General features: G+C 37.5%; 2 protein-coding genes across 3 annotated transcripts; one reads left to right on the forward strand and one right to left on the reverse strand.

Moving 5' to 3' along the window:
• The first annotated feature begins 24,154 nt into the window (after nt 1-24,154).
• On the forward strand, nt 24,155-29,129 carry LOC107832307 (gamma carbonic anhydrase-like 2, mitochondrial). Its single transcript, XM_016660123.2, has 2 exons — nt 24,155-24,659; nt 28,549-29,129. The coding sequence occupies exons 1-2, from the start codon at nt 24,278-24,280 to the stop codon at nt 28,923-28,925; spliced, it is 759 nt and encodes a 252-aa protein (XP_016515609.2). The 5' UTR covers nt 24,155-24,277; the 3' UTR covers nt 28,926-29,129.
• A 5,864-nt stretch (nt 29,130-34,993) lies between these two features.
• Nucleotides 34,994-40,343, reverse strand: LOC107832306 (SUMO-activating enzyme subunit 1B-1-like). 2 transcript variants are annotated; one of them, XM_016660121.2, is made up of 11 exons: nt 40,208-40,343; nt 39,879-39,983; nt 39,622-39,673; nt 39,117-39,312; nt 38,149-38,228; nt 37,907-38,023; nt 37,651-37,701; nt 36,423-36,489; nt 35,562-35,665; nt 35,370-35,474; nt 34,994-35,293 (listed from the first exon to the last, which is right to left on the reverse strand). In XM_016660121.2, the coding sequence occupies exons 2-11, from the start codon at nt 39,965-39,967 to the stop codon at nt 35,183-35,185; spliced, it is 972 nt and encodes a 323-aa protein (XP_016515607.1). In that variant the 5' UTR covers nt 39,968-39,983; nt 40,208-40,343; the 3' UTR covers nt 34,994-35,182. The 2 variants fall into 2 exon arrangements, with proteins under 2 accessions (XP_016515607.1, XP_016515608.1); XM_016660122.2 differs by having other exon boundaries at nt 40,119-40,225.
• Nucleotides 40,344-61,643: the final 21,300 nt, after the last annotated feature.

The raw sequence follows: 61,643 nt of genomic DNA on the forward strand, positions 1-61,643 counted from the left end.
TACTTGTTGGTATATTTGGTTGAGGTCCCGAGGGCCTCGGGTGAGTTTTGGATGGTTAACGGATCAAAAGTTGGACTTAAAAAGCTGCTGCAATTTTCTCTTCTGCTGCATTTTCTGGGCTGAGATCGAGCCTCAGATCCAGCCCCAGATATCGAGCCTCAGATCCAGCCCCAGATATCGAGCCCCAGATATCGAGCCCACGATCGAGGCCTGAGTCGAAGCCAGGGACGAGGCTCAGTATCGAAGCCTCGATCGAAGGCAAGGCTCGAGGACATGATCGAAGATAAGGCTCGAGGGCTAGGATCGAGACCCATGCTCGATGCCCTGATCGAAGGCTCAAGCTCGATGCAATGATTGAGGCTATGATTGAAGGCCCAACCTCGATACCCTGATCGAGGCCATGACCGAGGTCCAGGCTCGAGCCTGTGATCGAAGTCACGATCGAAGGTAAGGCTCGATGGCATGATCGAAGGTATGGCTCGAGGGCTAGGATCGAGGCCCAACCCTCGATGCCCTGATCGAAGGCACATGTTCGATGCCGCGATCGAGGCCCTGTTCGAGGCCCAGTTCCGAAGTGCTGGGCAGTGTTATAAACAGAGGACATTCGTCCCATTTGCCATTTTTGGCGAACTTGAGCTTGAGCAGAGCCGACTTTTGGCAGATTTCCAAGGGAAAAATATTGGGGTAAGTGATTCTAACTCGGATTTGATCATTATACAAGAATATATTATTGTTTTCACAATTTAATTAGTGTTTTGAGATTGAAATGAGGAAAAGTTTAGAAATCTCATAGAAACGAAATTTTGAGATTTCGGTATCGATTCGGAGTCGGATTTGAGTGAAACTGGTATGGTTGGACTCGTAATTGAATGAGTTGTCGGATTTCATAACTTTTGACGGATTCCGAGATGTGGGCCCCGCGGGCGAATTTTTAATTAATTTCGGATCTTTTCTTTAAAATGTAGTATTTTCTTATAGAATTGATTCCTATAATATTTAGTGATTGTATCGAATTATTTTGGCTAGATTCAAGCCAGACGGAGTTGGATAATCGTGGAAAAGGCCTTATAGTGGATTAAATTTGAGCAAGACGAGGTAAGTCTCTTGTCTAATTTTGTGAGGGAGAAATTACCTCATAGGTGATTAAGATTAAATAATTATTGCTAATTGTGGGGGCTACGTACGCACGAGGTGACGAGAGTCCGTGCGTAGCTACTATTAATGCTAAAGTCTGGGTAGTTTAGGACTCAAAGCATGTATTACTTGTGTAAATTGTATTCTTTGATTAATTAATATTAATTGATATATATGAATATATATATTGTGAATTGTTTGATAAAGATATTAAAGGATGAAAATCTCATAGGCTTGATTTCTATTTAAATCAATTAATTGTTAAAAGAAATTGATCTCCTCCCAAATTCATCTTATAATGAATATACTCTCCTTCCGGAGGCACAAAAGAAAATGTCCTCCTTTCTTGTGGAGCGGGCCGAACGCCTCGGCAGGATAGATGCATTTATGGATCGCGCCGCACGTCCCTCGGCAGTGTACACGACACTCTGGATCGGGCCGTACGTCCTCAGTAGAAATCGTGCTTAATAATAATAATAATTACACGATGCTTTAGAAATTTATTTCAGCTTGTAAAGCTAATTAGTAAATTGGAAAATCTTTGGAATTTAATAAATTATTATTCTTGCTTGTTAAGGAATTAATTGTTACTCCTGTAAATGAGATTTAAATGATAAATTGGAATTTGATTATTTTCGCTGATTAAATAAATTCTGTAAATCACATTGATTTAAATATCCTAGTTTTATTTCAATTGTTATTGACCTATAGTGAGTGTCAAAGTCGGCCATCTCGTCTCTACCACTTTGAGATTAGGCTTAATACTTACTGGGTACACGTTGTTTACGTACTCATACTACACTTGCTGCACTTTTTGTGCAGGATCTGAGACAGGTACTAGTGGAGGACCTATCATCACATACCCACGTCATCCCGAGGCATAGTGGTGAGCTGCCTTTCTGAGCCGTTCTGCAGCTACCAGTGTCTCTTCTTATATTTATATTCTGTCTATTTCATTTCAGACAGTATTTGGAGTTTTGTATAATCTACTAGATGCTCATGCACTTGTGACACCGGGTCTTGGCACACACATTGGTAGAAGTTGGTATTTTATTATTTTCTTGGAATAAAAGTTTAACCAATGTACGATTGACTTATTAGTTGGCTTGCCTAGCTGTAGTGTTGGGCGCCATAACGACCTATAGGTGAAATTGGGTCGTGACACTTTTCTTTTTTTATTTCCCGCTTATTTTACTTTTCTTTTTTTAATTTCCTCTTAATTTTACTTTTTTATTTTTAAATTTTCAGCTACCCTTACTTTTATTTTTTAATTCCAACTTTCTTTTACTTTTCATTTTATAAATTTCCACATTCTTTTACTTTTATTTCTTTAAAATATTCACTTTCTTTTACTTTTTTTATTAAACAATTTCCACCTACTTTTAGTTTTACTTTTTAATTTTATATTTCTACTTTTCCTATTTTTTAATTCCCATCCGAAATTTGTTTTTTTAAAATAATAATTTTTATTTATTTTCGGTTTTTAATTCATTTTATTTAAAAATAAAGATAAAAATAATACTAATAGTAATAATTGACCTTTTAAATGTCTGAATATATTTACATAGTAGAAGGTGATAAAAATTCACATATAGTCAAAAATTAGGTGCTCAAAAAGGGTATAAACTGAAACCCCTTCATTTAGCTGCAGTCAAGCCAATAGTGCAAGGGTATAATAGTTTTTTCATTGAAGAATGTTAGTCGTTTTGAATCATTAGATTATGTGAAAGGTTTTTTTTTCCTCGAACTCAACAAGAGAGATATTGGTTTCTAACTGATAGTTTCTATAACAATTTTCAAGTGTAACAAAGAGTATATTTTTAAAAAAATTGGTATGACGTGAAATATTTTTTTAAAACGTAAACAAATTATTTTGAAAAAACTCTTTACTTTTTTTCTACTTCAAAGATAATAAAAAGATAAGATATTTTTGAACATTAGTAGAGAGATTTTAATATTATTATAATAGAAGTCATATCATGGATAAACTCAAAAAACTAAAATCTTATGGAATATTTACATAAATATCCGGCCTGATTTATTGTTTATTTTTGAGCCTAGGACAGCTGTAGCTGCCGATCCTCAGAAACTATTAGACAGATGGACTAGACTACATCCTCCTGTCTTCGGGGGTGAGCGACATGAGGATCCACAGGATTTCATTGATCGTTGCAAGGATAGACTGTACAACATGAGGATATTGGAATCCCATGGGGTTGATTTCGCTACTTTTCAGCTAGAGGGTAGAGCCCGTAGATGATGGTAGTCTTATGCTCTTGGCAGACCAGCAGATTCTCCTCCCATGACTTGGGACAAGTTCACGCGTATCTTCTTGGACAGGTATATTCCACCCTCTCAGAGGGAAGAGTTGCGGTTTCAGTTTGAACAACTCCAGCAGGGTCAGATGTCAGTGACTGATTATGAGGCGAGGTTTTCTGAATTATCTCGCCATGCACTAATGATACTCCCTACTGAGGCGGAGAGAGTGCGAAGGTTTGTAGCCGGTTTACATATTGGTATTCAGGCCACTATGGCTCGAGAGGTTGAGATGGGTACTTCTTATGAGCGAGTTGTGGAGATAGCCCGGAGGATTGAGGGTGTACGTCAGCGGAGCCGAGAGCAGATTATGAGAGATAAACGGTTCAAGTACTCTGGAGAGTTCAGAGGTGCTCCGTCCGGGGGCAGAAGTCAGTTCGTGAGGGGACAGTCCAGCAGACCCCCATATCCAGCACCACCACCTCCTCGAGGTGCTCCAGTACGACCTTATTTTAGTGCTATACCAGAGAGTTCTTATCGCCCACCTGCTATTCAGGGTTCTTTCCGTGGATATTCAGGTCCCCAGGTCCAGACACTTAGTCAGCAGCCCATCGCACCGAAGAGTTGTTACGAGTGCGGGGATCCCAGTCACATAGGGAGGTTTTGCCCCAGGCTTCGGGGTAGACCAGTACAGCAGGGTCAGCAGCCTATGCTTACCAGACCAGTTGCTCCACCAGTAATCCGACCACCCAGAGGTGGAGGACAGGTGGGTAGGGGTTGTCCTAGAGGTGGAGGTCAGCCAGGTGAAGGCTAGACAGTTGGCGCTCTAGCTCGGTTCTATGCTTTTCCGGCTAGACCAGATGCAGAGGCCTCAGATGCCGTGATTACAGGTATTATTTATGTTTGTGGCAAATATGCCTCAGTATTATTTGATCCAGGATCTACGTATTCATATGTGTCATCTCTATTTGCTCCATTCTTGGGCGTTTCTCGTGAGTCCTTGAGTACTCCTGTTTATGTGTCCACTCCTGTGGGCGATTCTGTTATTGTGAACCGGATCTACCGGTCCTGTATTATTACATTCTGTGGTTATGAAACTAGAGCAGATCTCTTATTGCTTGAGATGACCGATTTTGAAATTATTCTGGGCATGGACTGGTTATCTCCATATCATGCTATTCTAGATTGTCATGCTAAGACTGTTACCTTGGCTATTCCAGCATTGCCTAAGCTGGAGTGGAAGGGTTCACCTGTTAGTTCATTTAATCGAGTTATTTCTTTTATAAAGGCTCAACACATGGTTGAGAAGAGTTGTTTGGCTTATCTAGCCTATGTTCGGAATACTACTGCAGAGACTCCGGCTATTGATTCAGTGCCTGTAGTTCGGGAGTTCCCCGATGTATTTCCTTCAGATCTTCCAGGTATGCCACCTGATCGTGATATTGATTTCTGTATTGACTTGGTTTCAGATACCCAGCCTATATCTATCCCACTGTATCGCATGGCTCCGAAAGAATTGAAAGAATTAAAAGAACATCTTGAAGAGTTACTAGCCAAAGGGTTTGTCAGACCGAGTGTATCGCCCTGGGGTGCACCAGTATTATTTGTGAAAAAGAAGGATAGAACAATGTGGATGTGTATTGATTATCGCCAATTGAACAAAGTCACTATTAAGAACAAGTACCCGTTGTCATGTATTGATGATCTATTTGACCAGTTGCAGGGTGCTAGGGTATTCTCTAAGATCGACTTGAGGTCGGGGTACCATCAGTTGAAGATTCGGGATTCGGATGTTCCGAACACTGCTTTCTGTACTAGATATGGTCATTATGAGTTTCTGGTAATGTCTTTTGGTTTAACTAATACCCCGGCAGCGTTTATGGATCTGATGAACAGAGTATTCATGCCATATATTGATTCGTTTGTCATTGTCTTCATTGATGACATCTTAATCTATTCGCGCAGTAAGGAGGAACATGAGCAGCATATGAGATTAGTGCTTCAGACATTGCGGGAACAAAAGCTATATGCTAAGTTCTCTAAATGTGAGTTTTGGCTAGAGTCTGTACCATTTTTGGGACATATCGTATTAGGCGAGGGTATTAAAGTTGATCCCAAAAAGATTGAGGCAGTTCAGAATTGGCATCGTCCCACTTCGGTGACGGAGATCAGGAGTTTTCTGGGTTTGGCAGGCTATTATCGTCGGTTCGTGGAAGGTTTTTCATCTATTACAGCACCTTTGACCAAATTAACCCAGAAGGGTGCTCCATTCCGATGGTCCGATGATTGTGAGGTGAGCTTTCAAAAGCTCAAGACATCATTGACTACAGCACCAGTGTTAGTGTTGCCTTCCGGTTCGAGTATGTATACAGTGCATTGCGATGCTTCGCGCATTGGCTTGGGTTGTGTATTGATGCAGGAAGGGCAAGTTATTGCATATGCTTCACGTCAGCTGAAGCCCCACGAAAAGAATTATCCGGTACATGATTTGGAGTTAGTTGCGATTGTTCACGCTCTTAAGATTTGGAGGCATTATCTTTATGGGGTGTCTTGTGAAGTTTACACTGATCATCGCAGTTTGTAGCATTTGTTCAAGCAGAGGGACCTAAATTTCAAACAACGCAGATGGCTGGAGTTACTAAAAGATTATGATATTACTATCCTGTATCATCCGGGCAAAGCAAATGTGGTTGCAGATGCCTTGAGCAGAAAGGCGGAGAGTATGGGTAGTTTGGCTTTCATTTCAGCAGAGGAAAGGCCATTAGCCTCAGATATTCAGTCCTTGGCTAACAGACTTGTGAGGCTGGATATTTCAGAGCCCAGCCGAGTTCTTGCATGTGTTGTGGCCCAATCTTCACTATTTGAGCAGATCAAGGCTCGCCAGTATGATGACCCACACCTGGTGGTTCTTCGTGAAACGGTACTACGAGGTGGTGCCAAGGAAGTCACTATTAGTGCAGATGGTGTTCTATGACTCCAGGATCGTCTGTGTGTTCCTAATGTGGATGAACTGAGGAAAAAGATCCTGGAGGAGGCACATAGTTCTCGATATTCTATTCATCCAGGTGCTACGAAGATGTATCATGACTTGAGGCAGCATTATTGGTGGCGATGAATGAAAAAGGACATAGTTGAGTATGTAGATCGGTGTCTAAATTGCCAGCAAGTTAAATATGAGCACCAGAGGCCAGGTGGCCTACTTCAGTAGATGACCATACCAGAGTGGAAATGCGAACGAATTACTATGGATTTTATAGTTGGGTTGTCGCGGACCTTGAGGAAGTTTGATGCAGTTTGGGTGATTGTTGACAGGTTGACTAAGTCGGCACATTTTATTCCTGTTGTGACTACGTATACTTCAGAGAGGTTGGCCCAGATTTATATTCAGGAGATAGTTCGGTTGCACGGTGTGCCAATTTCCATCATATCAGATAGAGGTCCTCAGTTTACTTCACATTTCTGGAGAGCAGTACAGAGTGAGTTGGGGACCCGTGTAGAGCTTAGCACAGCCTTTCATCCGCAGATCGATGGACAGTCAGAGAGGACAATTCAGATTTTGGAGGATATGCTCAGGGCATATGTGATTGACTTTGGAGGTCAGTGGGATCGTTTCCTGCCTTTGGCCGAGTTTGCTTATAATAACAGTTACCAATCCAGCATCGAGATGGCTCCATTTGAGGCTTTATATGGTCGGCGATGTCGTTCACCTATCGGATGGTTTGAGCCAGGTGAGGCTAAGTTATATGGTACTGATTTGGTAAGGGATGCCTTGGAAAAGGTAAAGTTAATTCAGGAGCGACTTCATACAACACAGTCTAGGCAGAAGAGTTACGCATATCAGAAAGCGCATGATTTATCATTTTTGGTAGGCGAAAAAGTTCTCTTGAAGGTTTCACCGATGAAGGGAATTATGAGATTCGGGAAGAAGGGCAAGTTGAGCCCAAGGTTTATAGTCCCATTTGAGGTGTTGAAACGAGTTGGGGAGGTTGCTTATGAGCTTGCATTGCCTCCCAGCCTATCCGGAGTTCATCCGATTTTCTACGTATCTATGCTCCGGAAGTATCATGTCGACCTATCACATGTATTAGACTTCAGCACAGTTCAGCTAGATAATAGCTTGGGTTATGAAAAGGAGCCAATTGCCATTGTTGATAAACAGGTTCGCCAGTTGAGGTCCAAGAGGATTTCTGCAATAAAAGTCCAGTGGAGGGGCCAACCAGTCGAGGAAGCGACTTGGGAGGCCGAGGAAAACATGCGGAGTAGATATCCAGATTTATTCAGCACTTCAGGTATAATTCTAAACTCGTTCGAGGACGAACGTTTGTTTAAGAGGTGGAGAATGTAATGACCCAATCGGTCATTTTAACTTTTAGAACCCCTTTCCCTAAAATAAAACTTCCCGTAGGTGCTTGTAATGATTTATGACTTGAGGAAATGGTTGGTTAGGGATTTGGAAGTGTTTGGGGTGAAACCGGAACATTTGGTTCCTTAAGTTGGCCTTAAAGTGCTAAGTTTGACTTCGGTCAACATTTTGAGAAAACGACCCCGGAATAAAATTTTGATGATTCCAACAGCTCCGTATGGTGATTTTGGACTAAGGAGCATGTTCGAAATTTTATTTGGAAGTCCGTAGTTAAATTAGGCTTGAAATGGCTAAAAACAAGAATTTAAGTTTGGAAGTTTGACCGATGAGTTGACTTTTTGATACCGGAGTCAGAATCTAGTTCCAAAAATTTTCATAGCTCCGTTATGTCATTTATGACTTGTGTGTAAAATTTGAGGTCAATCGGAGTTGATTTGATAGGTTCCGACATCGAATGTAGAAGTTGAAAACTCTTATTTTCATTTAAGCTTGAATTGGGGTATGATTCGTGGTTTTAGCATTGTTTGATGTGATTTAGAGGTTCGACTAAGTTCATATGATGTTTTAGGACTTGTTGGTATATTTTGTTGAGGTCCCGAGGGCCTCGGGTGAGTTTCGGATGGTTAACGGATCAAAAATTGGAGTTAAAAAGCTGCTGCAATTTTTCCTCTTCTGTTGGACATTCTGGGCTGTGATCGAGCCCAGATATCGAGCCCAGGGTTGACGAGGTACGGGCTCGAGCTAGTGTATCGAAGCCATGATCGAAGGTCCAGCTCGAGGGCCATGATCGAAGGCAAGGCTCGAGGGTCACAATCGAAGGCTTAAGCTCGATGCCATGATTGAGGCTATGATCGAAGGCCCAACCTCGATGCCCTGATCGAGGCCATGACCGAGGTCCAGGCTCGAGCCTGTAATCGAAGCCGCGATCGAGGCCCAGTTCGAGGCCCAGTTCCGAAGGCTGCTTGGCAGTTTTATAAAAAGAGGGCATTCGTCCCATTTGTCATTTTTGACGAACTTGAGCTTGAGCATAGACGACTTTTGGCAGATTTTCAAAGGAAAAATATTGGGGTAAGTGATTCTAACACGTATTTGGTCTACATATACAAGTATATCATTGTTTTCACCATAAATTAGTGTTTTGAGATTTAAATTTGGGAAAGTTTTAGAAATCTCATAGAAACGAATTTTTGAGATTTCGGTATCGATTTGGAGTCGGATTTGAGTGAAACCGGTATCGTTGGACTCATAATTGAATGGGTTGTCGGATTTCATAACTTTCGCCGGATTCCGAGATGTGGGCCACGCGGGCGAAGTTTTAATTAATTTCGGGATCTTTTCTTCAAAATGTAGTATTTTCTTATAGAATTGATTCCTATAATATTTAGTGATTATATCGAATTATTTTGGCTAGATTCGAGCCAGACGGAGTTGGATAATCGTGGAAAAGGCAAAATTTTGGATTAAATTGGAGCAAGACGAGGTAAGTCTCTTGTCTAATCTTGTGAGGGAAAAATTACCCCATAGGGATTAAATTGAATAATTGTTGCTAATTGCGGGGGCTACGTACGCACGAGGTGACGAGAGTCCGTGCGTAGCTACTATTAATGCTAAAGTCCGGGTAGTTTAAGACTCAAAGCATGAATTACTTGTGTGAATTGTATTCTTTATTAATTAAAATAATTGATATATATATATATATATTGTGAATTGTTATGAAAAGTAGAAAAATATGAAATTTTCATATGCTTATGAAAAGTAGACAAATATGAAATTTTCATATGCTTAATTTTTGTTTAAATCAATTAATTATTAAAAATAATTGTTCTCCTTCCAAATTTATCTTATAATAAACATACTCTCCTTCTGGAGGCACATAAGAAAATGTCCTCCTTTCTTGTAGAGCGGGCCGAACGCCTCGGCAGGATAGATGCATCTATAGATCGCGCCGCACGTCCCTCGGCAGTGTACACGACACTCTAGATCGGGCCGTACGTCCTCGGCAGAAATCGTGCTTAATAACAATAATTACACGATACTTTAATAATTTATTTCAGCTTGTGAAGCTAATTAATAAATTGGAAAATCCTTGGAATTTAATGAATTATTATTCTTGCTTGTTTAGGAATTTATTTGTTACTCCTGTAAATGAGATTTAATTGATAAATTAGACTTTATTTGAATTGAAAGAATTTAATTAATATATTGAGAATTGTTACATTTGAAGGAATTTGATTATTTCCGCTGATTAAATAAATTATTATAAATTCTGTAAATCATGCTAATTTAAATATCCTAGTTTTATTTCAATTATTATTGACCCATAGTGAGTGTCAAAGTCGGTCATCTCGTCTCTACCACTTCGAGATTAGGCTTAATACTTACTGGGTACACGTTGTTTACGTACTCATACTACACTTGCTGCACTTTTTGTGCAGGATCTGAGATAGGTACTAGTGGAGGACCTATCATCACATACCCACGTCATCCCGAGGCATAGTGGTGAGCTGCCTTTCTGAGCCGTTCTGCAGCTACCAGTGTCTCTTCTTATATTTATATTCTGTCTATTTCATTTCAGACAGTATTTGGAGTTTTGTATAATCTACTAGATGCTCATGCACTTGTGACACCGGGTCTTGGCACACACATTGGTAGAAGTTGGTATTTTATTATTTTCTTGGAATAAAAGTTTAACCAATGTACGATTGACTTATTAGTTGGCTTGCCTAGCTGTAGTGTTGGGCGCCATCACGACCTATAGGTGAAATTGGGTCGTGACACTTTTCTTTTTTTATTTCCCGCTTATTTTACTTTTCTTTTTTTTAATTTCCTCTTAATTTTACTTTTTTATTTTTAAATTTTCAGCTACCCTTACTTTTATTTTTTAATTCCAACTTTCTTTTACTTTTCATTTTATAAATTTTCACATTCTTTTACTTTTATGTCTTTAAAATTTTCACTTTCTTTTACTTTTTTTATTAAACAATTTCCACCTACTTTTAGTTTTACTTTTTAATTTTATATTTCTACTTTTCCTATTTTTTAATTCCCATCCAAAATTTTTTTTTTTAAAATAATTTTTATTTATTTTTGGTTTTTAATTAATTTTATTTAAAAATAAAGATAAAAATAATACTAATAGTAATAATTGACCTTTTAAATGTCTGAATATATTTACATAGTAGAAGGTGATAAAAATTCACATATAGTCAAAAATTAGGTGCACAAAAAGGGTATAAACTGAAACCCCTTCATTTAGTTGCAGTCAAGCCAATAGTGCAAGGGTATAATAGTTTTTTCATTGAAGAATATTAGTCGTTTTGAATCATTAGATTATGTGAAAGGTTTTTTTTTCTCGAACTCAACAAGAGAGATATTTGGTTTCTAACTGATAGTTTCTATAGCAATTTTCAAGTGTAACAAAGAGTATATTTTAAAAAAAAATTGGTATGACGTGAAATATTTTTTTAAAACGTAAACAAATTATTTCGAAAAAACTCTTTACTTTTTTTCTACTTCAAAGATAATAAAAAGATAAGATATTTTTGAACATTAGTAGAGAGATTTTAAAATTATTATAATAGAAGTCATATCATGGATAAACTCAAAAAACTAAAATCTTATGGAATATTTACATAAATATCCGGCCTGATTTATTGTTTACTTTTTTATAGCTAATATAAATAGATGATATACAGACAACACACGATTATACACATATTATATGTGAATTATATATAAATTATACATCCTTCAATTTTTTAATTTAAGTGGACCGGTGAGCACCTATTTAGGCTGATTAGATAAAGCCAAAAGAAAAATATGAAAGAATTTCAACCAAAGACTAAAAATATAAATAAAGTTCTTATGTAGACAATTTCTATTAAAATTTATCCTTTTATAGTGAAATAAATGAATTTTTTGTAACAAAAGAAAGAATCACATAAAAAATAAGATAAAGGAAAATAAATATTGAAAAAGTGTATGAAACATCTAAAAACCATAAATAAGAGATAACAACAAATTTCTTCTTATGTTTCATCTTTGTTGAGTATAAAAAGTTTGGAAGCTAATCTCATCGATTTCAAATATTTTTTTCGACTCAAATACATAGATTATAAGATAAGGATATCTTAAAATATTTTTTTTTATTTACATTGTGTGTCATTTTTTAAAAATCACAATTACTAACAAACTGATATTATATTCGAATTTGAATTTAAATATAATTTGAGTAGTTTGCATTGAGGTTAAGCCAAGTATATATGGTGTCGAAAAATAAACTACTTGGCAATTTTAAGACAATATATGCAATGTTATATAATAACAATCAACTAATTTAACATTTAATGATCCAAAGAATAAATTTTTTTGGTGTATATATAGGGTATTAAAAATTCAAAATCTGTGGCTAGAGATATCGATAAAGTTAGAATGGAATCATACTGAAATAAAGTTTTTCCGGCCAAAGAATCATTTAAATTTTTAGATAGCCGATTAGAGTGAATTTTAAATTAAGGATAATATCTTCACTTGCATCATTAATGTCATGACCCAATTTTTTCTCCGTTGGGTATCGTGATGGCACCTAGTCTTAGGGACTAGGTAAGCCTAACAATAATTAAAACAACAACATTATTTAAATAGAATCTCTTAAAATTTCCAAAACCGGTAGTACAAGTCATAAGCTCTACAGAGTGTTTGCTAGAAAACTTCTAAATACAACTGTCCTGAAATAAGAATAAATAGTGCAAAATGAAAACTGGAAGGTGACTCTGAAGCCTGCGAAAGCAGCAGCAGGTTTACCTTGAGTCTCCACAGCAACAGTCCACACAGCTAGCTAACGAACAAGTACCTGGACCTACAAAAAAATGTGCAGAAGAGTAGCATGAGCACACCACAGCGGTGCCCAGTAAGTATCAAGACTAACCTCGGTGGAGTAGTGACGAGGAACAGTCAAGACACCCACTGGTCTAATAAATTGAACAGATATAAGTACATGAATAACATAAGTATGATGTCTACATAAAGACTATGCAATATGGATCACAATATAGTAATGGCATTAAAGCAAGAAACAACAAGTATCAACGGAATATCATGAAAATGACGCAGACAAAGTGAATGGAACACAACCTAAATCCGGAATCACGAATACAACAAGGACAAGTAATAACTCAGTAATTACAACCGCTTTTACATCAAGTTTTAGTCAACAACTCCACGAGGTACCGAACCTCGGACAAATCACAACTCACGGGTCTCAATACCTGAACTCTAACACTTAGCATCATATGCACTCATAACATCTCATAACCGCACTGACGACTCACGTGTGCGAATAGAGCCATTCTCACATAGAAGGCAAGTAAACAAGGGTGAGCATCTATGCTCAACAATATCAAGAACACCTCTTATCTGATAAGAGTGCTTAACTACGTGTATGCTTGTGCAAGTGTCCTACCATAGTCCATATCAGCAAATAAGCATAAGGAAAAAGAACGGACAACACGTAGAATATTTTCTCACAGCTTTCACAAGATAAAGCTCACATAGGTATGTATACCACTTCACAAATATCAACAACAAGAATGCCCCCAGGCCACAAATCATCACAAATCAATCCCTAACACAGCCCACCTTGTCTCGCCACGTGTGCAATAGTAACATAAATGCCCGCCTTATCTCGCCACACGTGCATAATAATGTTCCCACCTTGTCTCGCCACATGCGCAACCCACACATATATATATCTCACCTTGTCACGCCGCATATGCAAATATCAATAGTAACAATAGCACGGAAGAAACCTCGTGCCACCCCATAACAACAACCGCACGGTAGAAACCTCGTTCATCACAATAATAACAACCGCACGGCAGAAACCTCGTGCATCACCACAACAAATACAACAACAATGGCAATAATACAAAGTATGACAAGTAAATCAACTCAAGAACTTTTAAATCACAGGAAAATGTGGGACCAAATCACAAGGAATAACCACAGTCTGAAATGCTAGGCGTAAAGCGAATAACTCAACAAAGGGAAAACTAAGGTGTAGCAACGAATCCCACAATATACACTTCAACAACAGGGAAGCTAACACGAATCCAATAATGCCAAATAAAACAAGTCGACTAAGATATAGGATATCTAAACTTCTTTTAAGGTTGAGAAAATTACGAAGGATATTCAACAATTCAATTAAGGATAACAGCGGAAAAATAATCATAACCTCAATTAAGACTGAACAATTATAGAATGATATAATAATAATTTCAAATAAAGATAAGCAGTTATGAAAAGATAGCATGACAATAGAGGAGGTAAAAAAAAATCTTCAGTTAAGTCAAATAAGAGTCCAATAGGCAATAAGAGTGAATCCTGAAAGCAATTAATTCTAATTAAAGCATGTAGAGGTGAAACTAGTAAATAGGAACTTAATCATATCAAGAACAACTTCATACTCGGTGAATATAAGGACCTAAGAATCCTAAAAGTCCAACTTTTCACAAATAAGTCCGAGCACACACTCGTCACCTCGCGTGCATGGACTACAAATAAACATAGAAGACTCAAATCCTAAGGGGAAAATCCCCCACACAAGGTTAGGCCAGATACTTACCTCGAACTAAGCTCAAACAGTCCGTAAGAATGTCCTTTCCTCAATTATCCAACTCCGAATGGCCCAAATCTAGCCAAACACAATTGCATAACATGAATACAACAATAATAAACTTATCTAATCAATGAAATCAATATTTAATAAAAATTCTGAAATTCGCCCTAAAAAGTCGACCCGGGCCCACGTCTCGGAATCGGGTAAAAGTCACAAAATACGAACACCCATTCACTCGCGAGTTCACTCGTACCAAAATTATCCAAATCCGATGTCTAAATCCCAATCAAAGCTCAAAACTCTTAGTTGAAGAACTTCTTCCCATTTTTCCTAAATTTTCAATCCAAACCCGAAACTAAATGGAGAAAACAACTATGGATTAATGGAAAACAACCAAAAACGAATTAGAAATCATTACCCCAAAGTTTCCTCTGAAAAACCCTCAAAAAATCGCCAAATTCCGAGCTCTCAAGTCCAAAAACGAAGAATGAAACCAAACCCTCAGATTTCTCTTTTCTGCCCAGGCGTGACCGCACCTGCGCATAAATAGCCGCATCTGCGCGACCGCAAGTACGCGTGTCCAACCGCACCTGCGCTTCCTCTCGCTTATGCGTGCCAAAAATCCGCTTCTGCGGAGCCGCTGATGCGCACAATTTCTCCGCACCTGCGGAGACTGTCAAGTCCAGCTCTTCTCGCACCTGCGCCTCAATCTTCGCATCTGCGGGCATCGCAGATGCGGAATTTTCCTCGCATTTGCGGCCCCTGGCACTCCTCCATTTTTTCGCTTCTGCACTTGCCTCTCCGCACGTGCGCTCTTGCGCCTGCGGTCTCTTCTTCACAGGTGCGGAAATACCAAAAGCCTGAAGACTTAACAGTAACACAAATCAAACTTTTAATCCGTTAAGCACCCGAAAGGAATTTTCCTCGCATTTGCGGCCCCTGGCACTCCTCCATTTTTTCGCTTCTGCACTTGCCTCTCCGCACGTGCGCTCTCGCGCCTGCGGTCTCTTCTTCACAGGTGCGGAAATACCAAAAGCCTGAAGACTTAACAGTAACACAAATCAAACTTTTAATCCGTTAAGCACCCGAAACTTACCCGAGGCCCCCGGGACCTCAACCAAACATACCAACCAATCCTAATACACCATACGAACTTAGTCGAGCCTTAAAGTCACATCAAATAACGTCGAAACCACGAATCGCACCATGAATCGAACTTATAAATTTCAAATCTTTCAACTTCTAAAACTCGTGTCGAAACCTATCGAATCAACCCGGAATTACGTCAAATTTTGTAGGCAAGTCCCAAATAACATAACGGAGCTGTTCCAACTCTCGGAATCACTTTCCGACCCCGATATCAAAAAGTCCACTTCCGGTCCAAATCTCCAAAAATTCGACTTTCGCCATTTCAAGCCTAAATCAGCTACAGACCTTGGATTTACAGTCTGGACATGCTCCTAAGTCCAAAATCACCCAACAGAGCTAATGGAACCAACGAAACTCCATTCCGGAGTCGTTTTTACATAGTTCCGACTATGGTCAAAATCCTAAAACTTAAGCTTCTGTTTTAGGGACTAATTGTCCCAAATCACTCTGAATCATCCAGTAACTGAATTCAACCACGCACGCAAGTCAATACACATAATATGAAGCTGCTCAGGGTCTTATGCCGCCGAATGAGACTAAAGTTTTCAAAACGACCGGCCGGGTCATTACATCCTTCCCCTCTTAAACAAACGTTCGTCCTCGAACGTGCTAAGAATCGCCTCGAAGTTTTCGAATTCACTGAAAGTACATATCCAACATACACCCGCGGGCGACTCCACGTCACCCCAATCCACATAAGCCTGACGACACCATCCCAACTGTAATTCATCCTTTCTGCCAACACCTATAAGCCTTAGAGTCAAAATTTTCACCTTTCATTTATCTTCAAAAGACCCAATTCTAAATCCATAACCGGTATCAGTCTCAACCAGCTGTAACAACTCATGCCTACACCCACAAGGTACGACCACACAATAAGACACACCACACATAAGCCCATAATAATATTTTTTTATCACAATAGCTGCCCGTAATCAAAAACCATCACCGGCAATTAGCCTCATATCCGTTAGAACCCTATTCAAACCTCCACAACACTGACAACGATGCAAGAAAACACGAAGACCTCTTAGCTATACACTCGAATCAACAAGTCACAACTAACACCACCGGGCACACACCCCGCAAGCTAAAACTCGAGAAGCGCAGAATGAAAATGACTGAATATGTAAAGAGAAACACATAAGGGAAATATCAAACAAGCCCGACAGACACAACTCTCTAACAGTATCATACTAAGAATCAATTCAAAAGGAAAAATCAAAGTACATGAACAAATCATAAGGATCTCATCCTGGTATAACCTTCCACCGCGGCACGTAGCCCGGCTCAAACATATCAAATCACATGGAATCGTGAGGGTTTCGCCCTCAACTCTGAATCACAAGTCGAATACACTTCATAGCAATATAAATCTTCCACTAACTCAATTCATCCAATAAAATCTAAACACTTGCTAAATTCTTACCCTGGTAGAGTATCAAATCACAAATTATAACCAAATTTACTCAGGAATCACATCAAACCTACCATAATGGACAACGTGAATTCACTTATAGTCTCGTAACTTTCAATAATTAATAGAAATAAATGATAGACACGGCTATCACTCATAGAAACTCCCAACGGGGTAAACATTTAAACATAATACTAAGTCATGAACTCACCCATAGGTGGGACAACAAATAGGGGAACCCGCCCCGATAAGCAGAACCGAATCAAAATACGAACGGTGCCCCTCTGTAACAAATCAAAAGCATACCTGTATGACATTATCTGGCGCAGTGGCCTCAAGCTTACTATACAAAACACATCAACGGTTCGGGCCTTCCCCTCTTGGGCGCCCTCTACTCGACTGAATACTCCGCTGTGACACATCTGTCCGGAGTCTAGAATAATCTCTCACACTGTGGCTGGTATCTCCACACTCGAAGCAACCTCTCTACTAATGTGGCTGTGGGAACTGTGCGGTACGGGTACTCTGAGACCCATGAGCACCTGTAGCACTGTGCGAAGCCTGAAGTGCAAACTGAATTAGCTGACCCACAAAACCTCTACCATGTCGTACCCTGCCTCCAAAATAAGGACCAGTAGATCTCTCCGGTCTACGAGGCCTCCTCACCTCCCTGTCCTCTCTCTCCTGATCTCGCCTGTACTCTCTCTCGTGGTCTCGACTATCTTCTCTCTGCCGGTCCCACATGCCATCTACTCGGCGGGCGATCCCTACCACCTGCTGAAATGAAATATCTGACTCTAACTCCTGAGCCATGCTGAACCGAATATCATGTCTGAGTCCCTCAATGAATCTACGGACACGCTCTCTAACTGTGGTGACCAAAGCAGGTGCATGCCTGGCCAAATCACTGAATCTCACGGCATACTCTAACACTGACATAGTACCCTGGCGCAGTTGCTCAAACTCCGCGCGCCATGCATCTCGAAGGGACTGAGGTACAAACTCTCTCAGGAACATCTCTGAAAACTGAACCCATGTAAGTGAAGCTAACTCGGCCGGGCTACCCAACTCATATGCCCGCCACCACTGGTAGGCCACTCCCCTAAGCTGGAACGTAGTAAAAGCAACCCCGCTCGTCTCCACAATACCCATAGTACGGAGAATGCGGTGACACTCCTCCAGAAAACCCTGTGCACTCTCTGAAGCCAAACCACTAAATGTAGGAGGGTCATATTTCTTGAACCTTGCAAGTCTAAGCTGCTCTTCCTCAGATGCTGCTGCCCTGACCACGGGCTGAACTGGAACCACAGGCTGTGTCGCCACGACACCTGGAACCTGCCCAACATGAACTCGCTGCACTGGGGTGTGGGCTGCGGGAGTCTGGGTTCCTCCCCCGGTATGTGAAGTAGCTGGTACAACCGGAATCAACCCCGCCCGAGCCAATGCACCAAACATACTCAGGAACTGTGCTAAGGTCTCCTGAAGTCCGGGGATAACAACAGGCGCCTCCGGTACCTGCTCCCCAACTGGAACTACTGACGTCTCCTCAACTGCTGCTCTGGTAGGTGCTCTAGCTGCGACACGTACTCCTCGTCAACCTTTGCCTCTGCCTCTGCCTCTAGCGATACCTGCTCCGGGAGCAGCGTCGTCAATAACTGCAGCTCGTGTCCTCACCATCTGTGAGAGAATGGAATGATAAAAGTTTAAACTCTAAGATCAATAAGCTCGCACGATAGGAATGAAAGAAGTGCAATTGTCCTAATAGTTCCGTAGCCTCTCGAAGATAAGTACAGACGTCTCCGTACCGACCCGCAAGACTTTACTAAACTCGCTTATGACTCGTAGCACCTATGAACCTAAAGCTCTGATACCAACTTGTCACGACCCAATTTTCCCTCTGTTGGGTATCGTGATGGCACCTAGTCTTAGGGACTAGGTAAGCCTAACAATAATTAAAACAACAACATTATTTATATAGAATCTCTTAAAATTCCCAAAACCGGTAGTACAAGTCATAAGCTCTATAGAGTGTTTGCTAGAAAACTTCTAAATATAACTGTCCTAAAATAAGAATAAACAGTGTAAAACAAAAACTGGAAGGTGACTCTGAAGCCTGCGAACGCAGCAACAGGTTTACCTTGAGTCTCCACAGCAACAGTCCACACAGCTAGCTAACGAACAAGTACCTGGATCTGCAAAAAATGTGCAGAAGAGTAGCATGAGAACACCACAGCGGTGCCCAGTAAGTATCAAGACTAACCTCGGTGGAGTAGTAACGAGGAACAGTCAAGACACCCACTGGTCTAATAAACTGAACAGATATAAGTACATGAATAACAGAAGTATGATGTCTACATAAAGATTATGCAATATGGCTCACAATATAGTAATGGCATTAAAGCAAGAAACAACAAGTATCAACGGAATATCATGAAAATGACGCAGACAAAGTGAATGGAACACAACCTAAATCCGGAATCACGAATACAACAAGGACAAGTAATAACTCAGTAATTACAACTGCTTTTACACCAAGTTTTAGTCAACAACTCCACGAGGTACCGAACCTCGGACAAATCACAACTCACGGGTCCCAATACCTGAACTCTAACACTTAGCATCATGTGCCATCATAACATCTCATAACCGCACTGATGACTCACGTGCCAATAGAGCCATTCTCACATAGAAGGCAAGTAAACAAGGGTGAGAATCTATGCTCAACAATATCAAGAACACCTCTTATCTGATAAGAGTGCTTAACTACGTGTATGCTTGTGCAAGTGTCCTACCATAGTCCATATCAGCAAATAAGCATAAGGAAAAAGAACGGACAACACGTAGAATATTTTCTCACAGCTTTCACAAGATAAAGCTCACATAGGTATGTATACCACTTCACAAATATCAACAACAAGAATGCCCCCAGGCGACAAATCATCACAAATCAATCCCTAACACAGCCCACCTTGTCTCGCCACGTGTGCAATAGTAACATAAATGCCCGCCTTGTCTCGCCACACGTGCATAATAATATTCCCACCTTGTCTCGCCACATGCGCAACCCACACATATATATATATATATATTGTCACGCCGCATATGCAAATATCAATAGTAACAATAGCACGGAAGAAACCTCGTGCCACCCCATAACAACAACCGCGAAGTAGAAACCTCGTGCATCACAATAATAACAACCGCACGGCAGAAACCTCGTGCATCACCACAACAAATACAACAACAATGGCAACAATACAAAGTACGACAAGTAAATCAACTCAAGAACTTTTAAATCACAGGAAAATATGGGACCAAATCACAAGGAATAACCACAGTCTGAAATGCTAGGCGTAAAGCGAATAACTCAACAAAGGAAAAACTAAGGTGTAGCAACGAATCCCACAATATACACTTCATCAACAGTGAAGCTAACACGAATCCAATAATGCCAAATAAAACAAGTCGACTAAGATATAGGATATCTAAACTTCTTTTAAGGTTGAGAAAATTACGAAGGATTTTCAACAATTTAATTAAGGATAAGCAGCGAAAAGATAATCATAACCTCAATTAAGACTAAACAAATTATAAGATGATATAATAATAATTTCAAATAAAGATAAGCAGTTATGAAAAGATAGCATGACAATAGAGGAGGTAAAAAAAATCTTCAGTTAAGTCAAATAAGAGTCCAATAGGCAATAAGAGTGAATCCTGAAAGAAATTATTTCTAATTAAAGCATGTAGAGGTAAAACTAGTAAATAGGAACTTAATCATATCAAGAACAACTTCATACTCAGTGAATATAAGGACCTAAGAATCCTAAAAGGCCAACTTTTCACAAATAAGTCCGAGCACGCACTCGTCACCTCGCGTGCATGGACTATAAATCAACATAGAAGACTCAAATCCTAAGGGGAAAATCCCCCACACAAGGTTAGGCCAGATACTTACCTCGAACCAAGCTCAAACAGTCCGTAAGAATGTCCTTTCCTCAATTATCCGACTCCGAATGCCCCAAATCTAGCCAAACACAATTGCATAACATGAATACAACAATAATAAACTTATCTAATCAATGAAATCAATATTTAATAAAAATTCCGAAATTCGCCCTAAAAAGTCGATCCGGGCCCACGTCTCGAAATCGGGTAAAAGTCACAAAATACGAACACCCATTCACTCGCGAGTTCACTCGTACCAAAATTATCCAAATCCAATGTCTAAATCCCAATCAAAACTCAAAACTCTTAGTTGAAGAACTTCTTCCCATTTTTCCTAAATTTTCAATCCAAACCCGAAATTAAATGGAGAAAACAATTATGGATTAATGGAAAACAACCAAAAACGAATTAGGAATCATTACCCCAACGTTTCCTCTGAAAAACCCTCGAAAAATCGCCAAATTCCGAGCTCTCAAGTCCAAAAACGAAGAATGAAACCAAACCCTCGGATTTCTTTTTTCTGCCCAGGCGTGACCGCATCTGCGCGACCGCAAGTGCGCGTGTCCAACCTCACCTGCGCTTCCTCTCGCTTCTGCGGAGCCGCTGATACGCACAATTTCTCTGCACCTGCGGAGACTGTCAAGTCTAGCTCTTCTCGCACCTGCGCCTCAATCTTCGCATCTTCGGGCATCACAGATGCGGAATTTTTCTCGCACCTGCGGCCCCCTGGCACTCCTCCATTTTTCCTCTTCTGCACTTGCCTCTCCGCACGTGCGCTCTCGCACCTGCGGTCTCTTCTTCGCAGGTATGGAAATACCAGAAGCCTGAAGACTTAGCAGTAACACAAATCAAACTTTTAATCCGTTAAGCACCTGAAACTCACCCGAGGCCTCCGGGACCTCAACCAAACATACCAACCAATCCTAATACACCATACAAACTTAGTCGAGCCTTAAAGTCACATCAAACAACGTCGAAACCATGAATCGCACCATTAATCAAACTTATAAATTTCAAATCTTTCAACTTCTAAAACTCGTGCCGAAACCTATCAAATCAATCCGGAATGACGTCAAATTTTGCAGGCAAGTCCCAAATAACATAACGGAGTTGTTCCAACTCTCGGAATCGCTTTCCGATCTCGATATCAAAAAGTCCACTTCCGATCCAAATCTCCAAAAATTCAACTTTCGTCATTTCAAGCCTAAATCGGCTACACACCTCGGATTTACAGTCCGGACACGCTCCTAAGTCCAAAATCACCCAACGGAGCTAATGAAACCGACAGAACTCCATTCCGGAGTCATCTTCACATAGTTCCGACTACAATCAAAATTCTAAGACTTAAGCTCCCGTTTTAGGGACTAAGTGTCCCAAATCACTATGAATCATCCGGTATTGAATTCAACTACGCACGCAAGTCAATACACATAATATGAAGCTGCTCAGGGTCTTATGCCACCGAACGAGACTTAAGTTCTCAAAACGACCGGCCGGGTCGTTACAATTAAAAAGATAATTATTATTGAAATATATATTAAGTTTTAAAAATTGAAATTTCAAAATAGAAATATTTTTTGAAAGATAATATCATACAAAATAAGAGTTCAAGTCGTAGTATATGAGTCATGTCATAATCAAAGAATCGTTTATATTTTTTCGAATTGTTTGTTGACACAGACAAAGTTAGGGAAAACCTCTGAATTTATTTCAATATTGAACCTTGGACATATAAGAGTTCCGAATCTTGTTAACCTTTGTGCTTTGCCATAAATATGAGTTATTATTTCGCTTTGTGGCTATTTTTAGGTTCCAATGACAATAGTGCTAAAATAAAATTATCACTACGAGATTTAAAAAAATATTAGTCTTTTTTATGTAGTGTTTCTTAATTAATATCTAACGATTACCTATAATTATTTAGAAGGTTTAAATTTTAAGATTATTTACATATAATTCAAATAACTCAGATATTTAACATGATTAATGTCAAATATCAAAATTGAGTCATACTGAAAAAAATAATTCACTGGCTAAAGAATTTTTTAAATTTTTAGATAGCCATCTAAAATGAGTTTTGAATTAAGGATAATATTTTCACTTACATTATTATAAAAATAATTATTATTGAAAATTAAAGTTTTAGAAACTGAAATTTTTAAAAAGAAATATTTTTTAAGAGATATCAACACACCAAATAAGAGTTCAAGTAATAGTAACAGAGTCAAGTCGTATCCAAAAAGTCATTCATAGTCTCAACATTTGATTGTTTTGCCATAAATATGAGTTATTATTTTACTTTCTGACTATTTTTAGGATCCAATGACACCGGCGAGAATGATATCAAAAAAAATATATAGAAGAAATGATTAAATTTTTTCATGTAGTATTTTTATTAATATTCAATGATTATCTATATTTACCGAGAAAGTTTAAATTTTAAGTTATTTACATATAATCCAAATAACTTAAATATTTGACATGATTAGTGTTCGCGCATCCGCGCGAGTGCTAATACTAGTTGAGAAGAAAATAACAAGGAGAAAAGCCTTGATGATCTAATGAAATTAGAATTATATGGGATTTACTTCCACCCTTCATCTCGTGGCATAAGAAAATAAAAGAGATTATAGTCATCACTAGGGGTGGCAATTTGAGCTCAAACCCATTTGATCCGTTCAAGCCGCTCAAGGTTGGGTTGGCCATTGACCCTCCCTTTGTTGAACTCAGCCCACTTTGACCCAACCCATTTTAGCTTATCTAAAGTTGGGCTAATTTTTAGCTCAAATTGATCAATGAGTAACTTTGTTAAAATATCTTAAAAATTATTTCTTTTGTTTAATATATTATATATGACCAAAGTCTTATTTGATAATTAAATAATTAATTAAAAAATAATACATATTAATTAAAGCTTGTTAAGAGTTGCGCGAGTTGGACAATGACCTAATTTTTAGCCCAACTTAACCCAATCAATCTCAACTCAAGTTACTTTTGGACGGATCATTTATTGACTCAGCAATTTTGACTCGCTTAAAATCAATCCAGCCCGCCCATTTGACACTCCATCGTGTATAGTAATGAAAATTATGAAATTATAGATAAAATTGAATGCGCACAAGAAATAAATAAAGGCACCTATAATGTAATTATGAACCTTTAAAGGAGCTCATACAACTATCAGAAACTTTTTGAGCCTAAATGGAAATATTCTTTCTTTCTGAACTCCAATTTCTATTTCACGCTTTTCCTCTAAGTCCCCCAAAAGAAAACGAAAATCACCTCCAAGTCCACGACCCTATTGCTTCATTTCATTTCTCATCCATTCTCGAGCTCGCAAAATCCCTTTCTCTCAAGTCTCACACACACAGAAGCTGCTCCAAAATCTGAAATGGCGACACTAGGTAGGTTATCGAGAAGAGTCATAGTAACAATTCTCTCCGGCCACCTCCGCTGCCACCAGAATCACAATCTCATCCGCCGCTCGCTGGCGACGGAGGCTCAGGCGGCAATAAAGGAATCTCCGGATCGAGTGAAGTGGGACTACAGAGGACAGAGGAAGATCATTCCACTTGGCCAGTGGGCCCCGAAAGTCGCCGTCGATGCCTACGTGGCACCGAATGTGGTCCTTGCTGGTCAGGTGACAGTATACGACGGCGCGTCCGTTTGGAACGGCGCCGTCCTTCGAGGAGATCTCAATAAGATTACAATAGGGTTCTGCTCTAGCATTCAGGAAAAGTGTGTGGTTCACGCTGCTTGGTCTTCTCCTACAGGTAAATTTACGCTATTTGTCGATAAGATTTGAGTTTATATTTCATCACAATGAGCTTATTATGCTGATTAAATTGATGTCTTATTTCCAATTTATTTGAAATTTTGTTTATTTTACGGAATTTCAGTATTTCATTGCTTAGGTGAAGTTAATCTGTTGGATATTGATAGTTGAGTTACATGTTTTGCGAGAAAATTAGTAGTGTGTAAAGGTACTTTAACTATGTTGCTGAGAACAAATTGTATTTAGAAGGATTTTGGAACTTAGTGAGGAATGTTGCCTTTGAGTCTGAATGATGTTTCATGTTCTAAAGTCAAATGTCTACGTGAACTTATGGAATCTGGAAACCTTGTTGAATGTTCATTGATTAGGACCTTACAATCGAAGCAGTCCATCCTGTCGGAAGCTTTCCAAAACATAGAAAGCTTGTAAGTCAAGTGAACAATTGAATCATAGTTTTGGTAGTTGGTTCAATTAGGGACAAGTGTTGCACTCTTTATCTATCTTGTCTTTTCCACAAAAGAGGGGAACTTCCCTGAAATAAAACTGACCAGACAACGCGGTGCAACTGATATTTCTAATGCACAAAAAGTATACTGTAGATCCCAAAGTATGCTAATTGCAGCAAGACAACATAAGCCCCTATATCCAATGTTTTGAAGTGAAACTGAAAATTTTCAAGGGTTCGGGGCTCTAAGCAAGAAGTGAGAAGCAAAATGTACACGTTATTGAAGTGAAGTGGTTTCCAAAATGAAGGAGGATTAGGGGAAGAAGGTCGTTACAGGAAATGTAACTTCGATGCTCTAGAAAATTGAAGACGTGCTCTAGTGGGATGCCATTTATGTGCTGGAGGATAAGGTCATCGCAGTAAAGTTCTAGAGAAAATGCAACTTCAAATAACTAAGAAGAGGAGTAGGAGAGGCCGGTTTTGAAGCCCTAGTTTTGGTAATATTTAGTCGGATTTTTTATTTCTTTTTGCTTCTGATGCAAGTGCTAGATAACACAGAAGTGCACATGTCTTGCTCTGTTGTTATCGCTTCAGCCCTAATAGCAGTTTAATCTCACTTTGCCTCACTTCGACTCTCAGAATCAAGCGGGCCTTGACTTTGAATGAGAACACAACTTTCTTAGTGATTTACAATGTTGAATAGAAAAATCCTCAGGAAAATAAGGAAACTATCATTAAGAACTATTGATTGCTTGTTGCTTTTCACAAGATCAGCATATTACTAGCGGGAAGTGAGTCATTATGAATACATATACAGAAGTAAGCGAAGTTCAGTGTTTAAGCAGGAACACGATCTAAAATGTGGGACGGTAAATGCTCTCGAAAGCGTGTTTGTCATATATATTCTACAATGATAAGTTATTTTGACAAAAAATATGGTTGGAAATTAGGATTTTTTTGTTTACACCTATAAAAATGTTTCTCTAAATGTTATGCCAAAACAGTAAGCATATATATTAGTGGTGTCTGGACAAGCTTACGCGCACCTCGACTAATTCCACAGGATATCTGCCACCTCCCATCAGGTATCCCCAAGGCTTGGACGGATTGGAAGAAATCACCTAGTGCTTTTGCCTCTGTTGAAATTTGAACCTGAGACCTCAAGATTCTCAACCCACTTCATTGACCACTAGGTCACACCCTTGGGTGGATCACTAATATATTTTTACCTTGGCAGTAGTTGATTTTAATTTGCTTATTAAGTCTCAGTTGCCTGCTCATGGGCTTCAATATGAGGGATTTGTAGAATTTGTGAAGGGGTTATGGAAACTTTAGAAAGACCTCGAATAGATCTGACCTAAGAATTGTGGAAGTCAAAATGGTTAATTACATAAACTTTGATTCAGGTTTTAGCATGCTATACCTATAGCCACCTGCTGCCTGAAACATTGTAACCTCTCTCTTTTCAGGACTTTGTCTAGCGACTATGTTTCAATCCACAAGCAGACAGATTTGCCTTTCGATAAAATACTTCTTTTTTATTTGGGTAACAAACAAATACATTTTCTTAGTATTTGCTTATGAATTTAATCCTTCCATGACGTTTTATCTCTTCTAACTGAATCCACTGTTCTCTAAAAAGAAGAAATAATAATTAAGCAAGCAATGAATAGCCTTCTTAGGTTCAAATCACAGTGGGCGCAAAAAGTACCCGATGATTTCTTCCTATCTACCTAAACATTACCGGGACAAAGTTACCCGGTACTTGCGCTGGTGGGAAGTAGCAGGTACCCGGTGAAACGGTCGAGGTGGGCGTAAGCTGGTATGGACACCATCATCATTCTAAAAGAAAAAGAAATTAATCAATCAATTGCATCTCAAGTCCAAAGTCCAAACTATTTGGGTTGGTTGATGAACTCTCTACATCCATTCTGTTCTAATTGAGCTCGTTTCATTCCAATACTAGTAATTATTTTATCTTGTAAGGTAAATTAGAGTTCTCCAAAAATAGAGCTTATGTAAATCTCACGCTTATCTTTATGTTTACATAGAAGTGTTCCTTACCCAAAAAAAAGTGTACTTAGAAGTGTATAGCCAGACTAAAAAGACTGATGACAAATACTGAACCTAATGTGAATGTGATGACAGTAACTAATCTGTAATCCTGTCTAGTTGGTCAAAAATATAAAGAAATGTAAATCTCAAACATATAATTATGAAGAAACAAGTAATAGTCAAGCTGAGAAGAAAGAGAAATAAAGACTGAGCAATTCCATGGGGAAAGATCCCATATGGTGAGTTGCAAACTGCAAAGGGAAGAGAAAGACGACCTAAGACTCTTTGGTAGGAGGAAAAAGTATGACTATGAGGTAAAGAGGGTCTAAGGCTCTTTGCTAGAAAAAATAAGAGGTAGCCATGAAGGAGATTGTAGTGGCTTGGAGGAAGGAGAATTTAAATAACAAATTATAAAATATAGGGACGTCTGATTCAAATTCTAGGTAAAGATTATTGTTTTTCTAGTTTTTTATCGGTGATTATTGTTTTTCTATTAAAAAAACATAAAAGAAGAAGAATCCGATTTTTGGCATACGCAATTCAGTTTATTATGTGGTAGGTGGGTGGGGGCTGTGGGATGCTGTATCCTCACAGGGGGTAACATAACTTATGCAGACATGCCTCTCATATTCATGTTTTATGCTGCTGGTTGATGTAATGAGTAACCACTGAAATCTTGGCACTGCTGCATAGTTCATCCTACTATAGAATAAAACTGAAGAAAATGACTGCTGCCTCTCACTGTAACATTGAAATGACAAAACTACCCAAAGAATTATAAAGAAATGACAGCAACAACAGTGTGTTTGAATGACGTATCACATTTTCTGTTAGCAACTTAAATAATATCTGAAAGAATGCAGTATTGAAGTTCGGACTTTGGTCTTCCCCTTGAAGGCAGATCCAAATTTTCTTGGGATTTTGCTGATTATGTTCTTATACAACTGCTACGTTATTTAAAACTTGAAACAGTTATCACGTTCTTAATGTTATGTGGTTTAGAATTGATTTAACACTTTAAAGGACCAATTTTAGTTTATGCCTGGTAAGTTATCAAAGAGGTTATGGATTTGCTATGAAGTTTGATGAAAATATTTAGGGATAGGAAGAATGATCTTCAGATGATATTCAGTGACCTAGAGAATCCATATGATTAGAGTGTCGAGAGAAGTCCTTTACTAGGTATTTCTTGGAGCATTCTGAGGTGACCAAACCTCTATCAGTCCTATCCTCAAGTAGGTTGATTTCTTTTTCCTAGTCCAACTAAGATTTGCAGCTAAGCAGAATGATATATTATCTATCTTTATCTGTTCCTAGCCGATCAAGGTGCATTTTCTTTGGAAAATACTTGTATGTGACACTTCAATTTTTGCTGTTCGTTTAACAGGGCTGCCAGCAGAAACATTAGTAGACAGGTATGTTACAGTTGGTGCATACAGTCTGTTGCGATCCTGCACAATTGAGCCTGAATGCATTATTGGCCAGCACTCTATCCTTATGGAAGGTTCATTGGTGGAGACTAACTCTATTCTTGAAGCTGGGTCGGTGCTCCCACCTGGGAGGAGGATTCCAAGTGGTGAACTCTGGGCAGGGAATCCCGCAAGGTTTGTCAGGACCTTGACCCATGAAGAGATAAAAGAGATACCAAGGCTTTCTACTGCAATAAATGATCTGGCCAATGCTCACCACTCAGAATTTCTGCCTTACTCCACCGTATATTTGGAAGTTGAGAAGCTTAAGAAGTCTTTTGGAATTTCAATTTAGAATTTTTGTTTGATTGATTGTGCTTGTTGGGAGGTTTTCTTCGGAGAAATAAGAAAATTGTAAGACTCTTTAAGTGAAACTTAAGAGTCTCTTGTTTTTCATGTGATTCTACAATCCGATAAGTGAATGTTTGTTCTCTGTTCAAGGATTTTCTTCTGACACTCGGATGTATTTGGTCATCAATACATGTTATGCTTTCCAGAAGCCTGTATATGCTTTGACTTTTCCTGTACCAAATTAGATGAAGAGCTATAGCCACATCAGTGTGTAAAGTCCTCTGGGCTGCTCTGGTAATAGCATCGGACCTTGAATGGCCTCATGAGCGAGTCGTGAGCATTGTGGTTTTGCGTGTAAGCATAAGAAGTTCAATCTGTCGATTGTTCTCCAAATTTGGAGGGGAAGGAATATGAAATGTAGTAATATATGATTTTTACAAGTCGAAATCTATTTTTCGGGTATCTTGTATTGATCTACTTGTGTGAATGGTCATTTTTTCTCTACTGATGATGCTTAAGATTTGTCTCGAAGTGTTACTAGGCATTACTTTTTGACGAAATGCTAGCAAATTAACATCATCGGATTTTAAATTAGCACGATCTAATTCACAAATTTCACCCAACTCCTCTAACATTACTATATTTTTTACAGTAGTAGGATTACTAAAATAATTAAGTGATCATCAGATGGAAGCCGGCAGAGGCAATGTGCCTTTTATTCCAAGTTCAAGACCATAGAAAAAACGCTTGTGAATGTGCAAGGGTCAAATACCATCTTTTCCAATTAATTTCTTTGGGCCACATTTGTTGCAGGTGGATACGAGTTCTGCACAGAAAGGGACAAAAGAATTAGGTGAGCATATTTATTCTTATTTTTTTGTTTAAAAGGTTAGGGAATCATTAGTTTCTCTATGTCTTTTTAGCCCATATAATCACCAATCAGAAAAAGAATTCCAATGATTATATATAGAACAGGCCATCAACTAGATATTCTTGCTAGTATAATAGGTCGTACGAACTAATAATTGTGAAGCAATTAAACAATTTGCTTCCACATTTCTTGTTGAGTTGTTATGTACAGCCAACGAACACTACCAGATCCAATGTGATCCTTGTTTGGTTATCTTAAAGTCTACATTTTCAATAGCATTGTACAAGGGATACGATAATATTTTATATCAATGTTGGTGATTGAATTCCATTTTATATGCAACAATTGAACAAGTCTACAGATAAGGCTAAAGTAGAGAGAATATGGTAAAAATAGAACGGGCTAGTCAGTTTTCGGACTGGTAATTGAAAAATAGTCAGCGTTTGCAAAGTCATTAAAAAATAGCCACTATTTTGCTGCAACACGGAAAGTTCCAGTATAATATACTAGAGATTGGAGCACCCGTATATGAACTTCCAGCATATTATGCTGGACCAGTATATTATGCTGAAAGTTCACATGTAAAAAATTCGAACTCCAGTATATTATGCTAGAATATTTTCCGGATTTTGAACAGTGTTTTCGTTCAGATTTATCTTTACATGAAAAGTGGCTAAATTTCGATTACTTTTGAAACTGTGGGTATTTTTCAATTATCACTTGTAAATCTGGTTATTTTTTAATTTCACCACAATTGTTTTTTGGGGGTAAAATCTAAGGTAAAATAGAATAAGAGATTAGTCATATTCCTTTTCCTTTATTCGAAAACGTGATTCCACCACTGTTTAAACCATATTTGTGAGTGTGGTTATACAGAATTTAGGGAGAGAAAAAAATACATATTTAAGCAAAATATACGATCTATTATAATGACATAATGGTGATGGCGTATTGACAACTATGAAAAAGCACATTTATAAATGAAAATTAGGTTAGGTTAGCAACAAGTTGACAAATGATTAAAAAGCAATCTTTGTAAATGCAAACAGAAATATAATTGAGGGAGAGGGAACCTATTTTTGTGACATTTTAGGTGTTTATCATCAACCACTACGTATGTCGTGGAAAGCTCATTTGACTTAATCTTATGTTTTTTTTACTATAAATTCCAATAATACTATTTTTCTTTCTTATTAGTTATTCCCTTTTCTCCTCTCTAAATTAGGGTTCCATCATTTTCTACCATAAACATGCCGGCTATTAGAAATATTGCAACAACAAGCTCTTAGTTTTTGATGATCTACAACATATGAAGTGGAAAGGTAAATTAAAAATCTCTTATTCTTTTTTATTTTTCTCTTTGTATTTAGCAGCATATGTAAAGCTTGTAGAATGATGTTGGAATGACTCAATCAAATCAAATTCCCCAAACATTTTGTGTCATTTAATTTGATTGAGCCGTGCCAATATCATCTTAGCCTCTTCTACCCTTTTTGTTATCTTTTCTTTCCATTTCTTTGACAAAAATGGTGAAGCTTATGCTGATCCTGATCAAGTAAAAAGATAATGTTTTGTTTACATATATTGTCTCTAATCTCTAATAGAACAAAGAATATTTCAATATGTCAATGGGGTTTTACCTTCTTGTCATTTTTTCTTCAAATATTGGACAAATAATTTTCAGTAGTTTTTCTTTTCCCGTACCACTAATATTAGTATCACTTCTGTATTTTCTTATTTTTTGATTTCTATCACCGCCTATTATTTTTTATTTCGGTTATCTTATTTTCTTGTTGTTGTTACTGTTTCTTTTTCCATGGCTTCTATACTACCATATTTCTTTTTCATGACTGCTGTGATTATGATTTCCTTGAGCCAAGAGTCTATCGGAAACAACTTATCCACCTTCGCAATGTAGGGGTAAGGTCTGTCTATACACTACCCTCAGCAGACCCCACTTGTGGGATATCACTGGGTATGTTGTTAATGTAGTTTGATGTTCATATTGTAGATGATATTATTGGGATAACATTTGAGATTGTATGGATTATAATGGTACGTAAACTTAGTCTGGCATTCTGATATGAAATTTGTAGCTTAAAAGTAACATGAAATATGAGGAAAATTGTTCTTGTACCATAACAATTAAATTTTTCCTTTTCAAGAAACTATATAGGAGTATGATTCTTAGCATATCATGGAACAATAACACCTCGTAATTTAGGATGTGAAGAGAACTTTTTAGTTGGATAAGTTTTTTATGTTCTAGTGTAGTAAAGTTAAATGTATCAATTAACATTGTTTGTAGTGTCTAAGTTGGGGCACAGAAAATGATTATGATACCCTAAGACTATTTTGTATGGAGTATAACATTTGTTAAATTTTTTTGTAATTTTGTTTTTTGGTATTTGGTTGTCTAAAACTGTTATTTAATACAACTTGTTTATGTCATACGCACAGAAACAACTTATATCTTTTTTAAGCATAAACTATTAGCACGTAAAAATTGGTATTAAACTTATTGATTATTACCGAACAAATCGATATGCATCCTAATGTCCCATATTCGCACTTCACCAACTTCACATTTTGGAAACGTAGCAGGGAAAAAGAAAAATAAAGCTTCATCCAGTGATTCATTATATATGCTTCTTACTTCTTAGGATGTAATAACAAATATTTAATCATAATCCTTTTTTGCTGCTTAAAATGTTAATAACCGTTGATATGTTACAGACAATGAAGTCGTGTTAAATTTTAAGGCATTCTGGACAGTAAATTACACACATTCTTCTTGTATTCAACATTGATTTGAGTCTGATTCGAAGAAAGCTTGAATAAATGCTACTAATCAGGTTTTCGTGCATTCTCTTAAGTCAGCTTCGTAGGTTGGAGGTTCCTATTTGCATTCAACTTTTTCTTGTTGGTTTCTCTTGGAGTGATTCAAGCGCTCTTAACCGGAAATAACATTAAAAAAAAAGAAGTAAAAACGTACCATAGTAGATCTATGATTTGCCTGATTTGCCCTCCGTCAAACCATTTATAAAACATATTAGATACAGGGGCGGACCCACATAAGGTCAAAAGGGTTCAAATGAATCCGCTTCCTTGAAAATTTTGATATTTTACATAAGTTAAATTCTGTAAAATGAGAATATATGAACCCATTTTATATAAGTCCATCCAGTTGAAAAAGTGGTCTAGCGGGTTCGAGGTTAACTAAAGTGTCTCGAGTTCGAAACCTAATGGTAGCGTTTTTAGTTTTGTTCCTGTGTGCATATTAAGTGCACGTGCATGTCCCTTTAATGCCAAAGGGCCTAATAAATAGCTTGCATTGTTAGGTAATTCTTTTTTTAAACGAATAGCCAGCTACTTTATTCCCTTAAGTGTGCTTTTATTTTCTTTTATCTCTATTTTATTTTCTATATGATCCTCTAATGAAATCCAATAAGAATTAATCTCCGGTCTATTTAACTTCAATAGATGAAATCTTACAGTATTTTTTGCTAAAATATGCAAGTGCATATCTTGAAATTATTTGTAATGTGTTAGTTCATATTAAACTAGGTTATCTTAAATTGTTTATTTTTATTACAATTAAATTGTTAGTTCACTTTATAAGCTATCTTCTCTTATAGTTACTAGTTTATTTTAAGTTATAACTCTTTATTTTCTGTTGTCCTATTATTTTTCTAAATTAATAACTTTGTTATTTTTAATTTATTAGAGTTTAATAAAACTCTAAAATCTAAATTGAGTAAATAGAATATTTTTTTAAAGTTTAAATAAAAATATAAAACTAAGTAACTGTTAACATTTTTAGTTAAAGTAATTGGTTTTTGTTAAATGTTTTAAGTTTTGTGCCCTATTTGTTTTTTTTTTTTTAAAGAAGAACAGAATTCGGACCTCTTTTGTTTATTATTTAATTATTCATTTTTTTAAGATATCCTTATGAACCCAAACAAAAAAAAGCGCCACAAATCCCGCTTATCAGTACAACCCCTATCGTTGGTTAAGGTCGTTTTAAGTTGAACCGCTTGCGTAAAATTTTGGATCCGCCACTGATTAGATCAGGGGCGGAGCCGGCCTTTTGGCTATGGGTTCGGCCGAACCCAGTAGCTTTGGTCAAAACCTTATATTTGTCTTAAGAAATTCATTGAATATGCATAAATTATTAAGTTAGAACCCAGTAACTTAAAAGAACTTGAATTCTGAACCCATAAGTTTTAAATCCTGGCTCCGCCTCTGGATTAGATACTATAATTTTGCAAACGAGGTTTACATTAACTATGGATTTCCGGTTTCGTTCTCCGTCATAACATGATCATTATTTAACGATAAAGGTGTGGACGTCGAAAATCACGGTAAAACATTAGTGACTAGTCGAATGTATTCCTATGCCATACCAGTAGGTAGTAGTATTAAAACCTCTCTATCTTCACAAGACATTGGTAAGGTCCGCATATGCATTACCCTTCCCCGACCCACTCTAGGATTTGTGGTTGTTGTAAACGATGCTACAAACCAAAGGGCACCGGTAACGCTACCAAGTTTCAACATTTATTCGTCGGCTGTCCATTCTGTAGCAGTTTCATTTTTGGATTACTTTTACTGTTAAATTATCTGTTCCAGTATTCTTTTCTCTCGTAGATCTCTCCTTCAGCATTTTAAAATTCTTCTGTTTTTGTAGTCTTTTCTCTCGTGTAAAATTTGACACTTCGGCAAGCCAATAGTTTGTTTCTCTCTCTAATAACATCGCTTTCAAAACTAGTAATAGCATATTTTAAAACTTGGAACTTCCAACAATATCATCAGAAAAATTACTCTTCGACATAAATTGCAACAGTCAACTTTACTCGGTGGAAACTTGAGTATGCTGAATAAGTCGTTTATTAAGAATATACATAATGGTGATGTTATAACATGTCTCATTCCAAGATGCTAATATAAAATTATGTCAAATTTGTCGAACCATTTTCTTTTTATTTTCCTTTTGGTGATTCTCAAATCAATGACTGGCAGAAGAGATCATGTACAACTAATAATTAGAAGGGTTTGAGTAAAAGATTGGTATAAAAAACATGCAGTTCAGAACAACTTAGGCCATGAAGGCAGCATGAGGAGAGTAACTTGGCATGCCTAGAGATCTCGAGAGAATAGTGACAACTGAAAATGAGACAATATCCGCATGTTTCAGAATATTAGCCAACGCGAACCCTCAACTGATGGTATCAAGTGTCAAAAACATCATAAATTTTGCTAATCAGAACTCTAAGTTGAATGAATGTCCACAGGTTTAGCTGTAATTAGTCATATGGTTTACCTAAAAGATACCCCAGAAAGGTCAGCTTTCCTTAAAAGACGGTTTCTATCATTAAGTCAGACCATCCTCAGCTGTTGACATTCGATATATCTTCTATTATCCCTTTACCATCCATGGCATCAAAGAAGAAAAAGTTCTTAAGAGGATCTCCTTTGCCAGATATTGCTTTTATCACCTCCTGCAAAGGAAGAGAATTACAACACATTAGTAAAGAAGTCCAAAAGTTTTAGTCAACACAACAGTGGCATAATTACCTGTCCAAGAATTCCTCCCATGATTGCACAGACAGGAGGAAATTCGCTTCTACTTGCTATCAATCTTTGCAGAAGAGAATCTGGGATCTGAGATTCGTTTAAGCACTGTAATCAAGAGGAAATATAGGTTAGCAACCTAGAGGAAAGGTATGAAACTTATATACAAGAGCATATCAGATTCCGGGGATATACATGTGCCTCACAGAGTTCCTTTCTCAACTTCTGAACATTTTGAAGGTCATCAGCAGAAGTTTCTCCAGGATTCCGGCCCTCAAGCTCTTCAAACCTTTCTATAACTGCAACAGAGTTAGTGGTCAAGGAGTCAGGTGACAAGCCACATAAATAAATTATTCTTCCGCTCAAGCTATATATCAGAAGAACGTGTTATCAATTTGTCACCATTATTACTATTCAGATCACTAACAATAAGATCGTCATTGATATATTACACGTTCAGGCTGCCAAAATTTGGATTATGACCGGCAACTGCTATTAGTCAACAACATTCACTACAACTAAAAGACATTTTAGAAAAAGCATAAATAGTATACGGCGAGAAAGAAGTCAAGTACACAAAGTCATAAATTTCGGACAGTACCCAGTCAAGTTTCTCAAAAATATTCATGCTTGTCAATTATAATTAACAACATAGTATTTGAATAGCACGTGCAAGTCCTCTTTTCTGACAAGTCCTGGATGAGAATACTGCCTGCTGGAGATAAACGTTTTCTATATGTATTTCCCAGAGGCGGGAGTAAGGGAGGGGGGACACGATTATGCTAACATTACTGCATGCTGGAGATTAACATTTCCTATAGGCCCACTTCTCAGATGTATATGATTGGTCCTTACTTTCTGTATTTCTGATCTATGGACAAGCAAAAGTTTTCAGAAATTAAGCAAATCATCATAGTTCTGACTCAGATAACTCTCCTTTATGGAATGCTGAATACCAAGTGACATTTAGCAAATCTCAGATAAGAAGTCGCTGTATTAGACAACCCATCACAATAGCTGCATAAGAATTTACAAGAAACAGAGCAATACAATTACCTCTCATTGCAAAGTATAGCTTTGACATCCTCTTGGGTAGAGATCTCCAGGGGACTGCAATGGCTTCCTGCAAATATTAATCTTAGGGCAATTGTGGCAATACTCAGCAACATAGGAAATAAGGAAACCCTATGGACTTAAAAAACGAGTAATGATGAAGTCAAGCTTTTCATTCGATATTTTTGTTAACGGGATATGAAAGGGATTCTTTAGTGCACATTTTGTTGTTAACGGGGTTCGAAAAGGATTCTTCATTGTGTAGAAAATATTATAGTGTAAGGTAATTTAGGTATTTGTCAGTACCTTTCGACAATATTATGACTTCAGAATTGCATGTAAATTTTATTCAAAAAGTTACTGCATTTCTGTCCTTGTTTATTGTTAGGAAGATTAATACCCAAAGAATTTCAAATCTAGATGCAACCAAATGTGTCTGAATTTAAACTAGAACTGGAAATGTGAACTATATCCGTGCTGAGACTGGTAATAAACAAATTGCCAAAGCTGTAATCGATGTCTGGGAATGGCTAGTACAGAAAAAGGCAATGACGGGAGACAGGTGCAAAAGAAACCACAGGAAGCAAGTTTTGATGATTCCTCAATGGCATTGACAACACATTCAGAAGGATGTGGTATGTAGGGAGATCATCTCTGTGCTTTGTATTCTAGTTAGTCTGAATCATAGACTTGCACAATATGGACAATCACTTAGGCAAATCGTCTACAATTAAAAGCTGCCATATACTTTTACAAGCTACACAAATACCACATACAAATTTAAGCTGACCATCAAGTACTTATAAATGCATTGAGACAAGGTAAAAAGTGATTTAAGAAATGAAAACACAAACATCAGGCTCTATCTTCAGAAGGTGAAACGTGCATGCTATAAGCTTGTGATACGAAATAAAATATCATTTGTTTGTTGGAACTACTATAATGTCTCCAATCTTTGATAGTCATGATATATTTTCTGCTAGACACATAGATGTTATAAACTTGAGTCAAAAAAATTTCTACGATTGACCTCAATGAGAATTTGTTTCAGTTTTGACTTTCAATTGGACTATGCTTTTGCTGACTAAAGACTTCAAAATTTATTTAACCTAAAAATATTTATCATAAATAGAAAGATATATATAACTTTAACAGTGGAACAAGTTAGCAAAATACTATTATGGCTAAATAAAAACAAATATTATTAGTTTATGCTTCAATGAAGTTATACCTCAAAACTTGGATACTGCAATGTGCATTCCATCGTCTCTTCATTTTTTTTCTGCAAAAGTAACAGAGAATTTACTGAAGGCCTTGAGGTCCACTTTCTTTTAATATGAAAAAGACATAGACCAAGTGGACATAGAGGGAAAAAAGATCAGTGACTCTACCTTAATCATTTAGGGGGGAAGATTACATTTAAGAGAGAAAAGGATATAATCCAGCAGAACAAAGAGAAATAAACAAAGAAATGAGTTGGTTATAACCTTACAATAGCTGTAATTCTGCAAGTCAACAAATATCTCACCACAGGAGTCTCGGCATTCTACACTGTAAAATGCAACACGCTTTGGCAACTTGTGACACTTAGCATTTACTGATTTCTGCAAAAGGAAACATAATCAAAACAACTATTGTCAGTATTTCCCGAAAGGTACCAGTTAGGAAGGAATCTGATAATTTTATTAAAGATTAGTTAAAACAGCATATAATGGAAGGATAATTTTACTTTCGTCAAAAGGGAGCAACAGCTAACAACAACAACATCAAACTTCTGAAAGAAATCAGCATCAAAATTGAAGAGAGCGCCTGAAAAATATAGTATAAAAGTCACATGAGAAATTTCCAACAGCTTTGAAACAGAAAAATTGATTTTGACATTAAATAGACAAAGTTACTTAACACATAACGAAATGTCAAAAACAAGCACATCAGGAAGTCAAGCTAAAAAATAACATAATAACAAGCTTGCTGTATTATAGGATTTGCAATTATTGAATGAGTTATCTAACAGCTTAAAATGCACGGGTGTATTACAGCCTCATTCAGTGGTCAGCTTAAAGGAAAATCACTATTATAATGTAAGCAATTAGATGAACAACCAGACAGCTGAGGCAAAATTGGGAGAAAGTGAGAGTTTTCTGTGGCTGACATTGAGCTGATTTAGATTCAGGTGATTATGGCCGTTTGTCAAAAGATTCTAGAGCCTAAGTTTACAACACCACGTGACACGGAAATTTCCTGATGCACCACGGCAGCGAATCAAGAAATGCAAATGCTTATTCTGCAAAATAAGTAACAACTTTAAGAAGAAACCAATTCTTTTTTTGTGAGACATCCTAAGCTTTTCCCTTGAAACTGAGTATACTTATCAAAGTATCCTCCGCATTCTTTTTGACAGATGATGCTAGTGAAACTGTGATGCTGTGCTTAGTCATTTATAATTTCTTGTTTCCGTTTTAAATCCCCACCTTACTATGTTCCTTTCATCCTGCATTCAACTTGAGACTCCATTCGATGAGGCAAGCATGACATAAGAAGCAATGTCCAGATAAAGCAACAACAATGAAAATGCAAAATTTTGCATGAGATAGAGGAAAGAAGCAAACTAATAGTTCATCCAAAAAAAAAAAAAAACCTTTCTCTACAGCAACAGAAGCTAGCAAACTAATAGTTCATCCAAAAAAAAAAAAAAACCTTTCTCTACAGCAACAGAAACCATAGGGTTGAAATCCTTCAATGAATCACAGCAAAGCTCAGCAACGGACTTCCCACGGAAAGCATTTTCATCAGGAGGAATTAAGAAATTAGCTAATAATAGTTCTTCTGTTACCAAGCGATCATCATTCAGCGTCAAACTACCTACTCCAGCTAAAACAATATTCTTGCAGAACTGGGAAAAGAAAGGTAAATAATTAAACAAAACATAGACAAACAAATAAGTTAGAACAAGTACAAGAAGCTACTCAAAATTAATTTTAGCAACTGGTACTCCAGATGTTCGATAGGAACATATCAAGGGGCCAATAATCATGACGTGTAATATTTATGAGCTTGGTGAATTATCATGTAATAGCCCAATTCAAAGAGACAATACTATAATTAGTGATTAATATGTTCTGTTGAGTGTTGCTGCGAAAAACACTGTGCCATAGTAAAAATATATTAACAATAAAAAGAGTTCAAAAAGTAGAAAAGCTACCTCAACACTAGTTCCTTTCAGTCCACTAACAAATACATGAGATTTGCTGAGCCTGAAGCAAACAACAAATAATACAGATTGAAATCCAAATCGAATAAATAGAGATGTTCTACTACTTATTTTCTTTATTTCCAAATAAAAAGCTGGTATACAAATTTATGTGTTTAAGTCGATGTATATTTTTTTCTTTTTTAATCAGTAAGTGGATGTACATGCTAAACAGCTATCTGTTCGTGACGCGTCATATTGATATTTACCTTCTCTGAGCATCAACACCCCAAACCCTAATTTGACGATCATAAATGGCAGTTTCCTGCTCCGTCAATTGTTCACCTTCTGTTCCCATTTGTCCCAATTGCAGCCTGAAAAAAAAAATAGCATTACTCAAGTATAAAGCAATAACAACAAATTATAACCTCAAAACCAAAGTCGAATCTGTTCAATGTAATTGCATAAAGAAGACGCGCAATAACAAATAGAAACTCCCCGACCCGCACCCAGCTCAAAAAACCTCCGGATCGGGTTCGTTTCTCGAAAGGAAAATTGGAAAAAAAGAAGACGACGAAGTAGTGGAAAGAGAGCATACACTCAACCACAGAAGAACTGAGCTTGTTTGCAGAAGAATATAGGGTTCTACTTCGCAGCGTCTCTGTTTTCTTCTCTTTGGTTTTGCTTTCTGTTTGGTCAAATAGTGAAGTCAAAGTAAAACTGATTGAAAATTACTCCTCATATAAATGATGACTTCCATTTCAAGATTTAATTTTCCTAAACTTTGATATGAGAAAAGTTGTAAGCAATTTATTACTACTGCTTTTTTAGGAAATATAATTTTAAGAATAAAACTAATCTAGTGTTTTTTAATTTCAAAAAGTTGATGAAATTAATCCAAAAGCTTATGTTTCAAACTTCAAAATATTTTGAAGTTGAAAAATGTTTCAAGTTGATAAATTAATACTTATTTAAAATAATTTTTAAATATTATTTAAAATATTTGAGGCAAAATCTATAGTAAAACGCGATATTCTCCGATGGTGTCTTCTTAATTGATGTCATACTCTTTAAACTGCATTCTGTGCTGAGTCGAACTTGCAAAAAACATTTCATCATAATAAGAGGTTTTACGTTCGAGTCTTGAATATAGTAAAACTTTACCTGCATCAAATATTTATCCTAAATCATTTATCATGGTAAAGTGATAATTTAAGAAAAGAAGGTGTATTATTTAAGAGATCGTTACACAAATAGCCGGCCAGATTCACAGCTTACTTTTCCTAACTGATATACATAAATTATATATTGATTAATATACGTAGTTATACACATATTGTAAATGAACTATACATATGTTATACATCCGCCGGCTATTTTTAGTTTAAAAGATTAATTAAGTGGGTGGCTATTTGAGTTAATCCATCACTTAAATAATGAAGAAATTATTTAATTATAGTTTAGTGATATCACAATAATTGTAAAGACATGTGTTATATATTTATTGGTTTAGTTTAAACGTTCGATGCGGGTAAATTTTTATTCTCAGAGGGAGGATCCTTTTGATAAGAAGTGCTTTACCCAGAGTGGCCCGGAACGGTTTTATGCAAAATCGAACTAGTAAGGTTTCAAAGCAAATACTAGACACCAATTTAGAAACCAAAAAACAAGAGTGTAACAAATTGAGAGAGACTATAGCGACGCTTTCGCAGCAAAATAAAATAACAAATGTACCAAAAAAATATAATAAGAATAAGTATTTCTTGGACATGCTTATATTCACATTAAATTTCAATTCAAAAGTTCGATTAAACATTATAAAGAAAATTAGACAATCAGATTGCGGAGAGTCTTAAGGAGTACATCTGGAGTAACACAAGAGATTTGCAAAAATTAAATCCTCCTTTTGGGAATTTTGTAAAGAAAAACTGGAAACCTTATTGAACAAAAAGAAAATAGTCACAGAGATTTCCATAATTTCTAAGTAAAGAAGTACAAAGTAAACATAGACACAAGCCAACAATTCTCTCCTTTATTTATTATTTTTTTTTAACAATTCGATATTCGAAAATAAGTTACTGACTGATTAAAATTCGTGTTATCGAGCAGTCTCAAGTGGAGTGTTCCCTATTAGGAGTTATTCTCAAGAATCGGACCGAGATCTTAGATTAAGGGCGAAGAAATCTCATCTATATCAAACAATTCTAGTGCAATTGTATTATTTGCTTCATATTGGTGTTCAATCTTAACTAGACAAAAGTTGTTATGTGCATCTTCGTGAACACAGATAAGAAGAGTACAATTAGTGGTGGCAAAATGAACTTTTTAAAAATAGATTAAATATGAATAAGATCCCTATTATCCATTTAAAAAATAGATAATCAATGGATAATGAGTTTAACTTCTACATTTGCAAAGACCCAAATTGGAGGTTCTTCAAGTTTGGGAGACTAAAAATTTTCTCAAAAGTGATTATATTATCCGTTGGTTAACCAATTTCTATCTATATTAAATATGGACCCGGTCAAATACTTTATTCATTTTTGCATTACTCGTTTTTTATCGGCTTATATCTGACCCGACTGCCTGTTATTATTTGGTAGGAAAACACAGTAGAGCGCGAAGCAGACATTATATATAGTGCGTACCTGCCAAACATGGGAATGAGAATCTGACATCTTGTTAAAATAACATGTTCAATTTTTTCTTCTTCTTCTTCTACATGACATACTAACATCTTCAAACCTGAAGCCCAACATAAATAAATGAATAAATTAATTCTATATATATCCATTGGGGGTTCATATATATTTCACCTATATATAATATATGGAGTTTACTACGGTAATCATGATGAAATTTAACTGACTAACTTACCAAGTTTTTTGTCATAATCTTGCTTTAGATTAGTAGGCATGGTTAATGCTCCTATCCAAGAAGAGGACCTCTTGTTTTATGCTGCTTTTGGTATCTTTTCTCTTTACAGATAATTCAGGAGAAGTAGAAAGAATGTAAAACGAATGAAAATCCAGAAGGGGGGGGTGTGTGGATTCATTTCCATTCATAATTAACAATATGTCGGGAAACTGAAATATTCAAGGAACTTGAAGTGCAATAGTCGCATAATATAATGAAAATGGCTAAAGATATTAAATTTTACTAACATTTATTTTTCCTGTCATGATTGGATAATTGTATTTCTTCATAAGATAGATAGTTGTAAGATTTTTACATTGTTATTTTATTCACAACTACTTTTAAAAACCAAAGAAATAACTATATTTTCAAAGATATGTTGACCTTTAGATCTAAAAAAAATAGAGGAATTGTTCACACGCACCAATCTGTTTAATCACATGGACTAAGGTTAATTATGTTATTGTGCCAAATAAGATAAATTACTTTTTTTATGCAACAGTTTCAGGTTGGTACATACTGTGAAACAAGTTTAAACCAAAAAACCCTACTGTAAAACATGTCGCGTAGACTCAAAAATATAAGAATGCACTTTTTACTTTAGAAAATTAAAATAGGGTAAAAAATTATCCACACTCGATGTTTACACTGAATGAATAGATGCATGAAATATATTTTCATATAGATTTTTTTCACCTAATCATGATTCATTAAAACATATTATTACTTTATGATAAGTTGATATGAATAAATGTATATATTGGGTATGAATAAATTTTTGCCAATCACCTTAGAAATTAAAACCAAGGGCTATTAGTTGGAATGTGAAAGCTAAAGCCGTTTTACACTTTAACAATGCCTATTGTAACCAACATCATTCCTAAGCGTGGTAACTTAAAACAATGTTAAGACCAATCTAAAGTTATTTTAATTTGTGTGCTTTGTATAAGGGAGAAATGTGCATAATTATTTCAACTGTATGATTGACCCAAAAACCATATCTAATTTTCTAAAGGTCTTAATTCCAACATACACTTATATGTATAGTACGAAATGGAAGAAGGGTCAACTTGACAAAACTTATGTTGTAAGCTGTAACTAAATCTAATGTTTACCATAAATTTTGTCTAGCTAATTGGTTAGTTTTAATTTTTGTTGCTTTGACAGATCTTACCGTCCTGGAAGAATTTTACTCTCTCCGATTCACAATAAGTGACCAATTTACTTTTTCATTTTGGTCCAAAATAAGTGTCCATTTATGTAATCAAGAAAAAATTCAATTTGTTTTTACTCTTTTACCCTTATGTGCATATCCCTAAAAAGTTTTCTTACTCATAACATTAAATCCACTATAACTATGTGACCAATATTTAATTAAGGGTAGTTTAGTCATACTAGGTATTTTTGTATAGAATTTAGTATTTTCTTAATGGGCGTGCCTAAAACAAACTGGTAACTTATTGTAGACCAGAGGGATTATATGTTCTGAAGAGGCTGTTTATTGTATTGTTCACATGTCATTCTCAACTATAATGTAATAAAGTAAAAGGTTAATAAATCTTGGAATGTCATAGTTAAAAGAATAAGAGTTTGTAACATATGATTTTGGGAAAAGAAAAGAACGTATGATTTTGGGAAAAGAAAAGAAACGGCTTCAGTGGCATACATAAACGTATAGAGTATATCTATCTATCTATATCATATACTATATTATAAGTGTGAATATCAAATGTGAAATCCTACTCATATCATATATATATATATATATATATATATATATATATATATATATATATATATATATATATATATATATATATATATATATATATATACTATATTATAAGTGTGAAGACCCTAAGTCAAAGTTAAAAGACTTAAAATATCCTTCAAAAGCAGAATGACCAAACTACCCTTTATTTAATAATTTATTTGAACTAACTTTATGTGGAGCAATTAATTAATTATGTTAATCAACTTTAAAGTCAAAAATTAATTTACAAATTTACTTTACCCTTACAATCAAATAGTATTCCAATAATTTCTACTACTCTTTATTATATGAATAAATAATGAAAACATAGAATGCAACGTACGCATGAGATGTCCCTGTAACTAGCGAAATCTTTTTGTATTCTCAACTAAGCTAATGTAATAATGGAATTGAAACTCTTCCACTTCTTTGTTATTTTTATACTCTTCTAGATGAATTAAACACCCATAACGTTATAGCAAATGAAAGACATTGTAATGTATCAGTACTCACTCCATGTAATTTAATGAGGAGTTGTCACGATCCGGAATTTCCACCGTCGGGATCGTGATGGCGCCTAACATTTCACTTGCTAGGCAAGCCAACGTTAAAGAATCATTAAACCAAATCCTTATTTTCATTTAGTAAATAACAATAATTAGCTAAGATGAAATATAATAAGTGCGGAATAATATAAAGACTGTATCAATTACTACCACTCGGATCTGGAGTCACAATTCACGAGCATTCTAGAATTCACTACAAGCAATAGTCTGAGAGAAATACCACTGTTTGAATGAAAGAAACAGTAAAACAGAAAAGATAGACGGGGACTTCAAGGTCTGTGAACGCCGACAGATCTACCTTGAGTCTCCGGATAGCGGGTCCAACAACTAAAATCTCGATCAACCCGAGCAGGTACCAAAATCTGCACAGAAAGTGCAGAGTGCAGTATCAGTACAACTGACCCCATGTACTGGTAAGTGTCGAGCCTAACCTCGACGAAGTAGTGACGAGGCTAAGGCAAGGCACCTACAAATCAACCTGTGTAGTTTAACAATGTATATACAAATAACAGTAATGAAGAATTAGACAGGAGATATCGGGAGGGAGAAATATGCTGGGGGAAATACGAGATAAAGAACTACAGCATAATGATAACTGGAACAACCAATATATTATGAATCAACAGGAACACGAATACAGTAAAGGAAAAATGCACGACATCACCTTTCGTGCTTTTACTCCTAGTCTCACCATAAATCAATAGGAACGACACGGCATCACCCTTCGTGCATTAACACTCACATTATGGCACGACATCATCCTTCGTGCATTAACATTCTCCCTTACCAAAATGCAATGCATAAATAATAACAGGGAGATAGAATAACAAGTACAAGCCTACTTCAACATTTGGTTCCACAATATATCACCAGAAAATTCGTAAACATGATAAGAACGATCAATTTAACAACACTAGTATAAACACATAGCAATTAGGCATACGAAAGAGACAATATAAGAAAAACAGAAGAAACATGGAAAATAGGTAAATTGACGGTGCATAAGTACTCATCACCTCACATATACGCCGCTCACATGAATTTCACATAGCAAATAGTCTAAGGTTCCTAATTCCCTCAAGTCAGGGTTAGACACAATACTTACATCGCTCTGAAGGCCACTTAATTCTCAATCACAGCTTTTCCTCTAGAATTCACCTCCAAACCACTTGTATCTATTCAAAAATGACTCAATAATATCAAATATTTCTAAAGGAATCAATTATATTGCATAAATTAAATTTTCCAAATTTTTTTCCAAAAAGTCAAAAAATTGACCCCAGACCTGCTTGGTCAAAACCCGAGGTTCGGACCAAAATCTATTTATCCATTCACCCCCGAGCCCGAATATGTAATTGGTTTTGGAATCCGACCTCAAATTGAGGTCTAAATCCCCAAATTTTCGAAATTCCTAGTTTCTACCCTAACCCCTCATTCTACCATGAAAACTTTAGATTTTAGGTTGATAATTCATAAAATGTAATGAGTAATTGAAAGAAAATGGTTTAGAATCACTTACCAACACTTTGGGGAAGAAAATAAATCTTGAAAATCGCCTCTAGCCCTTTTGTTTTGTGAAAAGTGGGAAAAATGGCTTAATCCCGTGTTGGATTCTGTTTTAAGTGTTGGGCGACAGTGTGCATCGCGTTCGTGAGGCCGCTGTCGCGTTCACGAAGAGCATTGGCTGCCAAGTCTTCGTGTTCGCGAGACAGTGTTCACGTTCGCGTAGGCTACCCCCCTGGCCTTCGCGTTCGCGAGATATTTGCTCGCGTTCGTGATGAAGGAAAGGTTGACACCTCCCTCCCCCCCCAGTGCCTAACACTACGCGTTCGCGTAGGCTGCCCTCATCGCTTTGCGTTCGCGACCAAACCTTCGCGTTCGCGAAGAAGAAAATTCCGGCCTCATCAGCTTACTCTTCGCGTTCGCGAGAGGACCTTCGCGAATGCGAAGAAGGACATGCTAGAACACCAGAATCTGCAGAAAATCAGATTTTCCAAAGTCCAAAACATCCCGTGGCCTATCCGAAACTCATCCGAGCCCTCGGGGCTCCAAACCAAACATGCACACAAGCCTAAAAATATCATACGAACTTGCTCACGCGATCAAATCGCCAAAATAATACCTAGAACTACGAATTTAGCACCAAATCAAATGAAATTCTCAAGAACACTTTAAAACTTCTAATTTCTCAACTGGACGTCCGAATCACGTCAAATCAACTCCGTTTCTCACCAAATTTTACAGACAAGTCTTAAATATTATATTGGACCTATACCAGGTTTCGGAACCAAAATACGGACCCAATATCAACAAGGCCAAATATCAACCAATTCTTAAAATAAAATTAATTTTCAGACTTTTAATTTTCATCAAAAATTCAAAACTCGAGCTAGGGACCTCCGAATTCGATTCTGGGCATACGCCCAGGTCCCATAATTAGATACGAACCCACCGGGACCGTCAAAACAGGGATCCGAGCCCGTTTACAAAAAATATTGACCGAAGTCAACTAAAATTAATTTTTAAAGTAAAATTTTTTATTTTCATCAATTTGCGACATAAAAGTTTTCCGGAAACACGCCCAGACTGTGCACGCAAATCGAGGAGGGTAAAAATAAGATTTTCAATGCTTAAGAGCGCATTTTCGAGTTCTAAAACATAAAATAACCTTTTGGGTCATCACATTCTCCACCTCTAAAACAACCGTTCGTCCTCGAACGAACATTGAAAAGTACCTGGGCTGGTAAAAAGGTGGGGATATCTACTTCGCATATCGGACTCGGACTCCCAAGTAGCTGCCTCAATAGGCTGACCTCTCCACTGCACTCGAACTGAAGGGTAACTCTTTAATCTCAACTGGCGAACTTGCCGGGCTAGAATAGCCATCGGCTCCTCCTCGTAAGTCAAATCCTTGTCCAACTGGACAGAGCTAAAATCTAACACATGGGACGGATCGTCGTGATAATTTTGAAGTATGGACACATGGAATACCGGATGAACATCTGCTAAATTAGGTGGTAACACAAGCCTGTAAGCCACATCTCCCACTCTCTCCGGAATCTCAAAAGGTCCGATATACTTAGGGATCAACTTGCCCTTCTTTTCGAACCTCATTACGCCCTTCATGGGTGATACCCGAAGTAACACTCTCTCCCCGACCATGAATGCAACATCACGAACTCTGCGGTTGGCATAACTCTTCTGCCTGGACTGAGCTGTGCGAAGTCGATCCTGAATAATCTTGACCTTATCCAAGGCATCCTGTACTAAGTCTGTGCCCAACAACCGAGCCTCTCCCGGCTCGAACCACCCAACTGGCGACCGACACCGCCTACCATATAATGCCTCATAGGAAGCTATAGGCGAACTCTGCAAGGGGCAAGAACTGATCCCACGATCCTCCGAAGTCTATAACACATGCGCGGAGCATATCCTCCAAGATCTGAATAGTGCGCTCGGACTGCCCACCCGTCTGAGGATGGAATGTTATGCTCAACTCAACCCGCGTACCCAACTCACGCTGTACTGCCCTCCAGAAGTGCGAGGTGAACTACATACCTCGATCAGAAATGATAGACACTGGCACATCGTGGAGACGGACGATCTCACGAATGTAAATCTCTGCCAACCGCTCCGAAGAATAGGTAACTGCCACAGGAATGAAGTGCACTGACTTGGTCAGCCTGTCCACAATGACCCAAACTGCATCGAACTTCCTCTGAGTCTGTGGGAGTCCAACAACAAAATTCATAGTGATACGCTCCCACTTTCACTCAGGAATCTCTATCTTCTGAAGCAAACCACCAGGTCTCTGATGCCTACACTTTACCTGCTGGCAATTTAGACACCGAGATACATATGCAACTATGTCTTTCTTCATTCGCCTCCGCCAATAATACTGCCGCAAGTCCTGATACATCTTTCTTCATTTGCCTCCACCAATTCATACCAAGATTTGCCCAATGGTCACAATCAATTCCAATGATATAATAAAATCAGTTAATTTCACAACAAATAGCCCAAGGCTCCACTTAATGTATATAAAACCTCAAAATCAACCAACAGAGATAGAAAATAATTAACATAGGGCAACACCTTCATTAATCCAAATTTAGATAATTATATTAATACTTCTTCTTAAGCTTGCTTAATTAATTATTTGCATAGGAAAAATTCATAATGAAATTAAATTCCAAGAAATATCAAACCATCAAACTCACGGAATTCACATAAATATACAAGTAATAATTATATCAAATTGTCATATAAAAACAAATTCAATAAATGTGATTTGAGGCGTGGCACATAGATGATTAAATATATGCCAACAATTATCTAATTTACTACACAATATGTCCAAGACTTTAACTCAATAAATTTTGCATATATAAGCTCCAGTACATACTCGTCACCTCGCGTACACGGCTTTTCACATTTCATAAATGGCACATAACACTCGATGCCTAAGGGGTAATTCCCCCACTTGAGGTTAGGCAAGACACTTATCTTTTTGAAGTTAGGCCGATATTCCAAAATCGCCTTCTTGCTTGAATTGACCCCCGGACAGCTCAAATCTAACCAAATTAATTCAATTCAGTGAATACTAATTGTAGGAATTAATTCCATATGAAAATACTAATTTTCCAATAAAATCCGAAATTTAACTCAAAAATTGCCCGTGGGGCCCATATCTCGGAATCCGACGAAACTCACAAAATCCGACAACCCATTCAATTACGAGTCCACCCATACCAATTTTATCAAATTCCGATAACAACTCGACCTCCAAATCTTAAATTTTTATTTTTGGAAGATTTTGCAAAAAATTTGATTTTTCTTCCATAAATTCACGGATTCATGATGTAAATGAGTATGGAATCATGAAATATAATCAATATAGGATAAGGAACACTTACCCCAATGTTTTTCAGTGAAAATCGCCTAAAAATCCCCCAAGAACCGCCCAAGAACCGTGCTCCAAAAATTCAAAACGAAATGAAGGAAATGACCATTTTTGGTCCTTAAGTTTCTGCCCATCCGTCACTAAAAGTCTTTTTTCCGTCACTAAAAGTCCACACCAAAATTTGCTTGCACCAGCCTTCATTCAATTGATCATAACTTTATGTACAAATGTCCAAATGATGAATAGTTTAACTTTCTGAAAACTAAAATAAAAAAACTACAACTTTTATGTTTTGATAATTTTCCGATTTCTTATGAATTGCGAGATATAAGCTTCCAAAATTGACTCTACGCATCAGAAATTTCTGACGAAACTACTCTACCAGCCTTCATTCAATCCATCATAACTTTCTGTACAAATATCCAAATAATGAATGATTTAATTTTCTGGAAACTAGAATCAAAGTGATACAACTTTGACATTTTAAATATTTTCAGATTCTTTATAGATTGTGAGATATAAGCTTCCAAAGTTGGCTCCACGCACCAGAAATTTCTGGCGAACAGCTCTGCAACAGAAATTTCCAGCAACCCTCTTTGTCCGAAATCCATTCCGTTTACCTTCCCAAATCCACCCGAGGCCTTCGAGACCTTAACCAATTATACCAACATGTCCCAAAATACAATACGAGCTTAGTAGAGGCTTCAAACAACATCAAACAATATCAAAACGACGAATCACACCTCAAATCAAAATCTATGAACTTTGAACTTTTAAATTCTACATCTTGTGCCGAAACACATCAAATCAATTCGGAATGACTTTAAATTTTTCACACAAGTCATAAATGACATAACAGACCTATTTCAATTTCCAGAATCAAATTTCGACCTCGATATAAAAAAGTCAACCCCCGATCAAACTTCCCAAAAATTTAACTTTTCGCATTTCAAGCCCAATTCCACTACCGACCTCCAAATAATTTTTCGGACATGCTCCTAAGTCCAAAATCACCATACGGAGCTATTGACATCATCAAAATTCTATTTCGGAGTCGTTTGCTCAAAAGCCAACTCTCCGGTCAACTCTTTCCATTTAAGCTTCTAATTAAGGATTGTTTCTTTTAATAATTCCGAATCTTCCGAAAAATCAAACTCGACCACACCCGCAGGTCATAATACTTATTATGAAGTTGCTCGAAACCTTATGTCGCTGAACGGGGCGTTAAGTTTTTAAACGACAAGTCGGGTCGTTATATTCTCCTTCTCTTAAACAAACGTTCGTCCTCGAACGTGCTAAGAATTATTCTGAGGTTACCAAATTGATGATTTTACTTTTACACATATACTTACGGTTGATCCCACGTTACCGTATTTGAGATAAGACCGACAACACCGTATCAGTTGTGATTATTTTTTTGATTTACACTTATAAGCCTTAAAACCAATTTTTTACACTCCAAACATTTTCAAAAGGACCGATTTTCACATCAACGCACGGTATTAGTCTCAACTGGCTATAGCCACTCGTATCTACACACACATCAACTTTCTTGATAGTATTGAAGTACTTCAAAATTATTCCGGGGTGTTACATTCTCCCTCGCTTAGGATCATTCGCCCTCAAATACATAACATAACTTATCTCTTCTTTTGCACGTCTCAATCCCCCAAATTTTTACTAACTCCCAAAATTTTCAGAAATTTCGGCAGAGTCTTCCCTGTAAATGGGTCTATCCACCTGCCAGAGTAACACCAAAATAACTCCTAACAACTCATCCACAACCCAACAAAGCACCACAATGTATATATTAATAACACTAATCTCAGCATTACATGCACCGCATTATCATACTGATATCAGGACATGAAGCACATCATATGTATGCCCCATATCTCTGGTCTTAATAGTTGTTCATAATCGATTACAACATCGCCGATTAACCTCATATTAACCAAAACCTCGTTTCGAATTTTTCACAATACTGACAGCAAAATGTGAGGCATGAAGACCTCATAACTATTTACTCGACTTAACGAGTCACATTTAACGTCACCTGGGCACTCACCTCGTAGGCTAAAACTCAATAACTACGACACAATTATGGTACAGAAACACATAAAAGAATTATCACATAAGCCTATCAGGCATAACTTCCTATTAGTACTTTAGTACAAATTAAACTTCACAAAGGGAGAATTTAAACTCATAAATATTTTACCACAAGGACCTCGTCATTATATAACTTCCACTGTGGCTTGTATCCCGGTTTAAATATTTCACATCATATAAAAATGCGAGGATCTCGTCCTCAACTCCGAATCACAAGTATTTTGCACATTGTGCCAACTGAAATTTCAATTTCCTTTATTTCTTCTTTTCAATAAATTTCGTAAACATTTTTCATAACACATAATGAACCCTCATACCGGTAGGGCAGATAATTCATAAAATTGGAATCAATTATTCCGAAACACATCAAACCCACTGTAATGGTGCCCAAAAATAAAATGATAGGCACATGCTAACATCATCAAACCTCCCAACAGGGATAAATATATAAATGGTTCACAAAATTACGATGCTCACCCATATGCGGAGCATAATAGGAGGACTCGCCTCAACATTCAGAACCGAATCCAATTAAGAAAAAATATTCTTTTATAACAGATCAGGATCATACCTGTAACGACACCATCTGGTGTAGTGGCTTCAGCCACACCATAGCAAATATATCAATGGGCTGGGCCTCCCCCTCTAGGGCGCCCTTTACCCGCCTGTCCTCCATCTCTAACTGGTTGTGCACGTGGAGTATTAACTAGAATAAAGCTTGTAGCTTGAGTACTCTGATGAAATCCACCCCTCCCAAGTCTGGGACAATTTCTCTTGATGTGTCTAGTATCACCACATTCATAACAACCCCTCTGCGGGTTCGGCTGCTCATACTGAGTTTGTGCCGGATAACTGAAATATCCATTATCGGAACCCCATGTCGGTGGTGCATTAAAAGAACTTACTGGAACACCCCGAGTATTCTAAAATTATTTTTATTACCCCGTTGATACTAAAATGTATAATTATTAAGGACGCGGGAATACTGCAAGTCCCAGCATCATGTCACGACCCAAACCGATGGGCTGCGACAGGTGCCCGAATCCTACATGTCGAACATCCTTAAGCATGTGTTTAAGATATAAACATGAATAACATATGTGAGGGAAACCTATACAATATATATATATATATATATATATATATATATATATATATATATATATATATATATATATATATATATATATATATATATATATATATATATATACATACATACATACGTGGGCGAGCCGGCAAGGCTGCTATAGAAAACTATATACCCAAAACTGGAAGCCGACAAGGCCGCATACTATCTGACTATACATAACTATCTACAGACCTCTAAAAGAAATACAACTGTACAAAGACGGGACTGAGCCACGTCATACCCAAATATGTATACAAGCATATCGTACCAAAATCAAAAGCAACTCCGGATCAAGTAGAATACCCCAACTCTCGCTGATCAAGGATCCTAAGAAGGGGGACCGTCAACTTGCCTACCTGCATCTGCGGGCACGAAATGCAGGCCTCGGGAAATAGGGTATCAGTACGAATAATGTACTGAGTATGTAAGGCATGAAAATCGATACATAAAAGACATAGATGAAACATGAAATAAAGAAATCCACCTGTAAGTCTAGATAACTTTGTAAATTTTGAAACATTTATAGTGTCATGCACGTGCATATAAATGTCATGTCATGCATAGGTATAGGTGTATATATATCATCATCAATCCTCTGAGGGCATCCCGTCATATCGTCTCGGCCACTGTGGGCAACATCATCAACATATACCAACTGATCAGGTGGTAGTGCGTATATAACGCCATAACCTTTTTCCATATCCCATATACATATAATATACGCGTATATAACGCCATCTAGTCATGGGTCAATGTGCATGTGTAAATGGATGAAATGAATAAAAAACATATGTTAATAAGCTCAATATACCTTTCGGATAAACTTTATCAAATACGTATTTTTCTAAGACTCATGAACAGAAGATATAATAATAATTCACATGGGGAATCAAGAATATAGACACCCCTAGTATTTCTATGAATAGAATCATTTATGAAATTGCATATTTTGCTCGTTTCATTTGTATTATTTGGATCACGCCAAAAGGAAAGAATGGATAGCCTTAACATACCTGGAGTAGGGAAAAAGTCGTATGATATTCTTGAAAAAGGTTGCACCGTACTCCCCTAAAATCGCAAAATTTTACGTTGCTAAGGTGCTAATAATTCACGTTGGGATTGTTTGGTTGCAAGAAATTTTGTTGAAAATCTTGGAGGAATTTCTAACGCCTGATTGTAAGGTATTTGGTAGTGTTTTGTAACTAAGAAATTTTGTTTGAAAAACTTGGAGGAATGGCTAATGTTCTGATCGTAAAAATGGCTAACGTTTTTGATTGTAAAGATTGTATACAAAATATAAGAATGAAGTGTCTTGAAATTATTATGTTATGTTGCCACCTAATAAAGAATGACTAAGAGTCATATCTTTAAGGAGTGGCTTGCTGCCACGTAGGGGTGGGGGGAGGGGTGGGGGGAATTTTTAATCTTTATCCAAACTTATTAGTTAATTAGGTAATGTCCCGTTACCCGTTAATTAACCAATTACCCGCATAATTAAGAATTGTCTCAAATTACTTAAAATTCTACTCATTTTTAATACACTTTATACATCATACTATCATGGTCATATGGTACCTTGTATGGTACTAGTCCATAAATATCGGGTATTATAGCTCGGACTGTATTTTATCCCAAATCGACAACCTTCAACGAAACTCATTTTCTTTATTTCGTGTACCCTTTATCCTTCATGGTACTTACTTATCGTTTGTTATAAATAGCATAAATACGTTAACCTCAAAATAATCTCATCCCCGTGTCTACGTCAATTAACTGAAAACAAAACTTTAACGTATGAAAACGCGAGATGTAACATCCTTCCCGACGTAATACTGCGGGGCGTAACAGTTCAACTCCCCGAGATCTATATAAACTGGCAGAGTCGCCTTTGTAACAATACTACTACCAACTCTTCCTGTAGAAACTTAACAATTCAATGCCACATAGGACCATAATCATCAATAATGATAATGGCCTCACACGACCAATGACAATAACAAACACAAGAATCTATACACATACCTTAAGGTTGTGATGTCTCAGTCGGACCCTTCTCCGGAGGAGGAAATAAGTAGGGATATCTAGACTTCATGTCTTCCTCGGCCTCCCAAGTCATTTCTTCCACATTGTTGTTTCTCCAGAGTACTTTTACCGAAGCTACGTCTTTAGTTCTCAATCTCCGAACCTGTCTGTCTAATATAGCAATGTGAGTTTCTTCATATGATAGTTGCTCTGTGACTTGAACGTCACCAACTAACACTATTCTGGAAGGATCCCCGATACATTTACGGAGCATAGACACATGAAAGACTAGATGTACAGACTCCAAGTCCGAAGGCATGTCTAACTCATATGCTACCTAGCCTACCTTGCGTATGATCCTATATGGTCCAATGTACCGAGGGCTAAGTTTTCCTTTCTCACCGAACCTCATAACACCTTTCATCGGTGATACCTTTAGGAATACCCAGTCATTAACCTGAAACTCCAAGTCTCGCCGTCGATTATCCAAATAAGATTTCTGACGACTTTGAGCTGCTACTAGCCTTTCCTGTATAAGCTTAGTTTTCTCAATTGCCTGTTGTACCAATTCTGGTCCTACTAACGTAGTTCCCCAACATCGAACCACCCTATAGGCGACCTACACTTCCGTCCGTAAAGAGTTTTATATGGAGCCATCTGAATATTAGAATGGTAGCTATTATTATATGCGAATTCAATAGGCGGAAGATGATCATCCCCGCTACCCTTGAAGGCTATCACATAAGCCCGTCACATATCTTCAAGTGTCTGAATAGTACGCTCAGCCTGTCCGTCTGTATAGGGATGAAATGTTGTACTAAGACTTACTTGAGTCCCCAATCCTTTTTGGAAGGACCTCCAGAAGTTAGCTGTAAATTGAGCTCCTCTATCTGAGATAATAGATACAGGGACACCATGCAGTCGTACTATCTCTTTGATATAAAGCCTTGCATAATCCTCTGCGAAATATGTAGTCCTAACGGGCAGAAAATGGGCTGATTTTGTAAGCCTATCAACAATCACCCATATAGAATCGAACTTACGCTGGGTACGAGGTAATCCTATGATGAAATCCATATTGATTACTTCCCACTTCCAAATCAGAATCTCTATAGCCTGCAATAATCCACCGGATTTTTGATGCTCAATCTTGACCTGCTGACGGTTAGGGCACTGAGCAACAAACTCCGCTATATCCTTTTTCATTCTGTCCCACCAATATACTTCCCTGATATCATGATACATATTTGTTTCTCCTGGATGGATAGAATAACGAGAATAGTGAGTTTCTCCCATAACCTGCCGACGCAGCCCTGCGACATTAGGGATACATAATCGTCCTCGATATCTGAGGACCCCATCTTTTGTAATTTCAAACGGTGTCTTCTCCTTCTGAGGGGTGGTATCCCTATAATGAACTAACACAGGATCCTCGTACTGGCGTTCCTTTACTTTAGTTACTAAAGAGGATGTTGTCATATCCTGAATAGTAATTCCAATATCACCTGAGTCCAGTAACCGAACTCCAAGACTAGCTAGCTGATGAATCTCATGGGCTATTCCCCTATTTTCTGGCTATAAATATGACAGGCTACCCATAGATCTACGGCTGAGGGCGTCAGCTACTACGTTCGCCTTCCCCGAATGGTATAAAATATCAACGTCATAGTCTTTAAGTAGCTCCAACCATCTCCTTTGACGTAAATTCAATTTCTTTTGCTTGGAGATATAGTGGAGGCTCTTATGATTCGTATAGATATCAACATGAATGTCATACAAGTAGTGCCTCCACATCTTTAGTGCATGAATTACTGTGGCTAACTCTAAATCGTGGGTCGGGTAATTCTTCTCGTGCTTTCTTAGTTGTCTAGAAGCATAAGCTACAACCTTACCATGTTGCATCAGCACGCAACCCAATCCAATGCCTGAAGCATCACAATAGATAACATAACCATCGGTCCCTTCTGGGAGCATTAGAACCGGTGCAGAAGTCAATATGTCCTTCAATGCCTGGAAACTCCGTTCGCAAGCATCAGTCCATTGAAACTTTGCTCCATTCTGAGTCAACTTTGTCAAAGATGCTGAAAGGGAAGAAAATCCATCTACAAATCTCCTGTAATAACCTGCCAAACTGAGAAAGCTACGAACCTCTGTCAGTGTTGTGGGTCTAGGCCAAGTCTTTACTGCCTCAATCTTTTGTGTATCAACCCGGATACCTTCACTCGAAATGATATGCCCAAGGAAAGCTACAGAGTTCAACCAGAATTCACATTTAGAGAATTTTGCATACAACTTCCCTTTTTGTAGAACTCTAAGCACAGTACGCAAATGATCTACATGCTCAGCCTCTGAACGAGAATACACCAATATATCATCGATAAATACAATTACGAACAGATCTAAAAAGGGCCTGAACACACGGTTCATCAAATTCATGAATATTGCTGGGGCATTAGTCAAACCGAATGATATAACACGAAACTCAAAGTGCCCGTATCTGGTCCTGAATGTTGTCTTCGGAATATCTTCCTCCTTAACCCTTACCTGATGGTACATGAACCTCAAGTCTATCTTTGAAAAATACTTGGCACCTTGCAACTGATCAAATAAATCATCAATCCTCGGGAGCGGGTATTTATTCTTGATTGTCACCTTATTCAACTGTCTATAATCAATACACATCCGTAAGGAACCATCTTTCTTTATCACAAATAACACGGGTGCTCCCCAAGGTGATGTACTAGGTCTGATAAAGCTTTTTTCAAGCAAGTCCTTTAGTTGTTCCTTTAACTCTTTCAGCTCTGCGGGGGCCATTCTATAGGGAGGAATAGATATTGGATGAGTATCTGGTAGTAGGTCAATAGCAAACTCAATTTCTCACTCTGGCAGAAGACCCGGAAGCTTGTCAGGAAAAACATCGGGAAACTCATTAACCACAGGGATAGACTGAATGGTTGGTGACTCTACTTCCACATCATGAACCCGAACTAAGTGATAAATACAACCCTTTATGATCATCTTCCTTGCCTTGAGATAGGAAATAAATCTGCCTCTCAGCGACACCGTATTACCTTTCCACTCCAAAATGGGCTCCCCTAGAAATTGAAATCGGACTATCTTTGATCTACAATTAACGTTGGCATGACAAGAAGCCAACCAATCCATACCCATTATAACATCAAAATCTACCATATCTAACTCGATTAGGTCCGCTACGGTAGATCGACTATGAACCAATATTATACAACCCCTATATACTCACTTAGCTACCACTGAGTCACCAACAGGTGTAAACACCTCAAAAGGTTTAACCAATTCAGGTTTTATTCCAAACTTACTAGAACTAACGGAGTAACATATGATAAGGTAGAACCTGGGTCAATCAGTGCATATACATCATATGAGAAGACTGATAATATACCTGTAACAACATCAGGTGATGACTCCTGATCATGTCGTCCTGCCAATGCATAAATGCGGTTTTGAGGACCGCTCGAGCTAGATGCTCCACCTCTTCCTCTACCATGACTCATTGGTGCTTGTGAACCTTGCCTAGGGGGGCGTACTGATGATGATGAACCAGCTACAGATCCCGCTGGCTGAGCTATGCTTGCATTACCTCTCGTCGAACAGTCTCTCATAACGTTGGTCGGATAAGTACAAGTATAACAAACACCCAACCCTATACGGCACTACCCGGCATGCTTCTTACCACACTGAGCATATCGTGGTAAGGGCGGCCTCATCTGACTTGACTCACCCCTATACTGAGAACCTGAGGCCCTAAAATACTGACCAGGCCCTGAATATGTGGAATGATCAAATCTCTTACCGCCAAACTGAGGGGGCGCACTAGCCGATGGCTGGGCTGGATACCTCAGGTATTGTGGTATTTGACCACCTCAAAACTCACCAAAAGGACCCGAAGACCCCTCTCTCTTATTCTGGGCCCTATCATGCTCACGATCGGCCCTCTACTTCTGCTTATGCTCCTCTACACATTGAGCGTATGCCTGAATATGAGAAATATCCATGTCTGGCTGAAGTGAGACCGACGTATAATCGTTAAGCAAGTGCGGCTCTAATCCCATCACGAACCGGTGAACCCGATCCTCTATCTTAGATACAATAGTGGGAGCATACCTAGCCAACGAATCAAACTGAAGACTGTATTCTCGAACACTCATGTTACCCTGCCGAAGGGTCAAGAACCTATCAACTCTAGCCCGTCTAAGCTCTGGTGGCAGATAATGACGAAGAAAAGCTTTTGTAAACTCCTGGCATACTGCTGAAGGGGTTTCCTCACCGCTGGATAATTCCCAAGACTCGTACTAATTAACTGCAACATCTTGGAGTCTATAGGAAGCTAGCTCAACTGACTCAGTTACAGTGGCCTTCATTACCCTCAACGTCCTCTGTATTCTATCAATAAATACCTGAGGGTCCTAGTTTGGATCTGCCCCCGTGAATATCGGAGGGTCTAAATTAATGAAACCACGAACCCTCGCACTGACGGACCTATCTGCATGACCAATACCTACTTCCTGTCGCTGAGCCTGTGCGGCTACTAATCGAGTTAATAGCTGAATTGCATCTCTCATCTCCTGACCCGGTGTATTCGGCTGAGGGGCTGAACGTACAGGGGCGGGAGCTGGAGCTGGTGCCCCTCAGAGTTCTCCTGGAGAGGGCGGGGTATGTGAAATCTGAGATGGAATATCACTATGAGACTCCCCCAAGCCCTGGTCACTCGTGGCGCTCGACTAGTAATCTCACCAGCCACGGACTTTCCCTTCTGGGCGGCTGTAGTCTTTGGAGGCATTGCTGAAAATATAACATATCGTTAGGAACATGAATTCTTATATCGCATGATCTAATATAAAAAGAGAGGATAACATCCTATATGTCCTATAGCCTCCTGATTATAAGTGTGGTGCACAACACACCCATAACCAAAACTCTACTAGACACGGTCTGTAGATAACCCTAGGACAGAACTGCTATGATACCACTTTTGTCACGACCCAAACCGATGGGTTGCGATGGGTGCCCGAATCCTAGATGTCGAACATCCTTAAGCATGCGTTTAAGATATAAACATGAATAATATACGTGAGGGAAACCTGTCCAAAAGAAATCCACCTGTAAGTCTGGATAACTTTGTAAATTTTGAAACATTTATAGTATCATGCACGTGCATATAAATATCGTGTCATGCATAGGTATAGGTGTGTATATATCATCATCAAGCCTCTGAGGGCATCTCGTCATATCGTCTCGGCCACTGTGGGCAACATCATCAACATATACCAACTGATCAGGTGGTGGTGCGTATATAACGTCATAACATTTTTCCATTTCCCATATACATATAATATACGCGTATATAATGCCATCTGGTCATGGGTCAATGTGCATGTGTAAATGAATGAAATGAATAATCAGAATGTGATAAAAATTAATATGCCTTTCGGATAAACTTTATCAAATACATATTTTTCTGAGACCCATGAACAGAAGATATAATAATAATTCACATGGGGAATCAAGAATATAGACACCCCTAGTATTTCTATGAATAGAGTCATTTATGAAAGTTGCGTATTTTGCTCGTTTCATTTGTATCATTTGGATCACGCCGAAAGGAAAGAAGGGATAGTCTTAACATACCTGGAGTAGAAAAAAATTCGTATGATATTCTTGAACAAGGTTGTACCGTACTCCCTTAGAACCGCAAAATTTTACGTTTTTAAGGTGCTAATAATTTCCGTTGGGATTGTTTGGTTGCAAGAAATTTTGTTGAAAATCTTGGAAGAATTTCTAACGCCTGATTGTAAGGTATTTGGTAGTGTTTTGTAACTAAGAAATTTTGTTTGAAAAACTTGGAGGAATGGCTAATGTTCTGATCGTAAGAATGGCTAACAGTTTTGATTGTAGTGATTGTATACAAAATATAAGAATGAAGTGTCTTGAAATTATTATGTTATGTTGCCACCTAATAAAGAATGACTAAGAGTCATATCTTTAAGGAGTGGCTTGCTGCCATGCGGGGGTGGGCGGGGGGGGTGGGAAAATTTTAATCTTTATCCAAACTTATTAGTTAATTAGGTAATGTCCCGTTACCCGGTAATTAACCAATTACCCGTATAATTAAGAATTATCTCAAATTACTTAAAATTCTACTCATTTTTAATACACCTTATACATCATACTATCATGGTCATATGGTACCTTGTATGGTACTAGTCTATAAATATCGGGTATTATAGCTCGGACTGTATTTTATCCCAAATCGACAACCTTCAACGAAACTCATTTTCTTTAATTCGTGTACCCTTTATCCTTCATGGCACTTACTTATCGTTTGTTATAAATAGCATAAATACGTTAACCTCAAAATAATCTCATCCCCGCGTCTACGTCAATTAACAGAAGACGAAACTTTAATGTATGAAAACGCGAGATGTAATACATCATCCCATACAAATCTCAGCTCTTAATCATATACAAGTTTCAGAGAACCTTTCAATACCACATAAATACATCTCAGGCCAAAACTCATATAACACATGATCCCGCAATCTAATCGTTGATAGTGGACTCTATTCACTTGGCGCGAAGACATAGGACACA

This window comes from Nicotiana tabacum, chromosome 4 (assembly GCF_000715075.1).
Source record: "Nicotiana tabacum cultivar K326 chromosome 4, ASM71507v2, whole genome shotgun sequence".
NCBI classification, from domain to species: Eukaryota; Viridiplantae; Streptophyta; class Magnoliopsida; order Solanales; family Solanaceae; genus Nicotiana; species Nicotiana tabacum.

What these genes read in the sequence shown, in the direction of transcription:
- LOC107832307 (XM_016660123.2), top strand. Translation starts at nt 24,278, where the DNA reads ATGGCGACACTAGGTAGGTTATCGAGAAGAGTCATAGTAACAATTCTC. An exon ending in TGCTTGGTCTTCTCCTACAG is followed by an intron (nt 24,660 to 28,548) that starts GTAAATTTACGC and finishes TTCGTTTAACAG; the next exon opens with GGCTGCCAGCAGAAACATTA.
- LOC107832306 (XM_016660121.2), bottom strand. Translation starts at nt 39,967, where the DNA reads ATGGGAACAGAAGGTGAACAATTGACGGAGCAGGAAACTGCCATTTAT. An exon ending in GGTGTTGATGCTCAGAGAAG is followed by an intron (nt 39,674 to 39,878) that starts GTAAATATCAAT and finishes TGTTTGCTTCAG; the next exon opens with GCTCAGCAAATCTCATGTAT. An exon ending in TGGGAGGAATTCTTGGACAG is followed by an intron (nt 35,294 to 35,369) that starts GTAATTATGCCA and finishes CTTCCTTTGCAG; the next exon opens with GAGGTGATAAAAGCAATATC.